Source organism: Panthera onca, chromosome D4, assembly GCF_046562875.1.
Source record: "Panthera onca isolate mPanOnc1 chromosome D4, mPanOnc1 haplotype 2, whole genome shotgun sequence".
Taxonomy (NCBI): Eukaryota; Metazoa; Chordata; class Mammalia; order Carnivora; family Felidae; genus Panthera; species Panthera onca.
The window spans coordinates 15,371,004-15,443,092 of NC_138351.1; the positions used below are offsets into that span (position 1 = coordinate 15,371,004).

At 41.1% G+C, this 72,089-nt stretch overlaps 1 protein-coding gene across 2 annotated transcripts; it reads right to left on the bottom strand.

Annotated features, from left to right (window-relative positions):
* Nucleotides 1-19,286: 19,286 nt before the first annotated feature.
* ZFAND5 (zinc finger AN1-type containing 5) lies at nt 19,287-30,524 on the bottom strand. 2 transcript variants are annotated; one of them, XM_060610061.3, is made up of 6 exons: nt 29,971-30,524; nt 25,453-25,612; nt 24,910-25,021; nt 24,178-24,281; nt 21,637-21,762; nt 19,287-20,937 (listed from the first exon to the last, which is right to left on the bottom strand). In XM_060610061.3, exons 2-6 carry the CDS (start codon nt 25,601-25,603, stop codon nt 20,789-20,791), a joined length of 642 nt encoding a protein of 213 aa, XP_060466044.1. In that variant the 5' UTR covers nt 25,604-25,612; nt 29,971-30,524; the 3' UTR covers nt 19,287-20,788. The 2 variants fall into 2 exon arrangements, with proteins under 2 accessions (XP_060466044.1, XP_081647001.1); XM_081790875.1 differs by lacking the exon at nt 29,971-30,524 and adding an exon at nt 27,753-27,848.
* Between the last annotated feature and the right edge of the window lie 41,565 nt (nt 30,525-72,089).

Sequence of the window (72,089 nt, forward strand, 5' to 3'; positions counted from 1 at the left end):
TTTGCTTCAAACATGACATTCTGGCAAGAATACTGTTTTTCCCTATGCCTGCATTAACTGGGTCCCATAGCTCCAACATTTGCAATATGAGGACCAGAATGGAAAATGTCATCGGTAGAAAGTGACACACAGGAGTAGATGTCATACTCATTTTGCCAATAACACTCAGCATTTCCTGACCACTGTCTTCATATCACTTACTTTCAAAGCATTTTCTGTCTCCTTGATGTAGATCGTGTATGTACGAATCCCTACACATGTGTATTTCTTGTGGTAATTGTTATGGAATATAGTATCATACCCTCTTTATAGTTGGTATGATTTGTTGATGGAGTGAGACCCAGGGTGAGTTCATTAACTGCTAGGCTGGCCCTATGGATTCATTGCAGAACTATAAATTCAGAGGTTAGATTTTTATTGCTCACAAGTCCAAGCGTACGCATTCTTGAGATAATGGTAGGACTGCATGCCTTAGTCCTTCCGACCAACGTTCAATACCACAGTAACAGTGTTTCCTTAGTCTGCTGAATTCTGCCCCGTCCTAAAGAACGTTACCTCCATCTGCCTTGTCGCTTTCCCCTTCCTGCGAAATTTCCCTTCGCGCCTTCTTCATTCTTAGCCCACTGGAACCTGATTCCAACCTCACCTACCCTACTGACTGTGGTGTCTTCAAGGTCATTGATTTAGTTAATGTAGCTTTGGGGAAATGAGAACGTGTCACGTGCCACTCCTGAGTTAGTCTGCATTGCTGTTTGTGTCACTTTTGTCACCAGGACCTAGAGGTTGTTAAATCTGAGAACAGATAGTTCCCACTTTGGTGGGTTCCAACATCTGTGAATTAGTTATTTGGAGGGTTTTTGTTTGTTTGTGTGTTTACTTTGGGTGCAGAAATTGCGGGACATGGTAGCCAGGTCCCTGTGATAGCACTCAAAAGATAATTTCACCCATAACAAAATAGGTCCGTGATATTATATATATTTTTAATGTTTTATTTATTTTTGAGAGAAAGAGAAAGAGTCAGAACATGAGTAGGGGAGGAGCAGAAAGAGAGGGAGACACAGAATCTGAAGCAGGCTCCAGGCTCCGAGCTGTCAGCACAGAGCCCGATGCGGGGCTTGAACCCATGAATGGTGAGATTATGACCTGAGCCGAAGTTGGATGCTTTAACCGACTGAGCCACTCAGGCGCCCCATATATCCATGATATTATAAATCCCAAGCACTATCTTAAGTTTCTCTGTGAAAATTCATTTACAAAAATTTGAAAGATTTGTGGATGAGTATAGAGAATTCATTTGTCATGTTGTCCCTTATTGCATTTCTGCCTAGACGTAGAAACAATCTTCTTGAGTTTCAAGGATAAGCTCCTTTCTTAACGGGAAGCTATGTAATGAAAACTTAGGTGGGAGGTCGGTCGGGTGTCCCCAATCTAGGGTCATGACCCGGAAAAAGAAAGCATTCAAGAAAACCTTTAGGGATGTGATGCTCAGTCTGGTGAAGAAAATCTCATGCTATAGTTTTAGGGCTCCTCCATTTCCCCCACAAGTCCTTTTTTGTTATTCTTGGCTGCCTCAATTTGCCCGTCCTCTTTCGCAACGATTGCAGGGGCACCTGGGTGGCTCAGTCAGTTGAGTGGCCAACTCGTGATTTTAGCTCAGGTCATGATCTCCTGGTGGGGAGATCAAGCCCCGAGGGGGGCTCCACGCTGAGTGTGAAGCATGCTTAACCTTCTTTCTTTCCCTCAGCCCCTCTCCCCGGCTCGTGAGTGCGTGCTCTCTCTCTCTCTTTCTCTCTCAAATAAAAAGCCAAAACCCCAAATCCAAACAAACGAAAACCCACAATGATTGCAATATCCCCCAGGCCTGGAAAAGAGCCTCTGCCTTTGGAGCAGAAGAAGCAAGTCCTTCGTCAGATAAGTGATGGCTGAGGTTTCAACATGGGTCTCCTCTCCTTCCAGCTTCTCCACATGCCATTCCTTGCAAAAGGTTTATTGTTGTTCCTCAAGGTCTCTAGGGTCACACATTCAACGTAGGAGAGCAATTCGCGCGAGAGATGGTTAACATATGCAGCCAAGGCCTGCCCTTTTTCAGGATTCTAGCAAATCCAGGTTCTCTGATACTGCTATGTATATATACGTTCTCCGGCATTACCGTGACTCAAAGCCACATGACGGAGTGATGGGCATCACTATTACTCAAAGCCACATTAAGGATCATTCTCCTTTATGTGGTCTTGTGCCCTTTTAGGACTTTCCCCCAAACCCAAGCGTGAGCACTTATACCTGAGAGTGTTGTGGTTTAGTCCAGACACCAGCCCAGGTAAAGGTTTTTCTTCCTTCAACATTCCCTTCGCTCTGAGCTATACATCTGCCTCCTGTCATACTTGAAACCCTCTTAACTCTCATTTTCTTTTTTTTTTAATGTTTAGTTATTTTGAGAGAGAAAGAGAGAGAGCTTGGGCACATGCGCTAGAGAGAGCAAGGGAGAGGCAGAAAGAGAGAGTGAGAATCCCAGGCAGGCTCTGAGCTGACAGTGCAGGGATCGGGGCTCGATCTCATGAACTGGGAGATCATGACCTGAGCAGAAATCAAGATTTGGACACTTAACCAACTGAGCCACCCAGGTGCCTCTTAACTCTCACGTTCTTAAATGATCATAAAACTCCCAGGCCTTATTGATAACTTGTCTTTTGCCTCTCTTATCATTTATTGATTAGGGTTAGAAGCTATCGGTCTCAATTGATACTGTCTTTGCTTCGCTCCAACAGTACAAACACTCTTCACTCATTAAATCAAAACCTCCCTCTGGCTGAATTGTTCACAGGATAAAACGAATGCATCTGGATATAAACCTGTGCTTCCCTAGCCGGCGTAAGATTTAAAAGACATGTTTTTAGTCACATGTATAGTCCCTGTTTATCAACTTAACAAAAATTAATCTCGGTAATGTATTTCTTTTAGTCTTCTGTCCTCTGTGAAAATATCAACAAATAACACTGGAAGACAGCTCCTCTTGAGTTTGTTTATTGGAATATCTTTAACAGCCCTGTTTTCTTATTTATCACTAGGGCTCAAGCACAGTCAAATCAGCATTGCTCAAAGCAGGCAAGGCACTCACAAAAGCATAAATAAAGCAAAATGGAGAGAGGATCTTAGCATTTTGCAAGGTGGGTTAGTTGAAAAGGAAAGACACGTTCTCTCTTTCTCTCTCTCAAGCATCAGAAAGGAGCTGCTTTTTCCTGGTTAAAAGCAAGGAAATATGAAACCATCGATTTTCCAAGCGAAAGGTCTTTTTCCAGTCCCTCTGAGGGTTAACTTTATGACAAAATGAAAGATTATCCCCCTGCCATCTGTCACTGAAACCCAGTCTCCACTCTGTATCCAGACCTCAGTGCAGAGTGGAAGCAAAAGAAATCAAGAGACTTAAATGCACCAGGAGCCATTGCACGACAAGCTTCTTTCTCATTTGTCTTCATCAGAAGAATTTCAAGATCGAAACATCGAATAGACGCTCGCTGATCACTGATAGGAAGATTAGTGATCAAGGGTTGGAGCCATTTGGAAAGGGAGTGTGCTCAGCCAGGGGGATCGATGCGCACATGAAGAGGGAACTCCAAGCCCTCAAACAGAGACCGTTGAGGCTAAAGGCCCGAGAAGCTGCTGCCCGGGAAGGAGAGGGATGGATTCCGTCTTCTGTGGAGGCCGCATCCCGCGTCCATGCAGACGTGTGCACGCGGCCCTCTTCAGAGGAATGGGGACTAGCCAAGTGGTGTGCTTGAGAAAGCCAATCGCAGGAGGCCTCTCACATTTGAGGGGTCAGCTCTGTGTGAGGAGAGAGGACATGCGTCCGCGAAACAAACCATATGAGGGAGTCACGGCCTTCGAGAAGAGACAGTATTCAAAACGTGGTTCCCGGCATCATCACTTACTGGAAATCTGTTTCATGGGCATATTGCTCTAGCCTCCGTGAATCCAGGGTCTCCTCCACAGAATTGCAATTGAGAAATGAAGATTGTAGGGATTTTTGGCTTTTCAGCTCATAGACGGCTCACGAGGCCGATGAAACTGTTAATTCCATTCACACGGATTTATCACTCCCTCACCTCCTCCCCCTCCTCCCTCACAGTCTACTGATTGGTTCCAGAAACAAAAGTAGAGACGTCGTCAGATTACATACTTGAATCTGAACTGGCCCACGGTTAGGCTTGAAGGAAAATGAAAGACTCTCGGTGGAGAGGCTATAGAAGTCCCCTCGTGGTGACACTTTGGGAGACCAGCAAATATTCAGACGAAATGAGGAGACTTCACTCAAGAGATGTGGTGGCTGAGCCTCTGGCTTCGAATTCTGACTCTGTCCTCCTATCTAAGATGAAATGAGGCTCTGAATAAGAGTCCTCCTCCCCTTCTGGAATCCCAAAATGTGAAGGCTGGAAAGGACCTGAATGCCGTCTCAAGCAGGCCCTTCCTTTTACAAGTGAGGAAAACGGAAGATGCCAGACGTACCGCGACTTGTCTGCACTCACAGAACAACTTCACGACAGATGCCCAGTTCACTTCCGTCTGGTGACGAAGATTCTCTCCTCGACCAAACCTTACTCAGGGTCCTCCCACCTCTCTTCTCAAATAGGCCTTGACTTTTGGGCTTCCAAAAGTGTTTGTCTCTCCATCTCCAATTTTAGCGGGAAATCCTGCCAAGTTGGTCTAGACAGAATCCCCCACTCTCAACGTCTGATCCCCCTTGATACCTGGTCACTTCCCCCGCAGGTGTCGTTTGGCCACCCAGACCTGCCCTCCTCAAGACTCTTGTCAGGTCGGTTTAGCCAGAATCCTCCCTGACCACTCTTAGTGACCTTTCCTCTGAGTAATCGTCCACCCGCTGACCCCTGCCCTGTTTCTTGGCTATAAATTCCCTCTTTTCCTTGCATTGTGGGTTGAGCCCATTACAGTGGTCCTTACACTTAGGATGGCTCTGAATAAAGTCTGCCTCTCTATTCTTTAACAAGTGTTGTGAATACTTTCTTTAACACTGGTCTGGGGCGGGGGGCATTTATTTTCTAATCATCATGAAGAGGGGAAAGTAAGAATTCTCCATCCTTCGTTCATATGATTACAAGTGGTGGAGAAAGAGGGTTGAAATTTTTAACTAAAAATGAAGTACGATTTTAGATTCTTTCTCATTTTAGAGAGAGAGCACGCACATGAGAGAAGGAGAGGGGCAGAGGGAGAGAGAGAGAGAGGGAGAGAGAGAGAGAATCTCCAGCCCTGATGTAGGGCTCGATCCCATGAACCTGGGATCATGACCTGAGCCGAAATCAAGAGTCCGTCACTCAACCGACTGAGCCAACCACATGCCCCAAATTTTAGATTTCTAACTAAAATATATCTGATTACTGACTGAAAGCTTTCCTTCCTTTTAAGGAAATCCTCCTCTCTTATTTCTAGAAGGTAGACCAACATGGTACATAAACCTTTAGATGCCACCCCCACTCTAGTGATCCACATTATTCTCATCTCTACCCCCAGTTACCCTCTGAAATTTCCCAATTCTGGTAATAGTGTTTTTGAACGCTAGGGACAGGTACTTTAGTTGTTTTTCAGTTTACACATTTAGTGAAATATTATTAACGCTGAAATTATTAAAACCTCATCGACTTGTTTAAACAGAAAAAAAGGCCAGTCTAAATTACAGAATATTTTGAAAGAAGTGGACTTAATAGCAACACATGAGTTTACTAGCTTGAAAAGAATAAGATGTTGTGAGGGGGGCTGGGTAAGAATGAGTCTTAATCAGCATTGGAATCCCTTTGTATCTTTCCAAAGGAATTTGCAAAATTTGTTTGCAGCAGTGTTTAAAACCTTTGCCACACTATTGTCGTGCTAAGCAAAGAAACCGTGCTCACCTGCACCAACTCAGGACTTATCACTTGGAGGGATTTACCAAACTCTAAAGAAGCATCCCCCCTTCATGAATTTGAACATGAAGTGTTATTTATTTGTTTTTAATGTTTGTTTATTTACTTAGAGAGAGAGAGAGAGAGAGGGAAGGAGTGCACACGTGAGCTGGGGAGGGGCAGGGAGAGAGAGAGGGAGAGAGAAAATCCCAAGCAGGCTCCACACTCAGTGTGGAGACCAATGTAGGGCTCAAACCCACGAACCATGAGATCGTGACCTGAGCGGAAACCAAGAGTCAGAGGCCCAACCAACTGAGCCCCCCAAGTTTTATTTTTATCGTCAATTTACTGAAGCATTTGAAAGTTAAAATGTGCATAAAACAATCATTTGCTAAATGCATCAGCCCCTCAGGGGCCCCCATCAACAGTTGTGTTCATCTAGAGGCTTAAAGCTTTCCGTTCGTTGTCACTTCCAAAATTCTTGTCAAAGTTGTCATCAGGCTGAAGGTCTGACTCATTTTGAGCTTATCTGAGCAGGCTGTTCGGATCTGTCAGTTATGATTGTTCTTTTTACTTCTCTAGTCATGTTGGTTAAAAACCCCGTCTGCACAGCCCGCCTAACCTCCTCCCCCAGCTGCTCCAACCATCACCACTGGATTTGGTGTTTTTGAAGATGGTAACTTGTAAACCCGTCTGCTTCATTCTCGGTCTGGCTGCTCAGACAACAGCTGCTGCTGTCAGTCAGGTCAGAGCGGCGCAAATGAAAGCCTTTCCCTTCCTTAAAGAATAGTTTTTGAATTGATGAGGTTTCTAGTAGATGGGTTTTTTTGAGAGAGAAGAAGAGAGGGTGCAAGTGAGGGAGGGGCAGAGAGAGAGAGAGAAGAGAGAAGCAGGGCTCACTTGATTCAGGCCTCGAACTTATGAACTATGAGGTCATGATCTGAGCCAAAGTCAGATGCTTAACCCACTGAGACACCCAGGTGCCCGTAGATTATTTTTTTCGGTATATTGATGAACTTTTCGTGAATAAAAAAAAGTAATAGCTGATTTGTGGCTTGCTGACTTTATTTGCTCTTTGCCCAAATCGGGACTATACAGTCATTACCTTCTCCTCTAAAGTCGTTGTGTTCTACCTGTTCTTCCTGTTTATAGACAGAGTGACGCATGGCAGGTACCCACTGTATTCGTTTTGTTGTTGCCTATTTTCCTCTTTCTTTTATTTAGTTAAAAAAACTAAGATGTGAAATCATGAGTTTTCATCACGAGTAGTATGAAGGCTGAAAAAAAAATACGGATACTGCTTTTTGAAGGTGATCAGTTCTTGATGGAAAAAAACCATCATGGGGAGCCCGGGTGGCTTAGTCGGTTAAACATCCGACTCTTGGTTTCGGTTTACGTCATGATCTCCTGGTTGGTGAGTTCAGGCCCTGTGTTGGGCTCCAAGCTGACAGCTCGGAGCCTACTTGAGATTCTCTCTCTCTCTCTCTCTCTCTCTCTCTCTCTCTGCTCCTCCTGAACGCACGCATGTGCTCTCTCTCTTTCAAAATAAATAAATAAACTTTAAAAAAAAATAAAGAAAACCATCACAATGAATCAGGCGCTGGGAAACACGGTGCAGATACAAAGAGCAATACTTGACAGTCAGTGTTTGTATTCCAGGGGCTTTCAACGCACACAACGCTGCTTACTCGTAGTTGGATGATGCTATGGACTTGCATAATGCAGAGCCTGCATCAGGGGGCTGGGCCGGGAGGCAGTACGCAGCTCAACTGCATCCTTCACCCATGGCACACCGCAGTATGGCCAGGTACCCTTCCCCATCTGGTCGTTGTGCCACCGGAAAATGTGGTCCCCAAGTCACCCTAGCGGGAACAGCGGTGGAAGGAGACTCGAGCAGAGTGTTTCCACGGGCCAAACTCAGACGTGGTTTACATCGGCTCCACCCATGGTTCATTGGTCAGACTCTGGCAGGTGGCTCACTGCAAGGAAACTTGGGAATAGTTGTCTTCCCATGTGCCGGGCAGGGGGATCTGGGTGGGGTGGTGGTGGGGTGATGCATGAGTACTCAGCATTGTTTCTGCCACACGACCGAAGCTCATTTTCCTCTGAATTTTTCAAAACACATAACAACGTTGAACATAAATGTCAACATTTCTCGCAATCATAAGAAAGTACATGTTTTTAGAATCACTGAGGTATACTTCTCAGAGAGACCTATTTGTTTCTTTACTGAATCCATTATATCGAGGAAACAGCACACACTGACCTAATTTTTATCTGTGGAAAGGCTGTTAATAAAATCTTGGTAACTATTCATGTAAAAACATATCTGCATCATAATCAACATAATTGGTTTTTTTTTCTACTTCAAATTATAATAGTTAAAGCAAGACTCCTTGGACACATATTCTAGTCTTTATTATATCCTTTATGTAGTGAGTTGAATTATGTCTTCCAAAAAGATGCATTCAAGTCCTAATCCCTTGTGCCTGTGAATGTGATCTTATTTAGAAATAGTCTTTGCAGATGTAATCAATTAAAATGAGGTCATTTTGGAGGTGCCTGGGTGGCTCAGTCTGCTAAGTGCCTTACTCTGAATTTTGGCTCAGGTCATGATCTCACAGTTCATGGAATCGAACCCCAAGTCGGGCTTGGTGCTGATGGCATGCAGCCTACTTGGGATTCTCTCTCTCTCTCTCTCTCTCTCTCTCTCTCTGCACCTCTCTCTCTCTCTCTCTTAAAATAAATAAATAAACTTTAAAAAAAGATAAAAGAATAAAATGAGGTCATACTGGATTAGGATGGGCTCTAAATCCAATGACTGTCATCTTTAGAAGGGAAAGGAGAGGGAAATTTGGATATAGAGCCACATGTACACATAGAGGGAAAAAAGTCACATGAAGTCTGAGGCAGAGTCTGGAGCGATGCAGCTACAAGCCAAGGAATGTCAAGGATTTTTGGCAACTACCAGAAGCTAGAGAAGAGAGGCATGGAGTGGATTCCCCTTCAGAGCCTCCAGAAGGAATCAATTCTGCTGACACCTTGATTTCAGATCGCTCAAGAACTATGGGAGAATAAATTTCTATTGTTTTAAGGCACCGAATTTGTGGTAATCCGTTACAGTAGTCCTAGGAAACTTGGACCTTTGACTTACAAAGAATCTAGACTTTAAGAGACAGATACCGTCTTTAGGCTCCTACTGTGTGCAAGGCACAGCTAGACATGAATGATGCAAAGATGGGCACAAAATGCTTGCAAACTATTAGAAGTGAAAGACATGTAAATTGATAGATTTGAATTTGAATGGGGGGCATTCTTGTCCGCTTTGACTCCCCACCTCCAAAAGAGAACAAACATAATGTCAAAAATTATGTTTTGTGTTATCACTTCTTTTTCTTCCTTCAATAATCAGAATATCCAGTTCATTTCAACCAATACTTGGGCTGAACAGTGATGTTTCAAGACATTAAGATATTACCGATGTTACATAACGTTACGGCACAGGAAACATCCCATTTGTCTTTCCCAACGTCTTAAGGAAAAGATCACTGATGTTTTACTATTTGATAAGACAACGGTGTTTTAGAACATTGCTACAGGCTAAAAAGTGTACAAGACCCCATAATTCTTGGAAATCATTTCATATCAGAAAACAAGGGCAGATCCAGCCCAGCTCTGCATGATGGTAGTTGGGTTTTGATGTGAAATAAAAGGGTTATTTTGTGTTGGAGCTGGGATGTCCAACTTGAAATGCCACTAACTAGAAACCATTTCCTGAGGAATAGCGAGTGTCAGCAAAGACCTGTGTATATGCTGGAAAATACCGTCAGATACATAATACTGATAATTGTCTGTTTTTGGAATTGTCCTTTTGGTTACATCTGCTAAATGGGAGACCAGATCACTGTCAGGTCATTATAGAAGAACCACGCTGATATGATAATGGGGCCCTGACTCCATGACTGTGTAACTCATGGCATTTTAAGGTTTCATTATTGATTCAGCTTTGTTAAGTAGATGACTAACTGTTGATTTCAAATCATAGGAGTCTCATAATGGATGAACCCAGTGAATCTCATTCACTCGAGTTTTGTAGTACCGGTGGAAAATGCCACATTAAATTTATCGTGTTCAAATATTTATGTAGTGTGATGCATTTCCCTGAGAGAGGAAAAGAAGAGGAATTTTTTCACAAGTTGGCCCTGGTTTGGCACATAAAGTCAAATCCAGTTCAATTGCATTCCCGGGAGTGTGGGGAGTCGCCCACAGATAATTTACAATAAGTTACACTGAAGTTCAAGTGTAGGTCACGATGAAGGTGCTGTGGCCAAATTACAGGATGGCCCAGCACATAGCAAATACTTGGGTCAAAAGTCACCAAGAAGAGAAAATTGTGGCTAATAGGCTACTATCTGAAGGCGGCCATGTTAGCTCCTCCCTGCCTCCCTCAGAAGGTCCCCCAAATCATTACATTTCTCATCTCTAGAACTTGACTGCTTTGTGTGTGGTCATTCAGCCTAACCCTGCACTTGCCACTATGCGAATCACTTCCTGAGGTCTGTTGCTCTCCACAGCAGGGACCTCGTGGATCCTTCTAAACACCTACCGGAGATCAGCATCTCCCCTAGACCCCTTATTCCACTCTTCGGGGGCTATAGCTGATGACCTGTTCTTGTAACCTAGGAAATCTGGCTCAGATAAATATTAATCTGAGGGTCTTCACTACTAGAGTTCATCTAATGGTTATAGCCCTTTCCCTTCCACGGGAGGGGGATGAACATCCATCCTGTTTATGCAATGATTAGTGACAGCTCAGCATCGATGTCTCCTCCACTTCTTTCCAGCTCAGATCTTCCTTAACTTGGCCAGTATGTGTGTAGCAGTGTGTGTGTGTTGTGGGGGGGGGGGGGCGGGTAGTGGGGTGGAGGAGCGAGGTGAGATGATGAAGAGAGTGTGCAAATATTTTTAAACATCAGTACCAACACGGTGTTAAATGCTGTGCTCAACTCTTTGGAGGTTTCATTTAATTGGGACAAGAATCCTGTAAAGTTGTCTTGTTAGGCCCACTTAAGGAAACAGAGGGGCTAACTTGCCTCAAACCACATTGTTAGTAAGAACTGAAGCAAAGACTTGAGACCAGGTCCACCCGATTTCAACATCCTCCATTTTTTCGGCTACATTCTCTTTGAGACACAGTTACTTAAGGATACCCAAACTTTTCAGCGAAGGTCACCTGTCTCACTTGGGCCCTGGTGCCTTTCCTCTGTTCCTGGAAATACCACGGGGCACACTTCTCTGAATGACTCTGCCCAATCTGTTTGGGAACAAAAAGCCATTCCAACAAGTCTGCATTCTGCAGCATACATTCACGTGACCCCGGGTTGCATTTGCAGAGATGAAACCAAGACTCGAGGGTAACTACCTAGTCATATCTTTGATTATGTGCTTACTTTTACTTTAAAAAAATTTTTTTTAAATCTTTATTTATTTTTGAGAGAGAGAGACAGCGTGTGAGCAGGGGAGGAGCAGAGAGAGAGGGAGACACAGAATCTGAAGCAGGCTCCAGGCTCTGAGCTGTCATCACAGAGCCTGACGCGGGGCTCGAACTCACAAATTGTGAGATCATGACCTGAGCCGAAGTCAGACACTCAACCAACTGAGCCACCCAGGCGCCCCTATGCTTACTTTTAAATAAATGGGTGACTATTGTTTTGAAAAATGCTTTTTTTTAAAGTTTATTTTGAGAGAGAGAGAGAAAGAGAGAGAGAGCAAGTGAGCCAGCATGAGTGGGGGAGGGGCAGAGAGAGAGGGAGAGAGAGAGAAGCCCAAGCAGGCTGTCAGCTCACAGAGCCCAGTTCGGGGCTCGATCCCACCTACCACGAGATCATGACCTGAGCTAAAACCAAGAGTCAAACGCTTAACCAACTGGGCCACCCAGGCGCCCCTGAAAATGCTTTTGAACAAGATTCTGAAGTGCCGGAAAGGGTATGCTAGGAGCTGTCTGATTCCTGGTCCTGGATTCTTGCTCACCTTTTCTAGATGACTCACACACTGAAGAGGAACAAAAGATCCTTTCTTCCCATTGCCTTTCCTTACGCCTTCTCCAGAACTGAGGAAGTGTGGCTGCAGCTTTAACTAGCTTTTCTTCAAGGCTGGTAAAGAAAAGGGTATCAATGCACAAGGAAGAAAAATGGGTAGAGCACCCAGTCAGAGACGTTGAAGAAAAGCGAGCAAGTGCCATGAATGAATTTGAAAATGAGATCCATAATAGGGTCTAAAGCTTGAGGGAAGAGTCTTTATTGTTTTGGGTTTTTTTGGTGGAGTTTTACTGAGTAAAAGAACAATGTAAGTGGTTACTTTTGGGAAGGATCTTCCAGGTGAAATGTCTGAGCTATATATTGGGAAACCATTAGAGTACAACCAAAATATATTGTTTATTTATTTATATATTTATTTACTTTATTTATTTATTTGTTTATTTATTTATCTTTTTATTTTTTTGAGAGAGCACAAGTAGGGGAGGGGCAGAGAGAGAAGGACACAGGATCTGAAGTGGGTCCTGCTCTGACAGCAGCGAGCCCAATGTGGGGCTTGAACTCAGGACCAGCGGGATCGCGACCTGAGCCAAAGTTGGATGCTTAACCAACTGAGCCACCCAGATGCCCAAAATGGGTTTGCTCTTGTGTTAGCATTCTGCAAATTCTCTGACATGGTATTAGAAACCATGGATAGAAAACAATAAATGCAAGAGTTCTAACAAGAGGCAATGCATCCCAGCACTTTGCAATAGGAATAATACATAGACACAGAAAGTTACATTCGCCATAATTCAAGTGAGGCAATGGACTGTCCAAGCTCACCTGTATACTGTATGGGCCTAATTTGTGGGAGGGGACATGTATACTCTGAACAGTGTTTTCCAAACCTGGTTAATAAAACCACCTATGGGAGAGCTGTCAAAAATACACATTCTCCCAGACATTCTGATTTAGGGGAAATGAAATGAGACGTGTGTGTGTGTGTGTGTGTGTGTGTGTGTGTGTGTTTAACTCTCCAGTTGATTTTGGTGATCCACAGTTTTGGGAATGATTCTGCTTGTCACTCTAAGGCATGAATTAAGCAAACATTATCCATTTTCAGTATCTGGATCAACGGACTGGTAAGGGCCATAATGTAAGCGTTGGGAGAGATTCAAAGATGGATTCCAAGACATCCCCCAGCAACAGCAGACTGAGATACAGGTTCAGAGAGAAAGTGTGCACCAGTAATAAAGTGCTGTTGCACTGATTTGACTCAGAGGAAAAGTGGCAACTTCTCTACTATTTTAGCCTTGGAAATAACAGCGTAGAGATGGTTTTCTTTCTCTCCACCCTGACAATTTTGGTTCCGCTCCACCAAATTAATTTTCGTTGATTGCAAAATGGCCGTTACACTGTACAGACCAGAATCTGGCCTTTTAAACATGCGTGAACATAGTCTTTGGCAGAGGTTATTTGCTGTTAGGAATGTTAAAACGCCTAGCCTATATTAAGTACTCACAATGTGCTTGACATTGGGGGTGTTACATGTCACATCATTTTAATCCTTAAAAGTTTGTGCAGGTAAAGGCACTCGGGTACCCTAGATTAAGTAACCTTTTCAAAGTCACACAGTATTTGAGTCATAAACTCAAACCGACTTCAAAGCTAGCATCTAAGATCTACTGCATTGCCGTGCCACCCTGAAATGAAAAACGCGCTCTTCCCCTGCAACGGTGACAAATTTTGTAAGGTGTATTGTTCTGGAGAGAAGAGATTTCCAGTAATGATCTATGCATGGCCATGTCCAACACTAATCCTGACCACCCATCCTTCCAAAGAGCAAAAGAAATTTACTTTCTCAGTTTTAAAATCCACGTGGCCACTTAAGCAATTCAGATCATTGTACTAGTTCATGATCTCCTGGAAAACCAGAACTGCATCTGCCTCACTTTGGGGCCCACACACAGCACGCCCAGGCCACAGGGGCAGCTGGGGAACTTCATAGACGCAAACCATCAAAACCCTCTTGTATCAACTTTAATAGGCCTGTTTAAATTGGTTTCTACTGCACACTATACAGCCAGCTCATTTTAAAAATCAGCCCTTAGTCCTTAGCTCCACAAATGCATACCGCTGACCAAGTAAATTTACTATAAAGTTTGAAATGCCGTTCAGTACTGTGTTCAATTCAATTTGGCTTTCTGTGTGAGGGCTGTACATCCTTGGGAAGATTTGATCAATGGTTAGCTGGGACAGCTGACTACGGCCCTTCTAGTTTAGAAAATTCTTGGTCACAATTAACCAAGTAAAAACTATTTTTTATTTAACTATTTTTTATTTAATCTATTTTAAAAATCTCTTTCTTTTAATCAGACCCAAATAAACATGCCCATCACTTGAATACTAAAGGGCCGTGCCTGAATATAAATGCCTATTTTGATGCCTACCATTTGCACTTTTTCTAAGAGGTATTATTATTTATCAAATCTCTGAAGTCTCACATTATTTTTGTCATCCGATATAATCCAGCCTCTGACAAAAGCTGGTACGCCACTCCAGATATTCAAACCAGTCTAATTTTCATGCCAACCAAATAAATAAGCTGCAGAACAGCTAAAGATGAAACTTGTTTACGCATATGTAATTTTAGCAGAGCTTTAAATATAACACAGATGGTAAAGGCTAATGGGCGGAATGGCAGATTAACTATCTGTATTTAAGTATTATAATTTTTACAGTAGAATTGTTTTTACAATGGCGATCATTAGTGAAAGACAACATTAGAGGCCAGATTATTTTTAGTACATGGGTGATATTTTTAAGCACATGGGGTATGTCTAGGGGAAGGGTACCTTTAGAAATGTCACCCTAGAAAGGAAGTACTTTTCTCCTAAGAGTGGATGTGGAACCAGAATACCAGGGTTAGTTTTCTTCAAAGAAATGCCTTTTTTTTTTTTAAGTACTATCACTCCTAGTGGTTCTATAAAAAAGCATATGTAGTGCCACACAATAGAAAATCTAAATCATGGTTATTTGCACGGTATTCTAATTTGCATGTTTGAACACATTTTTAGTGACAGGGAGGGGAGAGAGCAGGCACATATTATGTAAGCAAGGATCAACTACCATTTTTTATTGTATTTTTTATAAATATGTATATTCTTAAAGTTTATTTATTTGAGGGGGCGGGGGGGGGGGTTGCACAGAGAGGCAGAGAGAGGAGAGCGAATCCCAAGCAGCCTCCACACTGTGGCGCAGAGCCCGATGTAGGGCTGGAACCCATGAACGGTGAGATCACAACCTGAGCCCAAACCGAGAGTCAGATGCTTAACCTTGACTGAGCACCCAGGTGCCCCTCAATTACCAGTTTTTAATTTGCTGTGAATTATACACACAGGATCTCTCTGAGAAATTTACTCCAACACTGGTGCTTAAGTTGAGCTCATCTAGGTTATATATATTTTTGTTATTGTTTTGTTTTTGTTTTTAGTTGATTCTTAAGCTCTAAAGTACCTAAGTAAATGCAAGTGAATAACCAAAATTTAAGAATGTGTTAGAAAGGTTGCCTGTTGGGGTGCCTGGGTGGCTCAACTGGTTAAGCGACCGACTCTTGATTTTGGCTCAGGTCACATCACGATCTTGTGGTGGTGAGACCGAGTCCTGGGTTGGGCTGCTTAAGATTCTCTCCGTCCCTCTCTCTCTGCCCCTCCCCATCTTGTGTGCTCTCTTTCTCTCTCAAAAACAAAAAACAAAAAACAAAACAAAAAAAGTCCTGCTAACTACTGAGTCAACTCATCAATGACCCCAATTTCTGAACAGCCATGGTTACATTACCAATCATTTCAGATATATACGATCTGAGTTCTGTGGTGATCGTTTCAATCAAAACCATCAGGAAAAAACAGATCCAAGACCTATTAACCAACTAGAAAATAACCTATAACTTCTGTCATCTTGCCGTTAATTGAGGTATAACATGAAGTAGGACTTTGTAACATCAGTACCTATGCTAATAAAGAAAGTAGTACTTTGTTGCAGACAAAATGGAGTCTTACATTTATGTCACAAAATGGTAGAACTTTTACTTCTAGGACAAGCACACAAATGCACTCTGGAGGGAAACACACAAACAGCCCTCTTTGGTTTTATATGAATTAAACAGCTTTTGTGTATGGAAACAGTATCAAATAGCATTTTTGTGTCCTGTTGTTCATGTAGTTTGCTTTAAAGATTCTACAAACACAAGAAACTGCTTTGTCAAATTTCAAGTTACTTTCCATACCTGCTGCCTCACCGACAGAAACCCTTTTCTGCAGTTTAAGGCTACACAATCTTATGGCTAATCAACCAGCAACCACACCCACCATTCTCTCCAAAATTATAAGCGAAGATTACTGGACAGAAATCACTGTAAGAACTTCGCACTCAAACAATTAAGCAAACAAGAGTCAAATTAAGTCTCTGTACACAATGTTTATGGAAGAGATAAAATAGCCTTTCCAAGTTTTGACAGTTACCTAAAATGTACATGTGTCTTCAGAATGGAGGGTATGGGACAGAATGTTTAAGGCCTTGCTATATTGATCAATTCGTTTTTGAATTCTGTGAATGTATTATTGACTGCAAAAAATACAATTATAACATTGTATTTTTACAATACTTAACATGTTGCCATTACACTACTTAGTAGACATTTACCCATTTGTAGAGACTTGCTAAGAATTTCAATTCAACAGTCTTTCCAAGTTCTGGAAATCATTACTCTAAGACATTAAAATTAATAATAGCTCAAGAAAATAAGACAACTTACAGACTGAAGGTATATGCAAATGACACATCTGAAAAAGGACTGTTGTCCAAAATATAGAAAGAACTCTTAAAACTCAACAGTTAAGAGGGGCACGTGGGTGGCTTAGTTGGTTGAGTGTCTTGACTCTTGATTTCAGCTTGGGTCATGATCCCTGGATCATGGGATTGAGCTTTGTGTCGGGCTCTGTGCCGAGCGTGGAGCTTGCCTGAGAATATATATATCTATACACACAAACACATGTATATCCGTATGTATAACATATATACGGATATATAAATGTTTATAAAACAGTAAGAAAACCTGATTAAAAAATGGGCCAAAGACCTTAGCAAAGAAGATACACAGATGGCAAATAAGCACACAGAAAGATGCTCCAGTCATGTCATCAGAGAAACACAAATTAATATGAGTTACTACTGCACACCTGTTAGAATGGCCAAAATCAGAACACTGACCAACACCAATTGTTGGTGAAGATGTGGGGCAAAAATCATTCACGCGTTGCTGCTAGGAATGCAAAATGGTACAGCCGCTTTGGAATTTTGGTGGTTTCTTACAAAACTAAACATTCTTACCATACAATCCAGCAATCGCACTTGGTATTTACCCAGAGTTGAAAATTCACGTCCACACAAAATTCGCACACTGGTTTAAAGTGGCTTTATTTGGAATTGCCAAAACTTGGAAGCAACCAAGATTTCCTTCAGTAGGTGAATGGATAAACCATGGCACTTCCAGCCAATGGAATATTATTCAGCACTAGAAAGAAATGAGCTACCTATCAAGCCATGAAAGATGTGGAGGGAACTCGCGGTGTATCACTAAGTCAAAGAAGCCCATCTGAAAGGTTACATACTGCAGAATTCCTACTACGGGACATTCTGGAAAAGGCAAATTAGGGACAGTAAAAAGACAGTAGTTGCCAGGGGTTAGTGAGGGTGAGGAATAGGTAGATTTTTAGGGCAGCGAAATGGTCCATATACTAGTGATGGATACACGTCATCACACTTGTCTAAACCTACACAATGCATACCACCAAGAGTGAACCGTAAACTACGGACTGGGAGGTGATAGCGGCTCAACATAGGTTTGACAGTTTTAACAAATATACCGTCCGGGTGGCAGAGGTGACTAGAGGCGGCTATGCACATGTTGGGGGTTGGGGAGAAGGTATATGGGAAATCTCTGTACTTTCAATTTTGCTGTGAATCTAAAGCTGCTCTAAAAAGAGAAATTTTAAAATTTTTTAGCAGGGCATACTACGCGTCAGCCACGATCACCGTCCTCGTTTACTTACAGACGAAGCCTGATTCTAGGGTCCATTACCTTCACCACCACGCCATACCACTCAAAAAAGGTCTCTGCTTGCAAATTCGCGCCGTGAAAAGTCCACCTCAGAGCCAACCTGAGGCTCTAGTCTTACAGATAAGGCCCTTCGAATAAATCTTATAAAAGGACCAGCCCACGGCCATACATTTAACTATCATGGTCTGTCCTCACAAGACATTTTTGGAGTGGGGGTGTACAGAGCCTATATAAAGAGAAACATGGTATGTTCTTCAGACGCTTAGGATGTCAGTGTACATTCCAAAGTCAAAGCCACTTAAGTCTTGCCTGAAGAATATTCCGGTTTAAATGCAAGTCTAGCTAGAATTGAATCTTCTAGTTGTCTCACACTTACTCTTCTTCTCAATCAACTGATGCTCCTGACAAATCCTCAATCCAAATCTTTCCTAAATACTTCTCACAAAAAATTGTGGAAACATTACCACCATCTTGTGCTGCACAAAGTTACAGAACAACAAAGGGCCCATCACCTTGTCATCTAAGTCTTTATCCCCCAGATACCACTTTGATTTCAAAACCTTAAGATTTAAAATTCATCAAGCAAACATTGACAAAGGCAGCACTGAGAGGCTAAGTCTTAAACTTTCGATAAAAATTGTTGGCCCCAGTACTGTACTTTTCACCTCAATTGTGATTCTTCAGTATCTTCATAGTTCAGGAGAGATGATCTCATGATTTCCGCCACGTGAAGCACAGGCAGCAGCACCCAAAGAACCATGACAGACCAGTGAACGAGGGCATTTCCGTTGCAGACTCCATCACTGAGAAGTCATGGTTCTGCTTTTAGCTTCAGCTACCCCATGGGCCCAGCTCTGCATTAGAACCGAACCCGAAACAGAAACAAAACCATGCCTGTTTCTGTACACAAATGGTCGTGTCACCTTATATAAAGCAAGAAAACGGGCAAGGGAGATAGGTCACAGTTGTGAAAAGTCCATTCCTTTCTCAAGTCCTAAGATTGTTATGATCCTAAAAGTTGCCTATTAATTTCTTCAAAAATAAGCTGCCCACTGTGTACCACACTTGACGTCTCAAAGTTCATCTCAAGGCTCTCACTTAAACATACCATGTTTGGGGGGGGGGGGGGGGCAATTAAAAAAATTACAAGGTAGCCATGCAAAGTCTCCATATGCAACTACCAAGTTGGATATGAAACATTTTCTAACTATTCCTCTTTATGGTTTCTACCTGTGGCTTAAGGACCCAATGAACAAGTGGAAGTTTCCCTCTGTACATGGCTTTTATTATTTACATAATACAATATAGCATCGATGCTGAATAGCATGATTATGTGCAATACATAAATATGAACTATCTGTACACATCTGCAGATCTAACTCCGAACTAAGGTACATAAAAATCGAAAGCAAAACCGAATGCTTTAATTAAAGTAAAAACTAGGACTGAACACTGCAATAAATCAGAAGTAGTGCCTCGTGTACATACTTAACTATTTACAGATGAAAACAGGCATTACCACAATACTAATCTAACTATGCTCGTTTATATATAAAAAACACAAGTTTCATACATCACAAAAACCTTCCATTATGACACAGAAGTGATATTACCAGACAAGCATCAGTGAAGTATACTGCCTCTTCTAGTTGTTATTGTACAATGCTGTAGATAATGCAGCCCATGCAATACACCCAAGAACACTAGAGTCCTACACCCAAGTACAATTAATAGGATAACGCAGCCCTCTGCGAGTGGTGCTGGATACCACTAAGAAGTCTACTGCAGCCATGTTGGTTATGATTTTCCATGCAGAAGGTACAGTTACATTAAGAACTGAAGTCTTTAAAAAAGCTTTAAACATTCTTTCTTGAACCAAAACATTCAACAAAAGATGCACACGAAAAATGAACTTTTCAGATACCTTTGCAACTTAAAATTCAGATGCATGTTATTCAATAGAGCTGCGGCATGTAAAAACCAAATGTAGTTTTAATTTCTTCTTGTAGACAAATTAATTCTAGTGCAGTTCTGTGCTACACAACATTTTGAGCAATGAGAGTAATGCAGGCATCTTCTGGTGCAGGCCAGCACAGTAAGCTTCAAAGAGAGCTCAAGCCCCTGTTGGCTTGATGGCTTTACTCATGATAACCAGTTGCGATGTTTACCTTTCACAGAATGTCTTACTTGACAGCTTTTAGGAGACCAATGAGCCAGGCTTACATATGGCACCAAATACTGGTTTCACGGAAAGGTCTGATCCTCTTTATAGCTTTCCTCCTGCTTCCAAAGAACATGTTGTGGAAATTAACAGGGTGAAGTTGGACTATGGAAGAAGTAGACTGCCAGTCCTTTTCTGGTGTACCATTTTTTTAAAAAATACAGGCACATAACACTAGCCAAAGATTATACCTTGATTACATTCCCAAAAGGCAGATATGCTGCAAACATGCAGAGATTTCACGGATTATGTTTGGCACGTGGGAACTAAATTTTGTCCCTATCGTCTGTGTATTTCAATTTGCTGTGCAGATTTTCATCCAATTTTATTCAGGGGAGGGCATATACATTTTGTAGGGCTGTATCTATCCATTTCTGCCTGTAACAAACACCCAAACATCCTAAAATTTCAATTATAAGACAGACAAGTGTAAAGTAAAACTCTGGAGAACATCAAAGGAAAATGGCCATGCATCTGCTCTTTAATGTTTTCCTACGATATATTAAAATAAAAACAAAGTTTCAGTCTCTTCACAAGTAGTAATTTATATTCTCTGGATTTTTTCAGCCACAACAACTGGATTCTCTTTTCTGATTTTTGCTGCAGCTTCTGCTTTGTAATCATATGGACAGTTGTGCTTGTCAGAGTAACGGTGAAGTCCACAAAACAAATTTCCACATCGGCAGTCAAACCCTGTACACATAAGAGGAAGTAGAGTCACTTGGGAATTTGCAGTAATTAAAAGGGGGGAAAAAAAAGCCTCAGTCAGTGGAGAAAAAGAACCAGATTTTCATGGTTCTCTGTAACATGAAATTGAGTCTGCCACTTTAAATTGTGAAACAGCTTTCAATCTCTTTTGACATAGTGAGAAATTCGAATAGCTCTCCCTCCATAAACTCCTGTAGATAGCACAGGGTAGAAATTACACAGGCTCTAAAAGCCAGACTGACCTGGATGCAAATCCTCCTCCTCCTCCATATAAACAGGATAACGTTTTCTCAAGTGAAAACTAGGGAAAAGAGAACCAGAGGGTTCTGAAATTTACAGGGAACAGTTAAGAAGTATTCTAATACTTTGTGTCTGGCTCAAAGATGGTGTTCACTGTTTGGGTCAACTACCTTCTCCTCAGGAGAACAAAGAAAAGACTCGAAAGCGATGAATTTTTATCAGTTCAGTAAAGCAGAGTAACTCACAAGGCCTGAAGGTAATAAAAGGTTCCAGAGGATTAGAGACACAAGTGCAAATCAAACCCAACTTCTCCCACTCTGGAAACTTTCTGTTCCTGAAAGTTGGGCATTTTGTTGTAGGTGTTAGGACCGACCAGTCCCTTAAGGGAGCTCCCTGTTAAAGCCTACCAACAAAATATACGTTGTCTTCTATGTTCTCTAATACCTGTAAGGCCAACTTTCTTTCTGCACATAAAACATCTGTTCTTCTTTGGTTTGGGCAACTCAGGAGCTTTTTCTTCACTTTGAGAAGTACTAGGCTGAGAAACGGATGGACTGGGCTGAGTGACAACTGAAAAACAAGGGTGAAAATGAGATAACTGTTAAGAGTTCACTGGCTGACAATTACTTAAGTCACAAAAAGAAAACATTTAAGAGAAGCAGGAAGATTCTTAGTGAAAATATTCATGAAGCCTTTCTTAAAAACATGTGCTTTAAACAGAATCTTCTACTTCAGTATCAGAACTTTCAAATCTGACAATTTCTTGCCAACCAACATATACTTGGCTTCTCTAAATTTTGTAAAATGATTACTCCACTCAAATTCCTTTAAACTGACTCTTAACAGCTAGTCCTAGGGAATAAACTCCTAAGTTTTAAAGACCTGGGAGATGCTGGTCACATGCCCAGTTTTTCCAAATTGCAATTGCCTAAATGCAAACTTCTTAATTAGGGCAGTTTACATTCATTATTACTCAGTACATAAAGTTGCCAACCGCCAAAAAATTCATTTTGGTTTTACACTGATAGACAAAAGACTGAATACATAAATTTAGCAATTTCAGTAAGTAAAACCCATATCGTTAAGCCCTAATTAACTTCAGATCCTAAAATTTCACAATTATTTTGCCATTTTAACACGGGCTTTATATGGTCACATGCAGAAAATCTGAATAGTTCTTAAACTTTTTGAAAGATCAGCAAACAGTCTTTAGGACAATATAAGTACTTGTGAAGTTTTGACTATTAAGGATTCCACAGGCAAATCAAGAATTTTTAAAGCACAGCTTTTATTTGCTTTGCAGTACTTCTCTAAAATGGGTACAGAATTTAGACAATGAGAGATAATGATCTACTTTTAAGAAGTCCGTGTTTCTCCTTAAAGTTTTAGTTCACATGACATCAATAAAATTTGTCAACATGAAGATAAAATTGCAGTTCAGCACATTAGAGCTCACCATTACCACTAGTTACTTAAAACAAAAATACCAAATTAGTTCTCCTTTTATAGAATTCAATTAGACCAGAAGCACAGTTTTAATATTAATCCAAACCCCAAGAATAGCAAATTATTGTATGCAATGCTAAGATTACTGCTTAAATAGGCCAGCACCAATGCTATAAGCATAAATCCAAACTCTAGAGCAAGCTGATAGGTTTCATGACAGCTTACTCTAAAATTCTCTGTAAATACATAACTCATTTGCATTAGTAATATATTTAGTCAGACTAATAGCCTATTATAGACTAATAGAATAATACTCTACCTACTACTCATTCCTAATAATCTACCATGACAACCTAATAGTTTCTCCTGATGCTATGATGGTAAAGAAAAATGTACGGGAACAGTTTGGGGGAGGGGTATGTGTGACAGCCATTTCCTTGGCTACATCAGAAGACTGAGTAGTGGTTCCTGGGACATACAGGGACAAATGGGAGTTAAGAAGGGGGAAACGACTCAGTAAAGGCAAAGAGGAACAAACTACAGAACCTATTAAGAAATAATAAATGCAGAGACTAGGTACAGATCTAAACCAAAAGAGTACCGTTCCCAGGTCAGAGTAATTTTGTTTATAAAACCCCACAAACACCTAATTTGGCCGGCTTTTTCAGAAAGATTGAACTCCTTTGAAAATACCAAATATGGATTCACCTGCTGAACTGCAGAGTTTTTACTTAACTTTATAAATTAAGATTGCTATAGTTCACATAAGCTTTGCTATGTGATGTTAGCAAAAGCAAGCCTTCAAAGCAGATCACATACCCACAGATGTTATTTCCTCACAATGAAGTTTTATATTGTGTTCAGTCAACACTGTACCAGGAGACAATGAACTGAGTAAATGAATGATGTGCCCTATAGAGTACAGAGCTATCTGTTTTAGGGCCCAGCACAGGTAATTCAAACAAGTCCATCTCTCAATGTGACAGCACTTCTGACTGTGCTCTACAGAAGCAGAGACTCAAAGGCACTCAGTGAAAAAAATGCCTTTCCATATTGAGTTTTGAGCTCTTGTTTTTTCAACTCCTAGACTTTTCAACTTGAAAGCTTCTTTCAGTGTTCAATATGTTGTCTTAAATATTTTCTACAACACTGAGGATACCAAGACTGAGTATTGCTTTTGATTATAAAATGTTCTTCATGGCTTTGAAATTTAATCTAATTTCTTCTGTTTATGAATAACACTTTCTTTAGTGATTTAGAGATCTTTGAAATATAATGGCAAACGACCTTTTAAGTTCATTACATTCTTAATATTTCCAGTTCCCAGATTATAAATTTATGGTGTGAGTTTAAGAAGAAAGAAGAGTAAAGAATGACTATTTTACACCCAAGGGACTTGAGAGAGAGTGGTTCTTCCTTGGCCTGTATTTTACAGCTCTCTCTCCAATTTAACCTTCGATGGGAAGGAACTCCTCTCCCACCAACTCTTTCTTGTACTACCAAATCCAGAACGGAACTAGTATTAAACAAAAAGCATACCTGGCTCTGACACCTCTGTTTTCGGGGTAGTTATTTTGTCCTCTCTTGAAATGCTCATTTCTGTCATTTGCTGAGTTACAGGCAAGGCAGCCACAGGCACATTTCTATTTGAGTTCAAGCAAACATTTTTAAAGATGTTAAGGGTACTTCTTTGTGAGACAGTAAGTTGTCAGTTCAACTTTAAAGTACGTACTATTTCCAACATGATCGAATGGAACTAAATAATCTAAAAACTTAAAAGAATATTGGATGCCCAGCACACACGGTTGAGAATAAAGAAAGCGATCTGATAAATGGCTCATCAATTCAAGGCTGCATATGTGTATAGGTTACGAGGTCCTATTATAGCCAACTGGGAACTTTTAGCTGTGCCTGTAATTTAAGGGCAAAAGGGGCAGTTTGCCAAAATGTCTTGTGTAGCATTACAATACAGTCTGCAGAGCCATACTCTACAATCACTTAACCTCAATTATAATACAAGCACAGCATTCTCAATACAGCATCTTTGAGAGTACCACGGAGTGTTATGATATACGTCTTTATTCAGTGACCTGTAAGACCATGTAGTAAAAGATCCCAGAATCCCAGACTGTGCAACACAAGCAAAGCCAAGGGCATCGGATCCGTTAACATCCTTAGCGTATATAGACATTCATAATTAGAATGGTATGGGGAGCACCCATGTATTTCCTTGTTGTATTATGATAAAAAGCCTGAAGTGGTCAATCTTACCTTGATTTTTCAGATGTGCTGCCAGCAGCACCTTCACAGTTGTTTAAACTAGTGTCTGCTCTCTGTACAGATGCAGAATCTGAGGTAGGACTGTTGGAACCACTAGCTGTTCCTATTTAAAAAAAGGATTTGTAAGAAACAGCAAGACTACCAACACTCAGTAGCAAGACTCTTAATAAGTAACAAATACTTGCATTTAATTAGGTTAGTGATTTAAGCACTTTCACTGTACTGCTGAATCCTACAATTAAGCGAGTATCCAAACAAAAACATGTATGGAAAAGTCACATCCAGTGAACATAAGTATGAAACAAAACCTCAAAAAGGAAAATAAAAAAGCTAGAAGATGCTTGTAGATGGTCATTCATTCCTGATGTTGTCATGCCAAGGACGTGGGCTGGGCTGCTGCTTTAATTTCAAGCTTTTCTCAGGAATTCTCTTCTCGGGCTCTCAGCATTGATTCTCATAGTCTTAGGCCCCAATTCTTGGTTCTATATTTTCTGTCCACCAGTTCTTCAAATGGGTTTTTCCTTGGAAACTTACCCATTGGGCTCATTCTGCCACTATTTTGCTGCCTCTGAAGATGTTCTTTGTAGCAAACGGAACACATTCCATTTGTCCTAGGATTCCCATAAAAGCCACATCCTGTACTACACAGCATGGGCCCTGGGGTCTGGTTAGTCTCCTGAGCCATATTTTTCTGCTATAAACAAAACAAAAACAAAATTTTAGAAATTAGCATGTTACCAAATAAAATCACTAAATTAGTATGACAGCCACCAGCATACCTTTGTTATTTCTAAACACCAAGTCTATTTCTAACAAAGGCCCTAATTATGTTAATCATTAAAAAGAGTAGGACAAGAAAACTATGAATATTTTGTTGCCTTTATAAAACAAAGGGCATTAAAGAAATTGTCTTTTTAACTTGATAAACAATGAACTGTAGGGACTTCACATTCTTTAGGACAAAAAAAATGCTATCATTAAACATTAAAATGCATTACTCCACCTATCACTATGATCTTTGTTTCAATTTCTGAAAAGGTCACTCTGCCAGATGTCAGAATTACATTTAAATCACTTTGGACAATTGTCATCTTAAAGTCACTTTCTGATTTCTGCACTACAGGCAGACCATATCAAATGAGATTTTTACTTCTCTGGCTAAAAATCTATAAAATGGAACTTGCCAATGAAAAAAAAATCTACAATAATCACAATTAAGTACCAACTCTTGATATGTACTAGTGGTTCTTTAAGCTGGCCGTACACTGGATGTAGCTATAAAGCTTTCTTAAAATATCTTATAAGATGATGGGCCTCACTAGTAATTCAACAATTCTGCTATGGGACAGAATTTTAAAAACTTTTAAAAACGCAACACCTTTACAGAACACTGAAGAGAGCTGATAGATCATCTGGCCTTTCCTGCTGCCTTGGCACTAACAAGTGAAGCTCTTTAAGAATTTAGGGGTCAGGTGCTCATGCAATTCCTTTTAAGTTCTGCATTTGAGGTGTGAAATCTGGGTTTGAATACTTTAAAGGCAGTGCCTAGTAACTTGCAAAAGCACAAATTATCAGCTATAGATTTCTCCAGCCAAAGGCTCTCTTAAAGCTTTTCACGAGTGCTTGCCTTCCTCACGTCAGAAAACGAAACCTTTGAAAGCTCAATTTCAATATGGCAAAGCCAAGCAATATGAACACACAACCTTCAGTAGTCATTAATATTTAATGCTAGGTTACCAGAAAGAACTTCGTACAGCTAGCCTACCTTGCTTTTCCAGAAGCCTTGTTAAAATTAGAACAGATATAGTAACGTTATGCTAAATTTAGTAAATTTTTGAGTTTTAAGTGAAAACACACATTAAGAAAAATTTAAACTGTAGAAAGTTTCCATGTCACCTTAAAATATGTATGTACGTACAAAAACATATTTGAGAGCATTTTATTAAAGGGAGATTGTGTGCTATAACTTGTGGTCATGGTAATTTAAATGTGTCTTAACAATGATAACGGAAGTTAAGTTACTTATTTGTTAAGTTATGAACATTTCAAATTAAGTGCAGGAAAGTCCTTCATTCAAGCTAGAGCTGGTCTAGAATTTCATATGGCTTTTTCCAACAAACACACACTAGAATACACTCTTTAGTGAGTTACTAAAAACAATGTTTTAGCAAGTTATTTAATACTTTTTACCAAAATTACAAAAAGGGGAGAAGAGGGCTAACCAAATTTGACCTGGCCAGAATCCTGCCACTATTTCCTCCACAGTTAAATGATAGTACTCTTTCCTTTCGTTAGCAAAAAGAAGTATCTGAAGCTTGAAAATACTTCAAGCCAATCAAGCTTATGTGGAGGGTGTCGGAGAACCAGAGCTTACTTCAAACAATACTACTAATTTAGTTGACATGGTCTCTTTAAATAGTAAGTGGAATTTAGCTGACTCATTTTGGAGCAGGGCAGTGTAAACATTTCAACATCACTTAGGTTTATTAATAAACATTTTCAGCTGGGCTTAAAAAATTTTTAATATGTGCAAAAATGCTTCAAATAATAAATTATGTCTTTACTTGCACCGCCCCCCCCCCCCACGTAGTATGTGGGAATCTGCCCTATGCAAAAAGTTCATTCCTTGAAGCCAGCTTAAGAATTATGCTAGCTCACAGTTGCTATACTAACTTCCAGTGGCTCTTGTGACAGTGGCTTTATAATGGCGACCAGGCCTAAATTTAAGCATCAACCTTAAAGTTAAGCATCAACCTTAGTTAATTCAATTCTTTAAAATATTTTCTTTTACATAAAAAAAGGAGGGGGAAAGGAATCTCAATGATTTTACCCACTTCGACTGGCAACTTGCAAAGTATTCCACCTTCCCTTCTTCAGAAAACACAACTACTTTCAATTCACTATAAATAGCCTGCAACTGAGACACAAGAGACACCAGGACATTAGTCTTCCACGTAGCTTCCCATTTTGTAGATTTCCCCCCCCTAGAAAGCGAGCTTTTAAACGCCATCACATGTGCAAAGCTTGCCTTAATATTTCTCAGAAGCTTAGATCACATGGGCGGGAGCTTCAGCCTGTCACAAGGCTGCAATGTGACAGGCTGAGCTGGATGGAGGCTCTCACATAAAGCCTAGTCAACAGGGGCCTCTGAAATCAGCTTCTATTTATATCTTAGAGCCTGCCAACTCCTACACAACCCCAAGAACTAAGGATGCTGCGTTTATATATCTAATATAATCAGGAAACAAAACAAAAAGATGCCATTAAGGCTATTTTTTTTTTTTTTTTTTTTGGTAATGTAGACAGGGCTAGTGAACAATCTCAAATTCAACAAAAAGATGCATCATTAATCACTCGTGAAGCCAAAATGGTCAGGGTTGTTTATAAAAACCAAGCACAGTACAGAGAGCACCGAGGCAGAAAGAATCCTCATGTTTAAATCCTCCTGCTTAGCAGCAATTTGGGGCGGGAGAGGGCAGTTTGCCATTAAGTGCCGTTTCCCTTCTGCTTGGCAACATTTCAGAAAAATACAATACCATTACTATTTAGTACCTTTAAAGTTTTGTTGTTAGAAACTTGTGCATCCCTGTGCCAGCTCTATCAAGCACAGGGAAAATGTTTATTTTTATAGTTTGAATAGCTGAAATGTATATTTTTAGTTTGTGGCTTCCCCTAACTTCTAGTTTAAAGAAAACCAAAACCTGGGCATGTAGCAGAAAAACTCTCCAGCCTCAAATATGAATAATAATTGAAAAAAAACGACATTTTACACCTATGGAATTTAGTTTTCAGGTGCACATGTTAGAAGATGTTAATGCCTACTCACCCTGAGCTGAGACCTGAGTTCTAGTATCTAATCTACTTCTAACTAAGCCAGTGACCTTGGGCAAGTCCTTACTCTCCTGATCTCCGTTCTCTCTTTGCCAAAATGAGATTACTGTGATTTTTAAAGGCTCCTTTCCAGGCTTAATATCTGGCCCGAGACAGAAAATAGGGGAGAAGTACAGTAAATTCTTTGTTGGGGAAACATTAAAAAAAAAAAACAACTTGTAAGATAAAATTGCAATATTCTCACCCATGAAGTTCTGAAATTCTACTTAAAAAAAAAAATAAATAAATAAGGAATGAAATTTTATTTTAAGTCTGTAAATGACCTGAACTCCAGGTTTAAAACTAGGGGCTCTGTGACCTATATACGCTACTTTACCCTCATGTCCTTAGACTAGATTCTTAGGAGGCATGCAACAAATAAACACGGGCCTTTCCTGAAAACACGGCTCCACCGGAGTGCGTGGAAAGCGAGCAAGAAATGCATGTTCACCAGCTTAAATGCACGAAACAAAGGGGAAGGTGCTCCATTTCCTTCATGAAAGGGATCTTGGGCGACAAACGCAGCGACGCTGGCAAAACTAAAACACGACGACGGAGGAGTCCCCCTCACCCACGTTCCGGCGGATTTCCGAACAAGTCCGGGTCCCACCGGGCCCCCATCCCTCCCCCCAGGCCCCTCTCTAAGCCGAGGCCTTGCTCAGGAAAGCCCAGCAGGGCCTTCTCCAAAAATCACTGAGTCATGCAGAACAGCAGCTCCGCAGGCCAGGCCGGCCCCGCGCCGACCCCCGACCTCGACCGGCTCCTCCGAGGCGGCGGCGGCGAACCGGGGCGGCCGGGAGGAGGGGGAGGGTGTGCGGCGAATAGGGGGCCGGGGGCGCGGCCGCCGCCACGGCCCCTTTGTCTCTCCGGGTCCGGCTGCCCACGCCGGGCGCCGCGCCGAAGGCGGCCGGGACGGACTCGAGGGAGGCCCGGAACCCACACGCCGGGCATTGTTCTCCGGGCCGTGCGGGTGCAGGCGGGCCGGGGGCGCGGGGTGCCGGACCCCGGGCCACGACGACCGGATGACGCCTCCGTCTTTGTGCTTCCTGAGCTGGAGGGCGGGCTCCCCTCCCCCGGAGGCCGCCAGCCGCGGCCCGCTCGAGCTCCGCCGGAGCCCCCCACTGCCCTCCCCCGGCCCGGCACGAGCAGCCGGGCGCCCTCCCCCAGCTCCGCACCACTCACCCTGCGGGGGGCAGGAGGGCAGGAGCCGGGCTCGCGCGCGACGCCGGCGCGGTGAGGCCGGGCCCGGGCCTCCGGGAGGGGCGAGCCGGGCGCCCCGGAGCGGCCGCCTCGGGCCGGGAGCGGGTCGGAAGCGGAGGTGGCGCTGCCGCCGCCGCGGGGTCCTCCTTTGTTCCTGCAGCGGCACTGAGCGTGGCCGGGACACGCCGGAGCCCGGGAAGTGGGAGGAGGGAAGCGAGGAGGGGGGGCAGAGGAGGAGGCGGAGGGAGGACCGGAGGCCGCGGCGGCTAACGCTGCTCGCGGCACTCGCCCGTCGTCACCTCACGCCTCCACCGGCGGCGGGCTGGGCCGACTCCGAGGGCGACCGGGACGCGAGCAGGGAGGCCTGGGCGCCGCGAGGGCCCGCCGGCGGTGCTCTCCGTCGCCTCAGCTACGGCCGGGAAGTTGCGCGGCTGCCGGGAAGGGAGCGAGCCCCAAGTCCAGACGCACACAGGTCCGCGCTCCGGCCGACTGACGCTCTCTCTCCGCCCGGCACTCGGGCAGCGAGGGAAAGAGGGAGGAGGGGCGGGGTCTGTGCGTCAGCGAAAACCCCGACGGCGGCGGCGGCGGGGAGCGCGGTGACGTCGCGAGCCCGACGCCCCGCCCCCTCGGGCCCTGTTCCCGAGTCCAGGAGGCGGGGTCAAGTCCGGCCCTGCTGCCGTCGCGCGGAGCCGAGTCACTGGCGCGGCTGTCGGCCCCAGGGTGGGGCTGGAAGGAGCGAGTCCTGTGGAGAATACGTTTCTATTTTTAACCCGATTGTCCGCCCTCAGCCTTCCTCCTTCCGATTTTCTCGCTCAAGCCCGCTTCTCGCCATCAGGGTTCTCACGCTTTGTCTCCAGCCCTTGGCAGACATTTCCCTTTCCTCCTTACTCCCCTAACGGTCGCTCCCCACGTCGCCCAGGAGTTAGAAGGATTCGTTTCGAGAAAAGGAAACTAACTTCTCGCCTGTTTAAGAAGCCGCCCCTGACCCGTTCCCCCGTACCCCCTTTCGGTTCTAAAGTCCAGCTAGAACGTGGCCCGGGCGCCGCCAGGAAGCAGCGGCGCAGGCGGCGCTCGCTCGCCCCAAGGTCACGGGTGGTTGTGCAGAGTCGGGAAACGCTCGGCCGACTGGCTGCCAGTCCGGCCCCCGCGGCCCTGGCGTCGCTGTTCGGAACAAACTGTTTTGGCCAGCCTGTAAAATCCCTGGAAATCGACTATTCCAGTAAGGCGTCGTGAACTAGGAAAGCACCAAATGTTCTGCTCAAGATGTGGAGTTAAGGGACAAAAACACGCCAGACCTGAGGCGGGAGAGACCAGAAAGAGGAGACGTTGGGGGGGGGGGGGCGGGGAGGGGGAGTTCGACAGGAGGGGGGTATTAGGCAGGCAGTTCAGAAGTGAGGCACAGGACCTGACCATTTAGCAGAGGCGAGTGAACTCAAAACACAGAACCTTTCCAAAGACCCAACAAAAATATCCCGCTTGCAGCTGACCTCGCCAAGTGACTTCGGTTGAATTCAAAAGAACAAAATTACTAAGACAGCAAGTACTTCTGAAATTTTGTAGTAAACAGTGGCCTTTACTGAGTAAACAGAAACGAGGTTTAGGGCTTAGGTGAGCCACCGTTAGAATGGAGTGAAAGGTCCCTTCAGTGTTTCCAAACTTGCTCTTCGGAGAAACCACCTGGGGTGATTATTTAAAAAATTCCTAGGCCTCTCTCCCCTGGAGCGGGAGCTCAGTAGTTCTCCAGATGATTCTTTGTGATTTTGTGTAGTTTGGGGGAACCCTATCCTGGTGCCCTGCGGCAAAATTTCCAAGTCAAACATTTCTGTGCCCCAGTAAGCAGAATACACAAAACATAACTGAACATTCCCTTCACGATTTTAGGGTTATTGCTGTGGTCAATTCGTATCTTAGAGATGTAAGTAGTTTCAGTCACTGGAACAGTGACCATTGGACTTTATTTCCTTGAATGAGTAAATAAATTAGTAAAAACCCAGCAGCTACCATTTACAGACTTTTTGGTGCTGAGATTTTTCCATTTAGGGTCGCATTCAATCTTCAGGGCAAGTCACTGAGATAAGGTACTATTATATCCATGTTTCCAGAAAAGGTTACAATGACCAAAAGGAGTAAGTGACCTGCTTGAAGAGCTGAAGGACAAGGGAAGCCAAAGAGGTAATTTTTTTACTGAGGACAAAAATAACTTAGAGATTCCCCCTACCCCACCCCACCCCACCCCACCCCACCCCACCCCGAATTTTAGTTACTAAAAAGTGAAAGAAGAGAATTCCTGAAGAAGCATGTTTGAAACACACACACACACACACACACACACACACACACACACACGCACGCACACACTTAAACCAAAGAGTAATAAGGTGAGCTGGTTATTTAATAATGTATTGCATCATATATGTTATGTAGCCCCTTCTGATCATTCATCCATTTACAATTTTCTCTGCGAGACTGTTTCAACCAAGAATGTGGCTGGTATTGAACCTAATTTTAGCAAGATTCCCTTCCAGCAACTACCTTAGTTGTTCTCAAAGTTGTGATCCCTAGACCACAGCAACACCTGGGCACCCGAGAGAAGTACAAATTCTCAGGCCCTCCCACTAGAGCTATGGAATCCCAAACTCTGTGGGTTTGTCTAGCTATCTGTGTGGTAAGTCCTACATGTGATTCTGATGCTCACTCAAGTTTAAGAACCACTGACTTACCCCAACCACGCTATCAGGTGCTTTTAGATCCTCCTACCGTGTGAACAGAAAGGGTTGAAAAAAAATTTTTTTTTCTCCTGTTACTGGTATAACACATTAGGGGATGTGGTTCGAAGGAGCTTTGTTGTTATTCTAAATTTTCAGTTGGACTCTAAAGACAAACTGTAAAACTCAAAATATTCAATAGAATGCTCTTAGTATAAGTATGCAAAAAGGCTGTCACTCTGTGATCATCTGAGAAGACTGAAACCAGCATCTGGAAACAAGATATCGGGGAGAGTGGGGTGTGCTCTAAATGTGGTGTAATCAATTAATCGTTCAAAAATATCTTTTGTAGAATTTCATTACATGGGACATACCAAATGACTGATACTGCTCCACTCCTAAGGACTCTGAAAATTATATCTATTGACTTCCTAGTATGGAAAAATCATGATTTTTGTCTGTCTACCTTCCCCAAAAGAGAATTATTATGTATTGATTAATTTTCATAAAAATGTTTTGCACACTTACTACATTCTAGGCACTCGCTGAATGTGGAAAAACACACTCTGGTGGGAAAAATCTTACCCTGATTCTCGTGGATATTACTGTAATGTTGGGGCGAAAGACATTAACAATACTATCACACAAATACATAATTACGAACTGGTAAATATTTTGAAAGAAAGATACAGAATGCTATGGGAGTATGTAACCAAGGACAATGGATACTGAAAACTCACCCAGGTCTGAATTCCATCACCTCTTATCCCCATCACCCGTCATTTCCTTAAAGGAGTCAACTATAGTAAACTGGCATGTCCTATGAGAAAGTTGGAACATTTTGTATTATGCTTAGAATTCAGGTCAAGTTATTGCAGGTTCACTTACGTTTTTCTTTATAATCTAGGCATGGGCCAAAAAAAGGGATTGATGATTGGGGAAGAGCAAATGTAATTACATTTCTTAAAAAGTAGAAAATGGCATCCCTTAAAAATAGCAATAAAAGTTATTAGTTCTAAAATATAATAGCTTGACATGTAACTTCCCATTATGGAGACAGGAATTGCTTCTATGGCATTATTGTAATACCCTGTCATGGGTAACTTCATTTTTTCTCTGTGCTTGAGTAGAGCTTGGTGAAGCACAAAGTCTTTGCTAGGGTTTTAAAAACTGGCGAGTGTTGTTTGATGTTCACAGTGGCCTTTCTCCCTTCCCTTCCTCAGCCCCTTCCAAAATCTCAAAGATCAAGGTAGGAGACTCACAACTGTATTTGTATTATTTTCAAAATGATGGGCTGAGAGGATTACAATATTGTATTTAGAGCAAATCAACTAATTAAAAAAATTGGAGTGTAACATAGATTATTTAATTACGGTTTTTTCCTCTTTAATCATTGATAATGAAATCATAATTAAAATATCAGTGAATCCAATAATAGATTGGTTTTAAACCCAGCTCAGCAAATAGTTGGCTAATGTTTTCCCTTAAGGAATTGATAAAGCAAGTAGCAATTTAATTATCATGAAGAACTTTTGGTAATTTTAAAGCCCTCCTTATTTTCAATGAAAACAACTTGATCAAAGAAATCTTCAAATAAATGGCAATGATATGTTACCTGATTAAAGGAGACTTTCAGACACAATCCAGATACTGTCACATAGTCATAAACAATTTTTAAGACTGTTTAAATAAACAAAAGTCTTTATTATTTATGTAAATCAAGAATGGAAGGTGAAGGAAATTGATATTGATAATATGTATAAAGGGGCCCCTGGGTGGCTCCGTCAGTTGGGCATCTGACTACACTTTGGCCCAGGTCATGATCTCACAGTTCATGAGTTCGAGCCCCGTGTCGGGCTCTGCGCTGACAGTGCAGAGCCTGCTTGGGATACTGTCTCCCTCTTTCTCTCCTCTGTCCCCACTTTCTCTCTCTTTCAAAATAAATAAAAAAATAAAACTTAAAAAAATGTGTATGTATTTTGCTGTAGATGTCATCTTTTAAGACACACACGAGGTACTTTAGTCTCAAGAACTTTAAGAAACCTTTATCACTGAACAAACTAGGAATGAATGTTAAGTAGGAGTCTCAGTAGTTAGCTCTGAAACAACACTTTGAAGCATATCATAACTTGGGCACCAGGGTGGTAGGTAGGTGGACCAGAAAGTCAGGAACTGGGTAGGTAATTCTGCAAGAGCCCAGCAACTGGGATGTATAAACTCTGGCAATGGCAGTTGGCACTAAGGTCTTAAATATCAAACAAAAGAAAAAGGTCACAGAAAGCAGGTAGATACCATCAGAGAGCTCAGGATTCAGGTAGAAGACAATGAAAAATGTGGCTAGGGTAGGCCCTCGTCCCAGAGGAATGCACGTTCTAGGCAGGGAGCCAAGGCCAGTGTCTTAGTTTGTGTAACGTTTTTCCTTTTACAGTGTATGTTCGAATGCATTAATTCGATGAATTATCACAACAGGCCATTGATCTATGCATTCTCATGTCTCCTTTTGCAGAGGAGTTGACTGAGGCTCAGGGCAAAGTCATGTGCCCTGTCCAATGTCATGTACCTAGTAACAAGTCAGAGCTGGGAATTCAGTTCTACCCTCTGTCTTCTGGTTCAGTGTTCTGCTACCTCTCCAGGAGCATTTCCCCTTTTACTTTAGGTTACAATTATATTTCCCATCATAATGTGAACCACCCTTATATATCGTGTACATCACTCATCTCACTCAGAATCGTGACCTTCATAGAAACTCTGATTCGATAGTGTCTTCCTGTCTATGGCCATACCACCCTGCACGTGCCCGATCTCGTCAGATAGTGTCTTCCTGCCTAACAGGCAACTCCTTCCAGATCTGTTTGGCTTCATCTTCTCTCTCCAACTCCTAAATGTAGCATTCTATAAGTCCGCTTCTTGAGCACTCTTTGTTTCTCTATTGAACATACTCTCAGAGTGATTTCGCTCACTTTCATAGATTTAAATGATATTTGTACTCATTCCTTGGCTTACAAATGCTTGATTTATGAAATTTTTATTTATAAAGACTTTTATATCTATTTTAAAATTTTGTATGTAAACGCTTCTCAGTTTAACCCAGGATACTTTTGTTTTCAAGCTAAAGGTACGCTGTGTCATTGGAAGAGAAATTCATAGCTAGCCACTACTATTGCTGGGTCGTGAATAAATGGGATGACCTAGACATAGAGATGGGTTTATATTTATTCCTTGTGAATCATGTCTCCAAAGGGGCCAAGATACAGTTAGAACCTTGGAGTCCCCAAACAGGTGCTTCGGTTATTGGTATATGTCTGATTTAAGTTCTTTCCGTACAGTAATTTACAAAATAGTGACCAGCTCTAAATGTGAAACATACAAATACATAGAGAAAAATCTTACCTTTTATTGTAAAACTAAAAGTGATCAAATAAGTTGAAGCAGGATAGAGAAAAAAAAAACAACACATGAGGTGGGGCACCTGGGTAACTCAGTGGGTTGAGAGTCTGACTTTAGCTCAGGTCATGATCTCATAGTTCATGGTTTCGAGCCCCGCATCAGGATCTGTGCTGATAGCTCAGAGCCTGGAGCCTGCTTCAGATTCTGTGTCTCCCTCTCCTTTGCCCCTCCCCTGCTTGCACTCTGTCTCTCTTTCTCTCAAAAATGAATAAACATTAAAATTTTTTTTTACAAAAACCATGAGGCTTGGCCATTAACTGATTGAATAATATAAAATTGGAAAAAAATCAGAAATTGTTAGGTCTTAATAACACAGTATGGCTCAAATGTGTCTAAGGCTATGCCTAAATCTTTGGAGTATTTCCTGAAGCTTTTGATGCTGCATAGAATGTTGCTTTGAGCCTCCTAACTATATATGTCTTTGAAGACCTCTAGATGGCTATTGAAGAGGGAACCCAGAGGACAAAAGAATAGGAATAGAGTTCAGGGGACATCACAGAAGGTTTCAGAGATTGGAGAAGAGTTTAGTCTCAGAGTAGGATCTAGACTGCAACTGTAGACTACAAGTGGCTTAGCAATGGCACAGAGGACCTTCAGAAGAAATTCGGCCTCCATCATTATTATCGTCTTTGAAGGAGGTTGATCTCTTGAGGAAACAACTTCCCTAAAATCCAACGGTCTCTTGTACATTTCACCGAATGTAGAAGGATGGCCCAGATCAGTCTCCCCAGCTTTCCAAAAATCAGAGAATAGATTGCTTTGTTCGCCGCTGCCCGTGGACAACTGAAGATCACCCAGTGCAATGGTTGTGGTTGGAAGACGTGCTGATACTCCAGAGGCACTAGTGGCTTCTTTTCTAGTCCAGTTCCTTCCTTTCAAAAAGTCTTCTCTTCTCTCATCCTTTTCAAGCTAAGAGGTTAAGAAGCATGTTCCTTTTAGAGCAGCCTTCAGAAGGAGAAGATGAAGTAAAGAATTTCTGTGGTAGGAGTTATATTCAACCAGATGACTTCTACAACCCCTGGCAATTATAAGACCCCATGATTTCTTTGAGTGTCTATTTGAATGAATAGATTTCTGTTCATTAAATGTTTTAAAATGTTTTATTCCTTTGTAATCACTTGACCTTATAGTTAAAGTAGAATTTTTAAGGAGGGCAAAAAGCCAGGAATTCATAATAAATTCATTTAAAAAAAGAAAGAAAACTGGGGGGCCTGGGGGGCTCAGTTGTTGGAGCATCACTGACTTCGGCTCAGGTCCTGATCTTGCAGTTTGTGAGTTTGAGCCCCACATTGGGCTGTCTGCTGTCAACATCTCCCTCTTTCTCTGCCCTTCCCCTATCATTCCACTTCAGATCCTCTATCCCCCTCTTTCTCTGCCCTTCCCCCGCTCATGCTCTCTTTCTGTCTCTCAAAAATAAATAAACATTAAAAAAAAAATAAAAAAATGCAAACCAATACAGCAATGTAACTGCATATTGATTAAAGGAGCTATACAAGTTGCAGGCAAATAATATTTAGTATTTGTTCTGTGCTTACTTTCTGTTTTTATATACCTTACGTTTAATCCTTGCGATAATCCTTTGAAGTAGTGATGATTATGCTCTTGGACAGAGACAGAGCTGTGGAACAAGGAGGTAAGTAATAGGTCTAAAATCATGTTTCATTGAAGTGACATCAAACCCAACTCAGTCTGATTCCAAAACTTGAGTTCTTTCTAATGCAGCAAATGCCTTTCTTAAACCAGTCATTGTTACTTGGAATGAAACCTGGACGCTCCTCTTCAGCTCTGCACCCAGCATAGAATCCTCTAGACAGTATATTCGGCATTCAGGTTCTGTGCTAATACCACGAATAGAAAAGTATATAATATATATACATATATATATACACATACATATATATACATATATATGTATGTGTATATATATATTCACAAGGTGATGCATTCCAACCTCCTTAGAATCATGATACAAGATTTAATCCAGATTATTACCATCATCTAGTTTGCAAAGACTTCAGAAAAATGTAACTTTAGTGTTCTATTTAAACATATTCCATGACTATTGAGATGACATGGTTAAAGATCAAATGGTTCAAAACAGCTAACAACTTTTATTTTTGAAGAACTTATTGACAAACCACGCTCAATAGAATGGCTATTTCTTCAATTTGTAGTCAGGTGCAATTCTGTGGACTCTTTACTATGGTCAACTCTCATTATCAGTTAGTGAATTATGTGCCGAACACCTCATCCACAGTAACCTGGATATTTTGCCACTTAGAGCAAATTTGTTTTTCTGTTTTGGAGGGATGTTGGGGATAAAGGCGAAGGAGGAGGGACAAAACAATGACCAAAGAATTTTGGGATGGAGTTCTTTCCTACACCTGTTTCATTATGCTATTTCTAAAAATTGTTAAGTATTGGAGTGCCTGGGTGGCTCAGTTGCTTAAGCGTCTGACTTCAGCCCAGGTCATGATCTCATGGCTTGTGAGTTCGAGCCCTGTGTTGGGCTCTGGGCTGACAGTTCAGAACCTGGAGCCTGCTTCAGATTCTGTGTGTGTCTCTTTCTCTGCCCCTCCATTGCTCATGCTCTCTCTGAAAAATAAATAAACATTAAAAAATTTATATAAAACTTGCTAAATATTAATAATATATGGATATGTTCTCTTTGTATACATTTCAAGCAACATAGGATTTTAATATAAAAGTGAGTGTACTATTCAAGCCACCCCCAAACTATTCTCCTCTTCTCAAAGATACTTCTTAGCAATGTATGTGTCTACCCCTTAAAACCTTGTTTTATGCATTCATGTATTTATACATGAATATAGAGAGACATATTTGTGATTTGTTTGTTTATATACACGGAATTATGCTATATATATAGTTCCGCAACAGTATGCCTTGGGGATCTTTTCATGTCAGTGCATAAAAACCTATCTTATTCATTTTAACAAATCGCTGAGTATGAGCGTAGCACAAGTATGTTAATCATTATCTTACTGGTGGATATTCATGTTGTTTGTATTTCTTAACTATGATAAATAATGTTGATAAGAACATTAACTTATTTGCATTTTGAAAATATTTTTTTGGTATGAACTTTGACTATGCTCAAATGTCAGTTTTTGTGGACAGAATTAATTTTTATGAAAGTCAATAAATCTCATTGAGTTAACTGATGATCAGGTGACCTTTCTTTCTCTTTCTCTCTTCCTTCCTTCCTCCCTCCTCCCTCCCTCCTTTCTTCCTCTTTCTTTCTTCCTTCCTTCCTTCCTTCCTTCCTTCCTTCCTTCCTAACTTCGGGAAAGATAATATGTGCAAGATGTTCAAGGTTCACTTAGGAGAGCAACCATGATGTGAAGTTCTGCATCATTTTCTCTCATCATAAGCTAATGATCATCATGACAATAGGGAACATTTGTTAGGCACTCGTTAAGTGCTAGGCTTTGTTGTAGGCACCTTACACACTTTAAGATTAACTTCACTGATTCTCATAGAAGAAAGAAGAAGTAGACACAATTGTTATGCCCATTTGGCTAATGTGGAAATTGTCAGAAGTTATCCTGGTACGAGACCAATGAAAGGACGTCCATATGGTGTACCCCAAGGGCCTGGCCACGGAGGTCTTACACCTAGTGGTTAAAGGGAGCACTGAAGCTTCATCAAGGCTCCCAATGCAGAGCTGCTCCATACTTCTTGGGGATCTGAGTTAGGGTGATCCCCTCCACTGCTTTGCCTGAGACTTTCTTAGCTTTAGCACAAAAAGATCTGTGCCCCAGGCAAACGCCTTAGTCCTGGGCAAGCCTAGACGGTTTAGTCACCCTAGTCTGAGGAGCGTTTGTTTTAAGGAAAGGTTGGGGAGAATATACCCGGAGCAGGTGGGCAATGGCCCTGTCTCATGGTCATCAGGGAGTTTGGCAGGACCTTCACTGTACACTACTGGCAGTGCATATCTTCTCATGAACCCTGCTGTATAAAGGGTAAAGTCAGGTTGCTAACTCCCTCTCTCTCTCCAGAGGGGATCCCCCACCCCCGTGACAAAAGAAAGGATGACAAAAAGAAAAGGTCTACCACCTGGGTTGCATTTGCATTCTAACATATCAGAGCACAGAGGATGCTGAAGAGGACCAAACCACACAAACTCCCCAACAGCAAAAGTTCCTATTCTTTTTGACTTTTAATATTGGGCAATTTAAATGCAATATCCTGTCTCTACCCATAACAGGCCTGCAAAATATCTTATTCTTCCTGGTTTCAACTGCAGTCAACAGTGCTAGCTACTGTGTTATCTATGTCGTAAAGGTTTAAGGCTTTGCGTGTGTGTGTGTGTGTGTGTGTGTGTGTGTGTGTGTGATCTGGAATTAACCTTGTGATAACAAAGATGAAATGTGCCTTTAGGAAAAAATGTTAAAAGCAAAGATTGCATTTTTTTTTTCTTGAACAGTCTGACGATCTTGATATATTTAGAGTTGCAAACAGAATGACTTTTTTTGTTGTTGTTAACTCAGTCACAAATTGCAAAGGAGATTAGAAAACCAAGAATCAGTCATGTTTCTTGGTAGATGGTGGGTGCCAAGAGAGCAAATGATAAGACTATGCCCATCCTCACAGGTCATGATCTCACGGTTCATGAGTTCAAGCCCCGTGTCAGGCTCTGTGTTGACAGTTCAGAGCCTGGAGCCTGCTTCAGAGTCTGTGTCTCCCTCTCTCTCTGCCCCTCCTCTGCTCACACTATGTCTGTCTGTCTCTCTCTTTCTCTGTCTCAAAAATAAATAAACCTTAAATCTTTTCAAAATATTAAAAAAAAAAGAAAAGACAATTGTTTCATCTAAGAAATTATGCCCAAAATGGCCCACTCCCAGAAATACAAATGAAAGAATCCACCAATTCTCACCTTGAGCTCTGGAATTGTACTTAACACAGCACTAATTGGCTGAGTGAGTGGCATTGTTGACCAAGACAGACGTGCCATGAAGCTTGGGGATACAGTGCGAGGCCATTGATTTTGTAACAATTTGCTCCTTTTCTGATTTAAAACAAAAAGTGATTTTTTAATGCATCCAGGAATCTAATCTATTAACAACATTTATCCTTCACCAGTCACCATTTGCCTTGGAACATGCCAAACTGTGTAATCTGAGTAATGAGAACATCAGAAGCAGACTTTGGGGACGCGGTGAGCGATGTGGCCCTGAAAACACCCGGGACACTTTGTCCCCGAGGCAGGGGTCACTAGGGAGGGAAACGATGCTCGGCGTAAAGACAGGATGTTCTGAACTCTTATCAAACAAAAACATTACAAAATTTGCCACCTCAGACTTACTGATGGAAGAACTAAGAAATTAAATATACCCTTTAATATGTTCCTTTTCCTAAACCAATGGACTTTCTGATTCTCTCCAACATATATTTATTGGACATTTGTCTCATCCCCAACTGACCCCTGGCCCCCGCAGAGCAAAGTGAAGGGTGAGCTGGCCTCGTCCCCGGAGGAATGGATGTCTCCGGACCTCGTCTTCTCCTGCTCTCCCTTTCGTTACCGTTCCTGCCACTCTGGCGTCCTTGCTCTTCCTCACGCGTGCTGAGCACTTGCTTCAGCACCTTTCCAGTACCTTTCCATTTGCTGCTTCTTTCATTTGAACAGTTCTTGTCCCAGAAATACCCCTTTACTCCTCACAAGGGAGGGCTTCTGCCACCCAGCAGGTAAGGGATCGTCCATGCATACACACATATGCCCTTTTACTATTTGCCTTGTCCTCATTTACTTTTCTTCCTATCCATTTTCTTAGCATATCAAAATCATACATATTTTCACCTGTGTATGTCTTTATTGAGTATCTTCTCCTGTTCTCCAAGCTCCGCGAAGGCAGAAAATTAGTCTCTTTTGTTTACTGCTATACCCCTGGCACCTCAAACAGCATCTGGCATCTCATAGATACTCAGTGAATAATTGGGGACTGATGATTGAGTGAAGCAGTCATATAGGCTGCTGTATTATTCACACCCGGGAGCTCGGTCTAACTCAGTGTTCTTATGCTTTGATATCCCGAACGCCATGAATCAAATTCTAAGTTACTTCGGAAAGCTTCAAGGTCAGTAGTTTTATTCTGTGTCCAGCAAAAGACTGAGAGCCTGAGGGAGGGTAAATGATTTGGCCTCTGTTTCTCCCCCCACCTCTTTTCCTGTCTCCTTTTTCGGTTATAACGACTTTGCTTTTAGCAGTTTTAGATAGTGGGCTTCCACAAAAGATTTCTTGTAAAAGGCAAGATTTCCTAAGCTAAAAAAAACAGCAAACAAACAAAAAGAAAGAAAACCACTGTTTGAGGCAATTAGAGTGAGGGATGTTCATTCTCTCCCTCTTCACTTCTGTCTGTATTCCTTAGGAACTTGGAAGAAGGGTATTTGATCTTGGTGAGTCAGCCGGAGTCTTACAGAGGCTCAACTTACCCCAAGATAGAACCTGGAGGGGACCATAAAAGAAAGGTGGAGTTTAAGGGGCATCTGGGTGGTTCAGTCAGTTAAGCTTCTTACTTTGGCTCAGGTCGTGATCTCATGGTTCTTAAGCTCGAGCCCCATATCAGGCTGTCTGCTGGCAGCATGGAGCCCACTTTGGACCCTCTATCTCCCTCTCTCCCTGCCCCTCCCTGTCTCATGTGTGCTTTCTCTTTCTCTTTCTGTATCTCTCAAAACTAAATTAACATCAAAAAAAAAAAAAAAAAAAGAGGGGCACATGGGTGGCTCAGTCCATTAACCGTGTGACTCTTGGTTTCAGCTCAGCTTATGACTTGTGGTTTGTGAGTTCCAGCCCCATGTTGGAATTCTCTCTCTCTGTCCCTTCCTTGCTCATGTGTGTACGCTCTCTCTCTCTCTCTCAAAATTAATAAATAAACTTTTCTTTTAAGGTGGAGTTTAATGTTTTAACTATTTTAGAGGATAACTTTTAAAGGTAGTGCCATGCTAGGAAATTTTTTCTGTTAATCACTTTATATTCCAGTGTTAGGGACATTAAATCAATTGCAAGTCTTTGTTAACATGTGTGAGATCTCTCCTGAAAAATCCTGATTTTGAGAGATCAAATTTGCATCATTCACAGGGAAGCTGTTAGAAAAACAACAGCACCTAAGACTTAAACAATTAAAAATTGTTTCGATTCTTACCAGTTGTCCACTGTTGACTGTTGAAATGAACAGCTGTGAGCTCTGTGTTCAGAGTTTTCACATGGCTTACATGTCCTGGGGTGGAGTCCTGCAGTTGTCATTTAAACAAACATATCTTTGTCATGTTGAGAGAGGCATCTAATTTCATTCAGTTGGAGTGATGTGATGGCGGGTTTGCGCTAGGCAATTGGGAGTATTTAGTGCAGTTCAGAACACTGTGGGGAGGAAGGTTCTCCCTGTCTTTGGCAAATAGCGTCACTGCCTGGCTGAAGGGCAATGAATGCATCAGCCACCCCAGGGGCAACACTGTGTGCCTAGCACTGTGGTCTCCGTACTCTGGGAGGAGGGATTTTAAAGAGGTATGAGCTCATCCCCACCGTCCTGTCCATGCTCCCTTCATGGCAGAGTCAAACTTGCTGGAAGAGAAGGCGGTTCATTCGTTTTTAATTACTTTGCTTAACACTGGCTCCTGACCTCCAACTCCGGCTCAGAAGAGCTTATTTTCTCCAGGGGCTGCTCTGCTTCCTCAAAAATCTCTCTTTCATGTACTTCATGCACCCCTTTACCATACCAATTTTCCTACAATAGAAGCAGATTTCGAACACGTTGGGCTGTAGGTCTGGTTTCGAGCTTATTCTAACAAGTTGAACTAACACCTCTGCCGTAGAACTGTGGTGGGGATCCAATTTTATTATGTTAACCTATTTTATTATGTACTCCTCTCAATAATGAAAACCTTCAAAGACTATCTATTACCTACAGAATGAAGGCCACGGGCATCAGTCTGTGGTGAGAGGCCCTCTCCACTGTCTAAATAAAGGCCTTTCCCCCCTGTCTTCCATGTAGAACCTATTCTCCAGGCTGCCCAACCTCTTCCTAATTCCTAGAACAAAGCCTTACTTTTCATGTCTGTAACCTTTGTGAACACAGTTGCCTTTTCTAGGAATGCCCTTCCACTTACCTCAGGCAATTGAAACCCTGCTCATTTTTAAAGACTCAACTCAAGTACTGTTTGCTTTAGTTTGCATCAGGCTTATGTCACTGGTTATGGGCAATATCATATTGTGGATATATGGGTACCTGTCTGATCTCCCAACAGGAGCTTTCTGAATGAAAGGACCAGGTCTAACTGATGTTCTTTAATTCTTTAAAGTGCTTTGGGGGTGCCTGGGTGGCTCAGTCGGTTAACTTCTGACTCTTGATTTTGGCTCAGGTTATGATCTTATGGTTCATGGAATTGAGCCCTGTTGGGCTCTGCGTTGGGCATGGGGCCTGCTTAAGATTCTGTCTCTCCTTCTCTCTCTGCCTCTCCCCAGCTTGTTCTCTCTCTCTCTCTAAAAAATAAAAAAAAAAAGTGCTTTGACTACCATTGGCATTGAATGTATATTTGCCTAAGGCGAGGAAAAATGAATAAACTCAGAATTAGGAACATGTTTTATATTCCCTTTTTGAGATTCTATGATTATGTTTAGCTTTCTGGTGGAAGCCTTGGGAAATTCAGGTGATTGTGTGTGATTTTTTTTTTTCCTCATCTGGAGAAAGATGGTCACAGAGATATAAACTTTTTTTTTCCTTCCTCTGATGGATTCACAAAACCTCTCCTGGAGAATGTAATCATGTGGAAGTTGTATTTTATTTTCTATTTACTTTGCAATCTAGAAAGTTCTCTCATGACTGTTATTTCTTTTCAGTCTCCTGACAGTGGTAGACACGTGTTTTCTCTCTGCTTATAGAAGAGAAACTTATGACTCAGAAAAGTTTAGTGACTCAGAAAATTTAGTAACTCAATCAAAGTTATGGGAACAGTAAAAGCAGAGCCAGGCATCAAACCCGGGTCTTATGATGCCAAAGCCAATGTTCTTTCTTCTAGACCATCGCTGCCATCTGGAACCTGGCAAGAGTTATACTTTATTTCTATTGTTTCTCTTCAGAAAAGAACAGCTTTGAAAATAATATTTTAAGAATGAAGTCACTTAAGTAATGTTTTTCTTTTCAGTATGTCATAACTTGATACCTTGCATGTGTGATATCAAAGGAAGGAGCGTCATAGGAGGCTCTCTGTCTATGATTCTCCTAAGATGCTCTTGTCCTGAATTATGTAATCGAGGCTCAGGAAATGCATTTACTGCTAGGTCTCATGCTACTGATGTAGTGACAGGAAACATACTGTGACAATAAAAGCCACCTGCCTTTAAAATACCTTTCAGATTTGGGGCACGTGGGTGGCTCAGTTTGTTAAGTGTCTAGCTCTTGACTTCAGCTCAGGTCATGATCCTGGAGTTGTGGGATTGAGCCCCCCATTGGGTTCCACACTAGCAGCACAGAGCCTGCTTGGGATTCTCTCTCTCTTCTCTCTCTGTAACCCCCCACTTATGTACACACTCTCTCTCAAAATAAATACATGAACAATAAAAAAAATACCTTTCAGATTCATAAGGGTAGCTTCAAGTTCAAAATGTCAAGATGAGCACATTTTTTTCTTTCTTCAAAAAATTTTTTTAATGTTTATTTATATTTGAGAGAGAGAGAGAGAGAGAGAGTGAGAGAGAGAAGGTGTGAGTGTGGAAAGAAGGACAGAGAGAGAGGGAGACACAGAATCTGAAGCAGGCTCCAGGCTCTGAGCTGTCGGCACAGAGTCTGATACGGGGCTTGAACTCATGAACTGTGAGATATCATGACCTGAGCCAAAGTTGGATGCTTAACCACTGAACCATCCAGGCACCCCAAGCACATTTATTTCTTTCTCCTTCACAAGACTAACATAAAAGTACATTAGAAGAATAAAAAATATGTATAGCTCACAAATGGAGAGAATTCTAGGTGGCTATGAGCAGATGACAAGAGAGAAAACAGATGCTTTAAAAGAGGTTTATCAGTGGAGCAAAGAGCAGGAAACCACACTCTACACTATTGGAGAAGGGAACAATAAGGATAGATGTCACCAAGTTGCCTTGAAAAACTTTGGACTCAGAACTGGAACATCAGTCCAATATGTTATGGGTAGCAGGTGTCCTAAAAAGACAAAGCAGTCATGGCAGAGGGAAAGACATTATTTAGGAAATAACATCTCCAGAGCTAAAGGGAGATTTTCAAATTCAAAGGGTGTAAGAACCAGGTCAGGTAAATAATAAAAGACCCATATTTATGCGTATCATGAAATGTCAGAACACCAAGATTTAGAGTGGGAATTTACACCCATGCACTTTTTACTTGAGGATGTACTCCAGTAAAAAAAGGGTGAAAACCAAGAAAAAGAAAGGTGTGGGACTGTGTAGTAAAGAATTTAACCTTGCCCCGCAAGAAGTCTGGCCTTGACCTTCACGTTCTGGGTGGGAAGCTGTGAGCTCCTGGAGTATCATACCTGTTTGGGGTGTCTTTGCCTGAGGAGTTTGGGCCAGCCAAATAGGAACAGTGTGATTCAACATGGGGGCTTTGGGTCACTGGAGACCGGAGACTAAAATTAGCCATGGGGACAATCAATCATGCCTATGTAATGGGACCTCAATAAAAACTCTGAATACCAGCACTCTGCTGGGCTTCCCTGACTGGCAAAAGTCTGTGCTTATCATCACACATCAGTGTTGGAAGGGGCTTCTGGGTGGCCCAGTCAGTTGAGTGCCCAACTCTTGATTTCAGCTCAGGGCACGATCCCAGGGTCATGGGATTGAACCACATGTCGGGCTCCACACTGAGTGTGGACCTCTGCCCCTCGGCTCATGCACTCTCTCTCTCTATAAAATTTAAAAGGAAAAGAAAAGAAAAACAAATCAATGTTGGAAAAGTAACGTGTCCTGACTCTATGGGGAGCAGGGCAGTGGAGGCTCTGTGCTGGTACTACCCCAGACTCTGCTCTGGATACTTCTTCCCTTGGCTGACTAATCTGTATTCTTTCTCTGAGATAATTTTTTTTTAAGTTTATTTATTTTGAGAGAGAAAGAGTAGGGGAGGGGCAGAGAGAGAGAGAATCCCAAGCAGGCTCTGTGCTGTCAGCTAGGAGCCCAGTGTGGGGGGGCTTGAACTCACAAACCATGAGATCATGACCTGAACCAAAGCCAGATGCTTAACTGACTGAGCCACCCAGGTGCCCCACTGTGAAATAACTCTTAACCATGAGTATAAAACCTTTCAGTGAGTTCTGTGGGTTCTTCTAATGGATTACCAAACCTGAATATGGCTTGTAGAACCCCTCAATCTTGCAACTGAGGTCACAAGTGAGGGTGGTCTTATGTGGGCTGTCTTCCTTCTAACCTTGCATATATTCACTCTTTTCTCAGGGAAACACAAACAGAACTAGTTTAGGGGGCAATGAAACAGCATGCGAGGATGACAATTATGTAGGCCAAGGGAGGAAATTGATCTAATTTAGGACAGAGATAGGCAGGCCTTTTGCAAAATATTTTCAAGGAAAAGAATGAAATTTATTTCAGATAATAGCTGCTGTTAATAAGAAGTTGCAAGGTATTAGAATATGGTGGGAAAAACCTGTGAGTCTTATCTTAACAAGGTAAAAAAGAATAACCAGAAATTCTGGGTAGATCAAAACACTTTACCAAGATGTCATGTTCCAAATACAAAACAATTTAACACCTAATTATTTTTCAGCGATTGGTAAAATGTAAGAGAGAAGACTGTATTTAACCTCAGGGTTAGTACATTTTCCTTTGAGTGGCCCAGGGATTGTGACATCAGAAATGTAAGCAAGAATTGTAATTATTAGCACTTTCTGGCTCTGTGTGTGATGAATTATGTGATGAACAGTCCTACTAATGTAAAATTTGCTGATTGGTTGTCAGCTTTTAAAATAAACCTATGCACAAAGCATGGAAGAGTTAATCACAATGAAGAACAGATACGAACACTCTCGCTTTGATGCTATTCAAGTAGAGCTCTAGGTGACAGATGTTGGGAGATGAGAGGTAGGCAGCAGAGGAGGAAGTAGGGGCAAGGGTACAAACACCCTCGTTTTATAAAGCGAGAAGTCCAGAGAAATTGAAAAGTGATGAAAAATTAAATAGTGGTGATAAAAGTGACACAGCTGATGACAAAGGGACACAGTGAAGATAAAAGGGACACAGCTGATGACAAAGGGACACAGCAGAACACCGGGGTAGAGAACACTCTACCTGGACAAATCCAATGACTCAACCCACTCACACTGTCAACAGAAGTATCAATTCTAGGTAAATTGTAGATGCTTCAACTATGAAAGGCAAAACAATAAGGCTTTAGAAGATAATATAAGAGAATAAATTCATGATCTCAATATGAAGGAATGATTTGTAAACATATTGAACCTAAGGAAGCACAAATCTAAAGGTAAGGATTGATGAATTTGATCACAGTAAAATTATGTTTTAAATAATGTTAAATGTTAACATTTAACAGAATGTTAAAAATAATGAAAATAGTGAAAAGGCAAGTTGTAGATATGGAGCTCTTTGGAGTGCACAAAATCAACAAAGTGTCTATATCCAGGATATATGAAGAACTCCTATAACCCACTAAGAAAATTCAATTCAATAGAAAAATGGGCATATAGGCCCCACAGACACTTCGGAACAGGATATATCTAATTGGTCAAGAAACTAAGATAAGGTGCTCAATCTCACTGGTCCTCAGGGAAACGCAAATTAAAACCGCAAGGAGATGTTGCTGTCCATCCATCAGAATGGCTGCAATTAGCCATTCTGGAATTAAAAAGACAAAATAGCAAGGATTTCCAGGGATCATGAGCATCTGTCACTTTCATCTGACTGCTGGTGGTAATGGGCACCAGTTTGACCAATCTGGAAAGCAGTTTGCCTTTATTTACTCAAATCAAAGATTCCGTACCTCGTGACCTAGCAATTTCTCTTAGGTGCATATCCAACAGACATGTGTACTAATGTGTACCTGGAGACATGTATAAGACAGTTTATAACCTAAACTTTATTTATAAGCTGAAACATAGCAAACACCCAAATGTCCATAGGAGGATGGATTGATAAATTGGGGTAGAGGGACGCCTGGGTGGCTTAGTGGGTTAAGCCTCTGACCTCGGCTCAGGTTGTGATCTCGTGGTTTGTGAGTTCGAGCCCCGTGTTGCTGAAATGACTGAGCTTGGAGGCTGCTTCAGACTTTGTGTCTGCTTCTCTCTCTCTCTCTCTCAAAAATAAATAATAAACATCAAAAATTTTTAATAAATTAGAGTATAGTTATGCAATGGAATATTACATAGCTATGGATATGAGCTACAACTGAATGCAATAATATGAATGAAACTTATAAATATAATATTGAGCTAGAAAAGGCTAATAGAGAAGAATATATACTGCATGAGTCCATTTACATAAAATTCAAAACCAGGCAAAACTGTAATGTTGAATGATGTGTTCTTGGATGGCAAAAAGTATAAAGAAAAGCAAGGAAAATGAATACCACACAAGTCAGGAGTTACATTTAAGGAAACACAGTGAGTTATGACTCAGAAAGGCATGTAGGGAGCTTCTGGGGGCTGGTGCTGCTCTGCTTGATCTGAGTAGTTAGTACAGGGATTTTTGCTCCAGATACATCTATGTTTTATGACCTTTTTGACATGTGACATATTTTACATGCCAACTCCTTCCCACCACCCCCCACAAAGATTTAAATAAAAAGGAATTTGTTGGTAAAAGGAAATTATTTCAATGATAAAGATAACAAGTAGAGAGACTAAAAATAGTGCTTTAGCAGCTAAAAACCGAGAGCTGTAAGGGAATCATGTAATGAGCTAAATTCTCTCCTGCAGTCACAGGAAATTAATAAGAAAATCTCCAAATGGTAAACAAACTGTAAAAGTATTGTTTTCTGTTTTATATTTTCCATTTTTAAATGATGTATTCTTAATAATTTCATAATCAATAAAAGCCATCATGTTGCATTTACAGTTTTGTATTTGAAAACATCTATATGTTTTCTATATGTTTTCAAATCAAGCACCCAGATTATAAACAAATAAATTGGTTGACTGAGTTAACTAAGGTTGAGGAATTTTAATTTTAAAATGAAGCTCTATTGCATTGCCTTATATATTTATGAAAGTTATTTGATGCATTCGATAAAATGTTGTCAAAAATCCTTTCTTTTCTCTGTGTAACTTTTCACATAACTTTTGAGAATTTTGAAAATGATAGAAATAACAGGCGAAGGATTTTTTGTTTTACTAACAACTTCTTGCTTTTTGTATACTTGTTGAGGACCGTGACCACGAAGAGAGTATAGTTGCAAGCTGGCCTTTTACCTTTCCTTATTTCATTGCACTTTATTTAAAAAAATTTTTTTTAATGTTTATTTATTTTTGAGACAGAGAGAGACAGAGCATGAATGAGGGAAGGTCAGAGAGAGGGAGACACAGAATCTGAAATAGGCTGCAGGCTCTGAGCTGTCAGCACAGAGCCCGACGCAGGGCTCGAACTCACAGACCAAGAGATCACGACCTGAGCCGAAGTCGGACGCCCAACCAACTGAGCCACCCAGGCGCCCCTTCATTGCACTTTAAAGGCATTATATTAGTAAATAGCAATGTTCATATCCAACCACCACTGTCATCACCAGCCAAAAAACCAACAAACAAAAGAAAATCTCTACCCCTCTAAAAAACCCAGCATTATGGAAGCTTCTAAGAACTAACCTAAGGAAACAATGTTCTCATCACCCACCATTTCAGGGATGTAGCACAGCTTTTAATATCAGACATTCTCATTAGTATTTTATCCCAAGACTTTTTATCAGCGAGGCAAGACACTTATAGATCATTGTAATTGCCAATTCAAGTGCATTCCGAGTTCACTGATAAACCACACGAGAGAAAAGTTGCTTTTCAAATACTGAAGGTATCTATTTTTTTTTGAAATCTTTACTTGCATTTACTTCTTTTGGATTAGGTTACCTTGAAAAGAAGTACAGTTATTGTGGTGAGCATTTCATAATGTATATAATTTTGAATCACTATGTTGTGTGCCTGAAACTAATATAATACTATACATCAGCTATACTTCAATTAAAAATTTAAAAGAAAAGAGAAAAGAAGTATAGTTAGCCTGGAAAAGGTGTATAAAAAGGGTTTTCTTAAAAAAAACTTTTAAAAATTCATATAAAATACACAAATATTCTTCCAATATTAAAACAAAGGAAATTTAAAAATTGAGGTTCTATTCTATTAAATTAACCTCTAAAAATATGATGGATTAAACTCCCAGACCCTTGGACAGGGTTACCAGAACATCTATGATGAAATCAGAAATTTTTATAAAGGGAAAAATAGTTCTTGTTCCAACCGGCAGCTCTCTTTGACTTTCTAGCTAACATAGAGAAGTAAATATGACTGATTGCTCTGAGGAATCTGTTGTCTCAAGGCAGCTAAGAAACACATCAATCCATTACTCTTGTACATTAAAAAAAATATACTGTATGTTTTAAACTTGCTTTTTGAGGAGGCATGTTGAGACATCTGGACTCTTGTGCCTTTAGATTTTGGAACTATTTTGGTTTCGTTTCAGTTGTAAACTATCCATCTGATCATATGTCTGAGTACTTTTGAGTGTTTACAGTAAAAATAATTGCCACCCATCGCACTCATTTATGACATGGATGGGAGCCACCCAACTGCCCACTCTCCGTTCTGGCGGGTCACCTTGTCTCTGCTTTTGTGCTGTGTTTCAGCTGGGTGAGCTCACGACCGTCCTTTTTCAAACTTCCAACGCACGTTTCCAAAGAATGGTCATCGCAGTCCATCTAGGCTAAAAGAATTGATTTAATTTCCTTTCTCTGAGAAGGCTGGATTTCAGGTATGGGAGTTAGAAGATAAGTAGTCATAGGCATAAAGGTCGACAAGTCTGTTTTTAAAACAGGGCTGACAACCAGCTGCAGGCACTAAGTTCAACCTACACGTGTGTACTCTAAAATCGGTTCTGACTCATCTGCTCTGTCTGCTTGGCGCCCCTGTTTACAGGACGCCTTCAGCCCTCTCCCGTAGCAATGTTACTGGTAAATAACTTACCCTTTCTGACAGGGTGGGTGAAAAAGAGAACAACCTGATCTTGGTTGACAAAATGTGTGCCGTGGTGAAGGCATATTTTGTAAAGACTTGAGCAATTATTTAAAGTGTGTGTGTGAGTGTGTGTGTGTGTGTGTGTGTGTGTGTGTGTGTGTATGCGCACGCGCGTGAGCTCACTTTATGTGCTAGGTAATGATTCATGTTCTGAGGGTGTGTTTTTCTCCCTTAAAGAGCTGGCAGCCAGCCCGCCCTCTCAGAAATGGGAAATTTCTTGAGCTAATTTGGACATGCAGGCTACATTTTTACACCACAAAGCGGTAACTCTTTGTCCAGACAGCACTTCCAATTATCTATGAATATCCCTATTCAGCAGGGACTTAAAAAAACAAAACAACACAAAAACCACACACACACACACACAAAAGCCAGATCTTTTTGCCTGTTTTGCATATAAACATTCAGGATAATTGTATATTATATCACTTCTGAGGCACAAAGGAATTATTTAAAGAGGTGACCTGATTATCTTGGTAAAGAAAAGATAGCTACCATCCAGTTTCTGAAATTTTGCCCTTGCATTCGCGTGGAGGCCAGAAGGTGAGAACTTTTGGATTAAATTCCAAACTCTAGGACAATAAGGTTTGGGCCAAATAATTTACTCTTTCTAAAGCTAAGTTTTTCCAAACTGTCAAACAGGAATCAAAGCATTTACTTATCTCCTTATAGAAAAATAAACTATTGACAATGGATTTGAAGGTACAAATCGGTGCAAATGCATCTGTTCTGTTTGAAGGGCTAATCTCTGCACCAGTTTTCAGTGGGCTCCTTCCTTCCACACCCGGATCTTTGCTCCCTTGTGGTCACCACATTTCTCACTGGCAAGAAAAAGATCTGTCGCTGTTGTTAAGAATCCAGGGAGAAATTTCATGGCACATACGGCTTAGTTGACCAGGAAACAGACAAACGTTAAGGCAGATTTTGCAAAAATTTCGTTTTGTGTTTTCTGCAATAGGAGAAGGCAAAATTTTCTGAGAGGGCAGAAACATCCAGGAATGGGTCTAGAACGACCTGTTAGAAGAATCAGGAATAGAGGAGGTAGAGAGGGGTTGGTATGCACTCTTCTGAGCGTCTTTAAAACAGACAAGCAAATAAAAACAAGCAAACAATGTGGCTCCCACGTAGAGGCTGGAGGATTGGTTTCACCATTTTTTTGGAGTCCTTTTAATTTACAGCATGCTGGCACGAGCTATTAGGTCTGCCACCAAGTAACTTTGAGTGTCGACCTATGTGCCAAGTTCTGCAGTATGTGTTGGGAACTCAAAAGTGAATAGGAAACAATTTTTGCTCTCAAGGTCTTCTTAACCTCCCCGGGAGAGAAACACATACAAATAATTACAATATTATATGATAAGTGCTAGACTAGCAGCAAAAAAACATGTGCTATGATTACAGATTTTTGCCTGAGGTGGTTGGGACTGAAGACGTGATCTCTGTACTTGACCTTGAAGACTGAATGGGAGCGAGGTAGGGGAGGCCATTCGAGGCAACCGGTGGAGCATGGACAAGGGCCTGAAAAGGTGGAGTGTGGGGGTACTTTAGAGAGGAGAGAGGAAGCGTGTGAGGGTCAGACAGCCCCAGGTTGCTAACCCTGCTGGGTGGCTATTAACTGGATGCATGATTTGGGGCACATTACTTAGCCAGTCTGGGTCTCAGTTGGTGCATCCGTAACGTGGGGACATTATTGTCTACCCTGCAGGGTTGTTGGGAGAATGAAAACAATAAAGGTTAAGGACCTGGAACAGTGTGAGGACAGCGTAAATGTGCAGCAAATGGTCGCTGTTATTCTGTCTGCTTGGATAGGCTGTCCCCGCAGCTGCTTGGGAAGTGCAAATCGTTCAGAATAGCACGGGTCTTACCCTGGGGGGAGCTTCTCAACATCGGTCACCTGTAAAATGGGAAAAAGCACCGACTTTCAGGGTTGTTTTGAAGATCAGAGCTAATAATGCTAAACACAGGGCCACTGAGGGCCCTCGATAAACAGTAGATATTATCATTACAATTATAACCCTTCTCCCTCAAAGGCCAAAACGTATGTATATTTTCTTTATACTCACATTGAAGTTCTGAATTCGTATGTTGGTGCAGAACTGCACCTTCTGCTACGGCGGAGACTAAACCAGAAAACCACACTTGAAAGTCTATTTCTGCCCAAAGGTGAGGTGTCAGATTCATGAATGTGTCGTATGTGAGGAGTGGGAGTAGGTATCCAACCATGTTTGTTTTCCCTTTTCTGAGCCCGTGTGCCAGGCACCATACCAGGCACCCAGTAGATGTTTAAAGACGTGCCTGCTGCGTGAATTAATGGGTAACTCTCTAGCTAGTTCTGTCAAACACACTTTTTTTTTTTTTAATGGAGGGAAACAATTTTAGATTCTGAAATTGCCTTTTAAAAAACCAAGTTCCCGGGGCGCTTGGGTGCCTCTGTTGGTTACATGTCTGATTTCTTGGTTTTGGCTCAGGTCATGACCTCGGGGTCCATGGGATCGAGCCCCGCTTTGGGCTCTGCGCTGACAGCATGGAACCTGCTTGGGATTCTCTCTCTCTCTCTGCCCCTCCACTGCTTGTGCGCATGCTCTCTCTCTCTCTTTCTCAAAATAAATAAACATGAAAAAGAAGTAAAACCATAAAGCAAGTTCCCAAACTATTTGAACAATTGAACATGTACAAATTCATGTGGGACCAGCTTGTGGGAAGGATCATGCTGTCCTGAAAGTTGTTTGCCTGGAGGGTACACTGGTCCAACCGGTAATTATAATTGCAAACAGTTATTATGTCTATGCTTATTATTATGACATTTCTAATAAGTATTATTGTAAAGGTCAACCTCATGTTATATCAATAAACCGGGACCAGAATATCTTATGTGTGCATTTCATACTTTTTCTTCCTGGAACTATATTTAGATATTAGAAATGGTAGAAACCCGTGCATGTTTGAGTTTCCCAAAAAAAACCTCCTTACTTTTTACTCTGCCCGATCGCGTAATGCCTCTGGGAGGTCACTTTGCTGCTGTTCCTTCCAGTTTTAATTACAAGTAATGATAATAATGAAAATGTTTACCTGTAGGCTGGTTCGAATTCGTGAAAATGACACTCACTCTCTGACTAAAAACGCTGGATCTCAGAGGGAACAATTAGCATGGATGCACTTGAACTTCCTTATCACACGAGGCAGCCACAGAGTCCCAATGACGTCTTGCACCGGCTTCCAAGCTGAACTGGACCCAAGTCATGCCCCGCAAAATCACTGCTGTCTTACTTTGGGAGGGCTGCAAGAAAGAGAATTCACAACTTGCCTTGAAAATGTATCTGTTCTCTAAGAACTTTCTTTTTAGTTCACATTTTAAATAAAAATTTCTAATGTGACAAATTTAGCCTAGATCCTCTTATCTGTTCCTCAAGAGAAAAGGAGAGAAAATATACCTAACACTCTTTTTGTTGTTATTTGGCCTAGATTTAAAATCCTTCAGCTAGTAGAGACTTTGAAACCTATTTCTTCATAGGTTTGAAAACTAGGGAGTTTAGTTGGAAATTGACCCCTGGAGTTGGAAAAGGCTCCTGGTTTGTCCTCAAAATTGTATCTTCTTTTAGCTGAGACCTTTGATATTCTAGGTGCTGCCTTTTGGGTACATAGTTATCACTATCCTGGGCTGTCATATTCACTCGTTCAAATGACCATTGTCATTGATTCACTGAGCAGCCACAATTAGGTTGAACATATAAAATTACTATTTTGGGGGCACCTGAGTGGCTCAGTCATCTAAGCGTCTGACTTCGGCTCAGGTCATGATCTCGCGGTTTTGTGAGTTTGAGCCCGCGTCGGGCTCTGTGCTGACAGCTCAGAGCCTGGAACCTCCTTCAGATTCTGTATCTCCCTCTCTCTCTGCCCCTCCCCCACTCACACTCTGTCCCTCTCTCCTTCAAAAAATAAATAAACATTAAAAAAATCTTAAATTATTAATTTTGGATATATAATAAAAACAACTCAATGTTCAATCTCATAAATATTTATTGAGGACCTACCGTGTGAAAAACAATTAAGGTTCAGTTGTGTAGGGAAACTAATGCAATAGACTCTGGTAGAATACCAAACAACAGCTTTTCAAAGATTCACTGTACCAATTTGGTACAATTTTCTATTTGCAAACAGTGTTTTACACGGCACTTACTTTTTTTGAAATGTTGCCTGTTTGCCAATCATGTGGTTAATTTGCCTGATCAACAGAATTGGATAAAAAATATCCTTGGGGTGCCTGGGGGGCTCAGTAGGTTAAGCGTCGGCTCAGATCATCATCTCACAGTTCCTCAATTGGAGCTCCGTGTTGAGCTCTGTGCTGTCAGTGTAGAGCCAGCGCGGGACTCTCTCTCTCTCCCTCTCTCTCTGCCTCTCCTCCCCAATAAAAAAAAATATTCTTAAAGTTTGCTGGTTGTAAAGTTAAAAAGTTGTACATACAGGGGCCCCTGGGGGGCCCAGTCGGTTAAGCGTCTGACTTTGGCTCAGGTCATGATCTCAGGGTTTGTGGGTTTGAGCCCTGTGTCGGGCTATGTGCTGTGCTGACAGCTCAGAGCCTGGAGCCTGCTTCAGATTCTGTGTCTCCCTCTCTTTCTGTGCCCCTCCCCTGCTAGTGCTCTGTTTCTCTCTCTCTCTCTCTCTCTCTCTCTCTCTCAAAAATAAACTTTAAAAAAAAATGAAAACAAAAAGTTGTACATATTTATTGAAAAAAGTTGTTAAATAATATGGAAGTCTATAAAATAAAAATTGAAAGGTCTTCCCTTACCACCTGGGGTAAACTGTGCTAACAACTTTTATTTTATTCTAGACCTCTTTTTTTTTTCCTCTTTATTTTACATAGGAAATAAAATTTACAGCTTTTTTTTTTTTTTTTCCACCCAGAATTATAGCCTGGACAGCTCTCCTACATGCAGAGCATTTTACTTCTGAACCCAAGACAACTCATCATGTCCGCTCTTCAACAGTCTTTTTAATAGTCACTTCCCACACTCAATTGCTTTTTAATCGAGTACTTTTCAACACTAGTTTTGATTGTGGTAATTGCCCAAAGACATTAAAAGAAGGCTTCTGATCTCAAAACACTTTCATTTAAAACCATCTTTTAAGGAACATAAGGTACGCGCAGCAACCACATGATTTCAACACAGTGGGTTGAAAACAATACAAAAATAGTCATTCAAATGTCTTGTCTCTGCTACGCCAAGTAAGAACCAACTTAGAATCCTAAAAAAAAGAAAAAGAAAAGAAAAGAAAGGAAAAGAAAAGAAAGGAAAAGAAAAGAAAAGAAAAGAAAAGAAAAGACCCGAATCAACAACCACAACCCCGGGGCACCTGAGTGGCTCAGTTGGTTGAGCATCGGACTTTAGCTCAGGTCGTCGTGATCTCACAGTACGTGGGTTTGAGCCCTGCGTCAGGCTCTGAGCTGGCAGCGTGGAGCCTGTTTGGGATTCTGTCTCTCTCTGTCCCTCCTCTGCTCTCTCTTTCTCTCTTTCAAAATTGAATAAACATTTAAAAAAAAATTAAAAACAACAACAACAACAAAACCAAAACCAAACTAGGCTCCCAGGGGGCACAGATACTGTCATCATTTTTTAAATTGAGATATAACTGACATACAACATTATATTAGTTGCTGGTATGCAACATAGTGATTTGACATTTGTATGGTCTCCTTTTAATTTTAGAAAAGAAGGTAATGAACTTTGAACTTCTGCATTTAAGTTCACCATCTCCAGGGGTGCCTGGGTGGCTCAGTTGGTTAAGCCCCTGACTCTTGATTTCAGATCAGATCATGATCTCAAGGTTCATGAGTTCGAGTCCTGTGTTGGGCTCTGTGTTCTCAGCCAGCTTGGGATTGTTTCTTTCTTCCTCTCTCTCTCTGCCCTTCCACCGTCTTCAAATATTCCTTAAATCTCTGGCATCTTATACCACTTACCCGCTGATGAGTGCGGGAGACCAAATGAGTACATAGCAGACAAGGGTTAATAGAATAATTCGGCAATAATGCATTATGTTTAATGTCACCAACATTTTCCCCCTTGGACACAGTTGAAGTTGCATATAATATACGTATATTGAACGGAATAATTCTTTTCTGCTACCAAAGGTTCTGGTGCCTAGGGCAGACATAAATATGGCAGTAGTTTGATGGGTTTCCTACAAAAAAAACATTGACTCCGGGGGTTCTACCAGCTATAACCAACTGGAGAACACTGTCATGGGGGCAAGAATTCTGTGCCATAATCAAAAGGCTCGCTGTTTCTTCTGAAGTGAAGAAAGATGGGATGGATGATCCTCCAGGGTTCTTTTCAAGAACATTTAGTTCTGAAGTTTATTTGCAAAGCTTTCAGTACCCCACGCCCCAGAGACAGAGACAGCAAAATCTACATCTACAAATACCAGCTTACTGCGAAACCCAAGTATCGATCCCATGGTGAATAAGACTTTATTTATCTATCTATCTATCTATCTATCTATTTATTTATTTATTTATTGTCTCTTCTTGGAATCTTCCAAACTAACACACATACTCCTCCTTAAGGAAAAATAGCCTGCTGTCCCTGGTCTTTTCAACCTGAACTACAGAAATATTTACTCTGTTATTCCTTTATATTGTAAACTTCTAGTGAACCTAAAATGTCCCGGCATTTGATTGAAGCGAAACAATAACAGGGCGCCTGGGTGGCTCAGTGTGGTTAAGCGTCTGACGTCGGCTCAGGTCGTGATCTCACGATCTGTGAGTTTGAGCCTCACATTGCTCTGACAGTGCAGACAGAGCCTGCCTGGGGTTCTCTCTCTCCCTCTCTCTCTGCCCCTCTCTTGCTCTCTCTCTTTCAAAATAAATAAACAAACTTAAAAAAAAAAAATAAATGAGACAATAATATAGCTAAATAGCCGTGTACTTTGTACCAAATTTGCACCAAATAGTGCATTCGTACCAAAAAAATGACAAATTATGGATACTATCTGCCTATAGAAAGGCAGGCTTCATTTTCTTGTGGCATGGGATGTGAACACCGAGAGTCTTAGGAAAATACAAGGTTTTGTTCTCTCTCTGCCTCCACGTTATATGTTAAAAGCTGAAGTATAAATCATTCAGGACAGATTGAGTTGTGTGGAAATTTTACTTTTTTTATCTGTTGAAAATGATCAATGTAAAAGCTTTAAAGTTACCTGAGACAAACTGATTTTTTTTAAATGCATAATTCCTTCGACGGTAGAATATTAGGAGCTGACTGTTGCCTATCATGTGTTCCTCTTATTTTCTCTGGTGGTTGTGAGAAGGAGAGGTTAACAAATCGTTCCCCTTAGCATTGCTGAAGTGATCAAGTGTTGTCATGTTCTGCGACAGAAATCTGAGTAGAAGCCTCCAGGTGCTTAGCTTGAATTACTCTTAAGTCATTTTATACTGATGAGTGATTTTTTTTAGATACAATAGGGCCTCAGACTGCATTATGTCTGCATTTCTACCTCTGGAAGATATTTAGATGATTACCCGAAACGGTTAAAAAAAAAAAAAAGTCTTCTATTTGTAGATCTGGGAAAATTAAACCAAGACTGGGTGATCAGACTGTTTCTTTAGAAAAGGTACTAGGCACACTCTTCTATTATTAACAGGTATTATTGGTCTGCAAAAATGATACACATAATCACTGTAGAAAAATGCTAAATGACAAACTGCAACCAGGTGCTGGTGAGCGGGGGAGGGGGGAAGATTACCATCATAAATAACATTTTTGCATCTAACCTTCCAGTCTTCTGGGTGTAAAAGAATGGATGTGGCACAGAATGCTTAGTCAGGCTGCCAGTTAATCACCTCTTCTCCTACAGGGAAGGTTTATTACCTTCATTGTTAAGAACTGAAAAGAGGAGTTGCAGAGCTCAGAAGTTGTCTGAGCTACCGGCGGGCAATCCCTAAATCCATGTATTGTGCTTAGAGGATTAGTTTAGTTTGGGCCTCTGAATTTCATGTCCCAGAAGGTAAGATCAACTTTTTCTTTTTCTTTCTTTCTTTCTTTCTTTCTTTCTTTCTTTCTTTCTTTCTTTCTCTATTTATTTATTTATTTATTTATTTTTAATGTTTATTTTTGAGAGAGAGAGAGAGAGACAGAACACAAGCGGGGGAGGGGCAGAGAGAGAGGGAGACACAGAATCGGAAGCAGGCTCCAGGCTCTGAGCTGTCAGCACAGAGCCTGAGGCGGGGCTCAAACTCACAAACCGGGAGATCATGACCTGAGACAAAGTCAGACGCTTAACTGACTGAGCCACCCAGGCACCCCCTCCCCTTAAAAAAACTTTTTTTAAATGTTTGTTTATTTTAAGATGAACTCTTTTGTCTTGGAGAATGTCAGAGGAAGGGTGACTGAGCCCTGAGGCAGAAATAGGACGAATGGAAATGGATGTGCTCAAGGAGATCAGAAGGGCTCTGGTCTGGTCATCCGTGAGACTGGATTTACATCCTAAACGCTGTGTGACCTTCTGGGCACCAGTTTTCCCGTTGGTGAAATGAAGGCAGTACAGATAAGGGAGAGTGGAAGGTGGGAGAGAGACTACAGAGATACCTAAGACGTAGTTCCTGGTTAATTGGAAAGATTGGCCTGAGAGAGAACTGTATTTCTAAAGTGATGTGGTGGTGGTGAGGTGAGGAAGGAGAGGATCTTAATGAGAAGCTCGGCTAAAATTCACATCTCACTTAATTTCTTCATTCAGGATCTAGATCTATGCTGTCTCTAGCCACATGCGGCTGCCACACACACATGCGATTGGTCTGAATTGAGATGGGCTCTAAGTATAAAATACACACTGGATTTTGAAAATTTAGTACGAAAAATGTTAAAGACACCCTTGCAAATTTTTAAATACTGATTCAATGTTGAAATGGTAGTATATTAGAGATACTGTGTTAAATAACATATACTATGAAAATTTATTTTACCCGTTTCTTCTTAAATTATTATTGTTTTTTAACGTGGCAACTAGAAAATTCTAAATTATGTATGTGGCTTGTCTTCTATTTCTATTGGACAGTGCTGATCTAGGATATTAAGTTAGTGGAGTGCATTTCGGGGAAAATGTGTCATCACTGGGTGCCTCAGTCATGGTTTCGGCTCAGGTCATGATCTCACAGTTTGTGAGTTTGAGACCCCCGTCAGACTCCCCACTTATGAAGCCCTGCTTGGAATTCTCTCTCCCTCTCTCTCTGCCCCTCCCCTGCTCGTCTCTGTCTCTCTCTACCTCAAAATATATAAATGAACTTAATAAAAAAAGAATGGTGTAGTAGAATAATGAGTGTTAACAGAAACCCAGATATTTCACAGATAGAGAAAAGCAGGAAAAGGGGGATGAGTAAAAACACTTGAAGGGAAATAATGGTAACAGGTGTCATAACTACATATGCATATGAATTTCTGCATGACAAAACCACTCAGAGGTAACCTACAGGGCAACATGCTGGAGCCACACCCCTTTTGCAAATGATTATTTTATCTGCGCCTTTCTGCAGACTGTCTGAAATAGCTTTAGGCAAGAGGATGGGGTGTGACGGGGAAGAAATGGGCAATGGTTTACAAAGCAGGTTTATAGACTTCATAGACTGGGCTCACTCGGCAGAAAGGAGTTGATACGTGTCAAACCATTACAACTACTCTGATAAGCTGAAGGCACTTGTTAAATAGCAAGTCCTCTTCCTGGAAAATGTTCTTTGCCTCATACAGATGAATCATTTACTTCCAGAAAACAGTACATTTACTGTACAGACACTCAGTTCAGCCCTAGTAATTAATTCAGTTAGCCAAGTAGGGTCAGATTGCATGGAAACACGACACTCTAAAAGGACACCGAAAATGTCCTAAACACCATATCCGATGGCTTGTCACGTCTTTGTCTTTGTAAACTTCAGAGCCCCACTTGACAGGAATAACCTTCCCTTTGACATTTCCTTCTCCATCTCTTCCTGCCGTGTGACGCGTCCCTCACAGCTGTGACCTGTGCTGTCGGGGAGCTGTTTAGCATCAGCTGAAGAGCCAAGGTTAGTGGGTTGAATGTAAGTTTGGGTTAATAATTTATGTAAAGTACATAAGCAGGTTCTCAGTAAGTGGTAGCTATTATGTCTTTTTATTACTTTTTACTGAATATTTTCCTTCACCCAAACCGCTCCCTCCTCCCCAGACACTATGGAATTCTATCTACTCCTTTAGTGACAGAAAGCCACAGATGCCACCTCTGAACTCCCGTTTGGAGGGACAGTGTAAGCATCGTCGATGGGCTCCTGGCCTGGGATTCTGGATAACACACAGATTTGTCCCAAATCCTCCTCCTGGCAAAGCCCTCACTTTTGCCAAGTCAGCATCACAGATGTGTGCCTGGCTCTTCCCCCGACCTGTCCTTACAGCCTTGACCACGGCAGAGCTCTGGGAACACACAGAGGCCACAGTGCTCACACATCCCAACTCGAGCTTGGTTTGAGTTCTGGGACACCACGAAAGTTTGATGATCAGATCAAGTTAACTTTCCTTTTTTTCCAAGACCACTTTAGTGAGGCGTGACTGACATACAAAGTCGTCCATTTATCAAATACAACTTTCTGTAATTAACGAGAAAGGGAGAGAGGTTATGTTGACATCCTTTAGTTGTGGGGCATCATCCCTGTCACGTCACCTTTCTGTCTCAGTTCCTTCATTTGCAGGATGAGTGACCTGGGCTTTATCTTAACTTCCCAGAACCAGGTTGCTGTGCTTCTAGAAAGCACCAGGAATGGAGAAGAAAGAAAGGCTGGTCATTTTCTTCAAAGTTTTCAAATGAAGGTGTTACTTAGAGCAGGATAGTGGAAATGGATTGGTGTTCTCAAAAACTTCACGTTGAGGGTAAATATCAATAACTGTGACAAATCCACACCGAGGGAGCAGAAGCTTGCAATCCCTGACACTTCCATGCACTTGTTGCCAGTTTTGTTACTGAATTGATCATTTATTTATCAATGATCATATGATCGTATTAATCATAAAAATCTTGAGGATTTTTACTTTTGCCAATTACCAGAAAGCTTTATTTACTTACTAAGGATTAAACAAATACACAATACAGACCCATTGCAAAAAAATTCAAACAAGAGAGAAAATAAAAATAATCTAGTAAAAATGAAATGACCCAAATCATGGTCATCCAGAAATAATCTTTTTAAGAATTTTGTTTAGGATCCTGATGTATTTGACCCTCTCTATGAGATCAAACTATAAATGCTCTTTTGTAACTGTTTTTTTAAACCTCTTTAATAAATAGATTTTTTTCAATAATGACTGTTGATCTAGAATACTCTTTTGTAATGGCCATATTCCATTGTGTTGCTGTATCAAAATACATTATTTATTCCTTTCCTGATGGACACTTAAGCTATTTTTTTTTTTAAATTTTTTTTTTTTTTTCAACGTTTATTTATTTTTGGGACAGAGAGACAGAGCATGAACGGGGGAGGGACAGAGAGAGAGGGAGACACAGAATCGGAAACAGGCTCCAGGCTCCGAGCCATCAGCCCAGAGCCTGACGCGGGGCTCGAACTCATGGACCGTGAGATCGTGACCTGGCTGAAGTCGGACGCTTAACCGACTGCGCCACCCAGGCGCCCCTAAGCTATTTTTAATTTCGGACTATTATAGATAGGACTGTAATGAATGCCAAGCCACACTTAATCTTACGAACATATTCAAACACACTCAGATAGAAAGAACAGATTCATGTTCTTAAACAGGTAATTAAGAGGCAGCCGGTAAATACAACTTGATAATCAGATTGCACTGCACTGCCACAATTCTTGATTTGCAAAAGATTAATGTATTGTGACCATTATTTTCCTGAAGGGTGGAAACTTAGCCTTAATCGTCACTGTAACTAAATATTAATTTCAGGGGTGCCTGGGTGGCTCAGTCGGTTAAGCATCAGACCCTTGATTTCCGCTCAGGACGTGATCTCACGGTTTGTGAGTTGGAACCCTCATTTGGGCTCTGCACTGACACTGTGGAGCCTGCTTGGGATTCTTTCTCTCCTGATCTCTCTCTCCCTCCCCCACTCACATGCTTGCTCTCTCTCTCATAATAAATAAATAAATTAAAAAATAAAAACTTTAGCATATAATGCAACAATGATTTCAGGAGTAGATTCCTTAGTGCCCCTTACCCATTTATCCCATCCCCCCTCCCACAATCCCCCCGCCCCATAACCTTCAGTTTGTTCTCCATATTTATGAGTCTCTTCTGTTTTTTCCCCCTCTTTTTTTTTATATTATTTTTGCTTCCCTTCCCTTATGTTCATCTGTTTGGTCTCTTAAAGTCCTCATATGAGTGAAGTCATATGATATTTGTCTTTCTCTGATTGATTAATTTCGCTTAGCATAATACCCTCTAGTTCCATCCACATAGTTGCAATGGCAAGATTTCACTCTTTTTGATTGCCGAGTAATACTCCATTGTGTGTGTGTGTGTGTGTGTGTGTGTGTGTGTGTGTATACACACACACATATATATACACACATATATACAGATATATATATACACATATATATATACATACACATATATATATATACACACACACACATATATATATATACCACATATATATATATGTGGTATATATATACCACATCTTCTTTATCCATTCATCTGTCGATGGACATTTGGGCTCTTTCCATACTTTGGCTATTGTTGACAGCACTGCTATAAACATGGGGGTGCATGTGTCCCTTCGAAACAGCACACCTGTATCCCGTGGATAAATGCCTAGTAGTGCAACTGCTGGGTCGTAGGGTAGTTCTATTTTTAAATTTTTGAGGCACCTCCATGCTGTTTTCCAGAGTGGCTGCACCAGCTTGCATTCCCAGCAGCTGAAACTATTATAATTACTTCTAATTAAACCATCCCTAATGCATATGATAAAACATATACTAGCTTCTCATCTCATTTAATTTGAAGGTTCACTCTCATTCATGTTAAAAGCTCTTCTTTGTTTTACGCCAATAATACCTTTGACTTGGGCTGACACCATCTCTTCTTTAAAGGGCATGGGTTGCTACAAAAGACCATATTTCATTCTTTCTCATTGCCAAGTAGTATTCCATTGTGTATATTAAACCACAATTTCTTTATCCATTCATCAGTTGATGGAACTGGAGAGTGTTACGCTAAGTGAAATAAGTCAGGCAGAGAAAGACAGATACCATATGTTTTCACTTTTATGTGGATCCTAAGAAACTTAACAGAAGACCATGGGGAGGGTAGGAGGAAAAAAGTTACAGAGAGGGAAGGATGCAAACCATAAGAGACTCTTAAAAACTGAGAATAAACTGAGGGGTGATGGGGGGTGGGAAGAAAGGAAAAGTGGGTGATGGGCATTGAGGAGGGCACCTGTGGGGATGAGCACTAGGTGTTGTATGGAAACCAATTTGACAATAAATTTCATATTAAAAAAAAAGGGCACGGGTTGGATGAATAAAAACAAAAGGCCAACATCTTTATATATTAAAAATTTTTAACTCAAAAAAATTCAAAATCTCAACCAGATTAAAGCAGTGTTATCAAGTTATTTTATTTTACTTTTTTAACATTTATTTATTTATTTTGAGAGAGAAGGAGAAAGCACGAGCAGGAGAGGGGCAGAGTGAGAGGGGGGCAAGAGACTCTTAAAGAGGCTCTGTGCTCAGTGCGGAGCTGTACGAAGGGCCCGATCTTGCAACCATGAGAGCATTGACACTTAAATGACTGAGCGACCCAGGTGCCCCTGTTGTGAAGTAATTTTAAAAAAAGTTTTTGAGAATGTTTTCTCTTTAATGCTGGTACCTCACACAGTGTCTGGGCCATATATATCTCATATAGTACTAGGATTGAGACATAATGTACATTCAATAGTTGCTGAGGAAATGAATGAAGAATGAATGAATGAATGAATGAATGAAAAAATAAGTAAGCTACTTTCAATTTGTAACTTAAACATTGGCAAATATCTGAACTGGTAGAGCCAGTCATTTCTGCAATTAAAATAATCCATACGCAGTACCATACAATTGTGTTTTCAATGCTAAGGAAAAGGGTGAATGTTTTCCACTAAACATAACTCACTGGTTTTATCATTCTCAGGATCTGTGGTTTATGGAAAGTATCAGCAAACTGTGTTCTCTGGGCCAAACCTGGCCTCCTGCCTGTTTTAGTACAGGCCATGAGATGAGAGTGAGTTTAAAAACATTTTTAAATGGTTTAAGAAAATCAAAAGAAGAATAATGTTTTATGAGAGGTGAAAATTATATCAGATGTAAATTTCATTGTTTCTAAATAAAATTTCACTGGAACGTTGCCACGCTCATTTTTTTTTCATGTGTCACTTATGGTTGCTTTTGTGCTACTTGCAGGGTGAGTAGTGGTCCACAAAACGGAAAACGTTTACTATCTGGCCCTTTACCAAAATGCCTGCCAACTCCTGGTTTAGGCTATCTTAGTTTGGGCGTCTCTAAGATCATAGCATAAACTGGGTTGCTTGTGACAACAAAAATTTATTTCTCACGGTTCTGGATGCTGGGAAGTTCAAGAGAACACGGCAATGGGCAGTTTCCGTGTCTGATGAGGACGTGCTTTCTGCTTCATAGGTTGCTGTCTTGTCTTGTGTCCTCATGAGGCAGAAAGGTCAGGAGAACTCTCTGGAAACTCTTTTAGAAGGACACTAACCCCATTCATGAGGGCTGGACTCTCAGGACCTGATCACCTCCCCAAAGCCCCACCTTCTCATACTTTCACATGGGAGGTTAGGATTTCAGCATATGAAGTTTGGGACACACAAACATTCCGTCTAAAGCAAGGTCCTAAACTATTTCTTGGGTGTGGAGGGTGTGTATCATTCACTAAGTGGCAAGAGTGTTTTTGGGTCACCAGCCTTACTGAATGTGAATGCAGTCTACTAAAATGACAAGGCAAAGACAAGTCACTAGGTGGTATGCCTGTTTTGTCAGTAACTTGAAGATAATAATAATAGTGTGTCTTCTTTTCTCTTTCACGGTCTCTAATAAGAAGACCAATCTTATGCAATGCAAAATGTTATTCGAAAACACCTCAACACAACAGAGTCTCTAATGGCAGGATTGCTTAGAACCTCCTTATAGCGCCTCATGGTTCACTCGTGACCCTTATGGCCTCCCCGGGCTTCCCTCCAGGGCAATGCCTGCCCGTGGTCTTACAGGCTGGGGACTCTAATGGTTCTCCAAATAGCACAATGCAAGATTTTAACAATTCGACTCTCTGGAACTTCTGTGGAGTATTGAAGGCGTGTACTCCGTACTCTAATGTATGGAATTATTGAAGTTTAGGTTTTTTTAGGTTTGATATTTCATTTTTATTACTTTCTTTTTATTCTATAGCCAAGACATTCATTGGTACCAGGTTCCAGAGTGAAACCAAGGATTATGCTAGGGAATGAACAGTTCATTTATTGTTACTCTTAAGCAAGATCTCTGTAACTCTGATTATAAAAGAAAGAGAAATGTGTGCTCCTAGGCACATATCCTCTGTTCTTGACTTTCCATCACTCATGTTTAATATGATAATATCAGATTCCCCTCAACTTTAGCATGGATCATTCTCCAGAGAAACAGAACTAATAAATCTATCTATTTTCCATCTATCTCTCCATTTATCCATCCATCTATCTGTCTGTCCGTCTATCTATCATCTATCTGTCATCCATCTATTCATTTTAAGGAATTGGCTTATGAGAGTATGGGGGTGGAGAGTGTGGGATTTGCAGGACCTGCCGGTGGTCGAGAAATTCCTGTAGGAGTTGGTGTTGTAGTCTTGAGGCTGAAGGCAGTCTGGAGGCAGAAATTTCTCTTCCTTGGGGGACCCGAGTCTGCTTGTAAGGACTGCAACTGTTTGGATGAGACTTACCCACATCAGGGAAGTAATTTGCTCTACTCACAGTCTATTGATTTAAATGTTAATAGCATCTAAAAAATACCTTCACAGCAACATCTAGACTGGTGTTTGACCAAAGAACTAGCTACCATAACTTAGCCAAACTGACATGTAAAATTAACCATCGCAACTATATACATGTATAAACACGAATATGCTATACAAATACATATAAATAAATACAAATGCACATATGGTACATGTATCACCTTTTTCTTTGATTAATTGTGCCAACTTCATTAAAAAATTTTTTTTCATTTTTATTTAAAAAAAATTTTTTTTTTTTTAACATTTATTTATTTTTGAGACAAAGAGAGACAGAGCATGAACGGGGGAGGGGCAGAGAGAGAGGGAGACACAGAATCGGAAGCAGGCTCCAGGCTCTGAGCCATCAGCCCAGAGCCTGACGCAGGGCTCGAACTCACGGACCGCGAGATCGTGACCTGAGCTGAAGTCGGACGCTTAACCAACTGAGCCACCCAGGCGCCCTTTTTTTCATTTTTAAATAAAGGCAGCATGACTTTAAAATCATAAGAATTTAAGGCACTTTTGGGATACTGAATTTGACTCCTTGCGGCTCTCTTCCAATTTGAGTTTATGCAGCTTGTCCAGATTCTATGAACTTACGGTTGATATGATAGTGTGATAGGTAGAATAATGTCCCTGAAAGATGCTCACGTTCTAAAAACGAAACCTGTGAATATGTAACCTTACACGACAAGGGAAAATTAAGGTTGCAGACAGAATTAAGGTTGTTAATCATCTGCCCATAAAATAATCACAAGCATCCTTCAATGTGGGAGAGAGAGGCAGAAGAGGATGTCAGAGTGATAGGATGTACTGCGGACTGAAGTGGGCCCCCCTGAATTCAGATGTTGGAGCCCTAACCCCCAATGTGGTGACATTTGGAGATGGGGCCTTTGGGTTGTAAGTAGGCTTAGATGAGATCAGGAGGGTAGGACCCTCTTGATGGAATGAGTGTCCTTAAAAGAAGAGACACCAAGGAGCTTGGTCTCTCTCTCTCCACCATGTGAGGACGCAGTGAGAAGGTGGTTGTCTGCAAGCCAAGGAAAGAGCTCTTGGCCGTCCATGCTGGTACTCTGATCTGGAATTTCCAACCTCCAGAACTGCAAGCAAATGAACATATATCATTAAGCCACTTGATTGTAGTATTCACTGCAGCACCTGAACTGACCAAGAACAGGATGTGAGATGAACTTGGGCCATTGTTGCTGCCTTTGAAGACAAAGGAAGAGGACCGTGAGCTAAAAATAGCAGGCAGTCTCCCGAAGCTGGAAAAGGCAAGGAAGCAGACTCTCCCCAGATCCTCCAGAAAGGAGTTCAACCCCACTAACACCTTCATTTTTGCCCTCTCAGACCCATTTCAGACTTCTGACCTAGAGATCTGTAAGATACTAGATTTGTGTCGTTTTAAGCCACTAAATTTGTAGTAATTCGATACAGCAGCCATAGAAAACAAATACAGATACTAAAGATCAGATGGGCAGGGTTGAGCACTTAGTATTTCTACAAATTCAAGTATGTCAGAATTGAGGCTGTTGTTATTAGAACTAGAGGTAAAATGCTTTAGAAATTCTTCAAGCAAATGTGTTGTACAGAGCATCAAAGTCTCCAATGACTTTGTTCGGTTGTTCAGGGCATGCATTTCAAATATTATTAAGAGAATCTCATTGGTACTTTTATTTTATATTATTGAATAACTTACAAAGAGGAGATCAAGAGTTTATTTGTAGCTAATTTCCACATGTAGATTTCAGAGCAATAAATTGACTGCTGTGATCCTGATATAATTAATTTTTGAAAAATCCTATCTTAGCTTCCAAAAAGAAAAAGAAAATAATCGTATAAAATTCAGTATTTGGTAACACTGTAATAGCCATGTTTACTTTATGCTAAGGACATATTATTTCATTTAATTCTTCCAATCACCCTGGGAAATAGGAATTCTGTTTATTTTGCAGGTAAAGGAAATGAAGCACAGTGTCTAAAGTGGTAAAGATAGCAATCTGAACCTTGGCAGCCCGAGTCCTGAGGCTGTGATTTAAACCATTTTACACACTGACACACATACTATAACTAAACTGTGTTCTTCATTGTAGGCTTAGCATCTAGTAAAGTAAAAAGTAAACAGGATTTTAAAAGAAGTAAGATGCGGTTCTCAGCAGGATTCTAAAATCTATCTATCTATCTATATCTATCTATCTATCTATCTATCTATCTATCTATCTTTTTTTGGGGGTCTGAGGTGGAGAAGAAGATTTCCCAATCAAATAGGCTGGGATTAGAAATCATAAAGGAAGTAGACAAAGGCCTTACTTTCCTCCTATAATATATCTTGCTTTTTCCCAGAGGAACCTTGTAAAAAGGGGATTGACTAAGCGGTTTAAAGTATGCTTTAATTACCTACCTCCCCTCCTCCTGCCATCCAAAATGAAGAATGCAGTTTTTGGAGTTTGGCTAGGGACCACAGGCCCTTTGCCTCATCCTGAAAGGAGCATGCAGTGTAATGACAAATTCACTAAAACAGGGTCCAGAAGACTTCTATTCAAATCCTGGCATGGACGTAAAATTTAATCTCTTCACTGTCAGTTTTCTCATCTAGATAGTGAGCATACTTATATTCCCTTTTCTGGATTGGTTTGAGGATTACATAGCATATTTAAAGCAGTTAGCGCAGAATAGGTTCTCAATATAGTTAGGAAAATGGTTTTCTTGCCCTTCTTCTCCCCCTCCTCTAGAGTCTTTCAACTTTTTCCCTGTGTTCTAGACCTAAAGCTGTCACTTCCTAGTTTTGTGGCCTGGGGAGAGTTCTTTAATCTCTGTGACCTGTTAATTTTTTTGTTATCTATAGAATGAGGAACAAAAATATTGGTTCTGGCTGCTTAGAGCAGATTTCCCCCTCTTCATCTCCCTCTCTTTCTTTCTTTCTTTCTTTCTTGCTTGCTTGCTTTCTTGCTTTCTTGCTTTCTTTCTTTCTTGCTTCCTTTCACTTTTCTTTTTTCAGACCAGAAGAAACTGCATCAGTGGATGCCATGACTAAGTCACTTTTCAGCTATAAATGAGAATGCTAATAAACACTTAGAAATTGTTATAAAATTAATAGCAAAACACTGTATGTACATGGTTATGGAGCATATGAAACTTCTGGATTTAAATTTCTTCTTGCCTCATTCTTGATTAAAACTCACCAGTGGCTTCCCATTGACCTTAGAATGAACACTAAATTCCTTAGTAGAGCCTTCGCATAGGTCCTGCCTATGTCTTTAGTGTGTTTTGAAACCCCCTTTTCTCCACCATGTTGGTGTTCTTTCGGTATTTCATATTTCCATACTGTGTTCCTTTCTGAGAAAAGTCTTTGCTTGTGCTATCAACTTCTCTTTTACTTCCCTCCTCTCCAATTTCTCCAGTCTTCACATTTCATCTTACAAGTCATTTCCTTTGGGAAGATTTCTCTGTCCTCCCCGCCATCCTCCATATGACTAGTAGATCCATTGCTACAATGTCTGCATTGGACACTTGCTCATTACTCTGTCCTTCGTAGCATTTGTTACAATTTCAGTTAAATCCTCATTTGTATAATTATTTGTTTGATGTTTATTTCCTTGAAAGGTTATAAGTCTTGTCCACCACTGTATCCCTGGCCTTAGGTGCAGGCTTGGGACATATGATCTGCTCAGTACATATGTATTAAATGAATACCAAAGGATGTTTTTATGGATGATAAAGCTAAGGCCTGGAG

Excerpts from the sequence above, each read along its gene's own strand:
- ZFAND5 (XM_060610061.3), bottom strand. The coding sequence starts at position 25,603 with ATGGCTCAGGAGACTAACCAGACCCCAGGGCCCATGCTGTGTAGTACA. Across the intron at positions 25,022-25,452 it reads TGGCAGAATGAGCCCAATGG|GAACAGCTAGTGGTTCCAAC; the intron begins GTAAGTTTCCAA and ends TTTTTTAAATAG. Across the intron at positions 20,938-21,636 it reads AAAGAAAGTTGGCCTTACAG|GGTTTGACTGCCGATGTGGA; the intron begins GTATTAGAGAAC and ends TTATGTGTACAG.